Source organism: Podarcis liolepis, assembly GCF_965112155.1.
Source record: "Podarcis liolepis genome assembly, chromosome: 8".
NCBI classification, from domain to species: domain Eukaryota; kingdom Metazoa; phylum Chordata; class Lepidosauria; order Squamata; family Lacertidae; genus Podarcis; species Podarcis liolepis.
In genome coordinates, this window is record NC_139560.1 from 12364177 (window position 1) to 12436265 (window position 72089).

Genomic DNA, 72089 nt, shown 5'->3' on the forward strand with positions numbered 1-72089 from the left:
CCTGACTCATCTCTGCCCCTTGGCTTCCCTCATCCCATTCTTCCGCTTCAGCTTCTGCCTCTGATTCTGGACTACCCTCTGCCACAGACTCTCCCCGCTCACTAAGCCCTGTTACCTCCCCTTCCCAGTCTACTCCCTCTTCTCTATCTGACCATTCATTGTCATCCCACCACCACTCCCTGGACTCTGAGCCTTCTTCCCTTGGGGGTTCCCCAGCTGGTTCCTCCCACTACCCCTCTACATCCAAGCGGTCCATGAGGTTGCTGTTGGTCTTCCTGTTTTCTGCCCTAATGGTCCCAATGGCCACCAGCCACCGCTGTTCATAGCTCTCCAATGTTCAGGCTGCTTCAGGACTTGGGTGGTTTAGCAGTGCCCAATCCCAGCTGCTCTGCTTTGCTCTGAGTTGAATGTGGAGCACGAATTCTTCCTTCCAGACAAGACCATAATAAGTCCTTCTTTCCCTTGATCACTGAACTGGCACCACACCAAAACATCCCTACCAGGCAACTGTGTTCCCCATAAGAGACACTGCTGAGAAGACCACATGTCCCAGAGATGTGCTTGTTACACACTCAAATTGTTGCACCGGTGTTGCAGCTTCGTCGACAAGCTGTAATTAGACATGCACTTGGTGTTTTGATGTTTAGGAAGCTATTGAATATATTTTTGTTTAAGAAGGCTTTCTCTGAAGCTTGACCTGGTCATTTTGTGGAATTCCATCCCCACAGGGGACCTTATTATATACTATATTGTATAGGAAAACACACCTCTTTACCCAAGCTTTTCACATAGTAGATGTGTGTTTTCAGGATCCACCCCATGGCTATAATTTCTTTTAAACTATTTTTAATATTGAATTTAAATTATTGTAACCTGCCTTGGGACCTTACATAAAGGGTGTGCAATGAGCTGAAATCGTTAACGGTAATCATTTTAGAGAATAATAATCACACAATCGTAGAAGTCTTACGGTGCTGAGTTTGCCACTTTTGCAAACTTTGGTATCTCATTTCATTCTGTTGCACCCTGCTTCGATAACTTTGGCTCGGGAAGCGCTTTATAAATCTGAAAACAGATCTTCGCATAAACAAAAGACCGAATTTCTGTGAGAATATACCCAGATAGGACTGCATTCTTCTCTCCCCATTAGGCAGACAATGTGCGCATAAGCTTCTTTGCTTCCCCATGTCCCGTGTGCCACACAAGTGCAGTTCTACTCTGAAGAAACACCCCCTTGCACAAAAGGTTCATTACTTTATAATTGGCATCTCTTCATAGTGTGGCTCCTCACTTCATACCCCTTAATCCTTTGTGTGCTCCACAATTGGCGGCCTCCCTCATTTCCTCACAGTTTAGTGGCTCCAGAGAATGCCTTTCATCCCATTGTTAACCCCAATCGTTACCCATTTCCCATCCTAGGCCTGAAATGGCCTGGCTGTCTGTTAGTGCAAAACTGCGGATGACCTCCCTTGTCCTAGGAAGGAGCGCTCCCCTAGGACATTAGTGTGAGAGTCTGGTCTCCCTCTGTGGAGATTGCTCCCTACCCAGGCAAGAAATAGAAGATCACAGTTGGACATCTAACTGGGCCCCAGGTCATTAGCAAGACAAAAAAATAAAATAAAATACCTGATGGAATGTGGGGCTTTAAAGTCCATTCCATCCCCAGAGAGGAAGGTTTCTAAAGAAAATGGAAGCTCAAAACATGAGAGGTTTCCTTCATTTTTAAAGAAGACAAGGGAAGATTAGTTTACTGACAACAAATCTCAAGGTTTAATTGCATGGGGGGCGGTCGTTAGAAGGGTTCTGTTCTTCAGAGAAAGCATTGCCAATTGTTATGCTCGTGAGGTGACATCTGAACCGAGACTATTTTTTCCAGCTGTGTTTTTCAGTTAGAACAAAAAGCTTGGAAGATAAAAGTCTCAAATAAAATTTCCAGCCTCAGACTTGCTGATCAGACTCCAGGGGGGAAAACTCTTCTAATTTGAACAGTTTGATTTTGTATTATTTAGCATAACTACATGCTAAATAATACAATATTTAGGTGTTGTAGAACTCCTATTGATTTTCTATTAGGCTGCACCATCTTTATAAAATCTGCGCTCCTGAAGTAATTGTTAGGTCTTCAGTTGTACAATCTGCATTTTGACAATCCTCCCAACCATGGTTTGGAGGACTGAGAATCAACCATGGCTTAAGCATACCCTCCTCCTTCCCCCCTTGCCCTCCTCCCCTCTTGCAGACTGCTTAATGCTTTGATCAAACTATGGTTTGTTGTTACATCTGAACCAATAAACTGTGGTTAAAGTAAGCCCTCCAAACCAGAATTGCAAACCATGCCTTGATCTTGGTTTGCAAACCTGCTTCAGAGGGCTCACTCAAACCACAGTTTCCTAGTTCGGCAATCATGGGAAACTATGGTTTATCGAGTTCTTCTTTATTATTATAAATGTATTAATTTATTCCATTTTTATCCCATTCTTCCTCCCAAAGGAGCACAGGGCAATTTGATAAAATCTGATAGCAATTGATTAAGTCATGCACAAAAGGAGAGGATGGCAGGGGTGAGGGATGGAAGGAGTGCTTGAACCCTTGGTTCATTCCCAGTCAGAAACATTTGGGAGATTGCTTGAATGAACAATGGGAGAAAAAAGTCAGAGATAGTAAAACATTATAAAGCTATTAATTAGCGAGGATAATCCCTAAATATTTGTTAATCAAAGCAAGAACATCAATGTTCTCTTCCCCTAAAATCAAATTACCTCCCCACCTTTAACAGCCATTTGAGGGAGTTGGGAATTTGTTTCTAATGGATCACTAACTGTCCTATACATGTCTACTCAGAAGTAAGTCCCGTTGATTTCAGTGATGCTTGCTCCCTGATAAGTGGATAGATGACTGCAGCCCAAGTCAATATTTCACTTAACGCAACACAACGTGACTCTTTTGAGCTTTTGATGCCAGCTGAAGACTTGCCTGTTCACTCAGGTCTTTGCCTACAGCTGGCTGCTCTGCTGTGAAATGCAAATTTTGGTTTTGTTTATGTTGATGCAATTTATTGATATATTGCTATATTTTTACTCTGTTCATAGACATCATACCCTGCTTTGACACTACTAGCAATGAATGAAATATATGAGGCAGTAAGCTACAGAGTATACTGAAGCCCATTACTACATTCTGATATTCCATGCAGCAAGCAATGGTGAAATAATAAAAAAATATGTTTGGATGCATATTAATATAAGTAGGAATCTTTTTAATGTGCACTTTTAGAATGCATGAAATCTCTATTATTATTTTTAGTGCATAAAGTAAGGTACAGGTATCCCAGACTTGGGTGCAGAATAGGGATGGCAGATGAATTCAATTCACTTTGCAGCTTAAGGCAAGTTTACCTAATTCATGCTTTCCAAAACAAGATGTGAACTAAAATATAGGCATCCCTCAAAACTGACACTTCTCCATCCAAGTAATATGTGCAAAATTACATGCGCTAGGGAAAAGTGTACAGTGATACCTCGGGTTAAGAACTTACTTCATTCTGGAGGTCCGTTCTTAACTTGAAACTGTTCTTAACCTGAGGTACCACTTTAGCTAATGGGGCCTCCCGCTGCCACTGCGCTGCCGCTGCACGATTTCTGTTCTCATCCTGAAGCAAAGTTCTTAACCTGAGGTACTATTTCTGGGTTAGAGGAGTCTGTAACCTGAAGCATCTGTAACCGATGTATCACTGTACATACAAATGCACATGTTATATTAGAGGAAATTGCTTTGAAAAAAATGGTGTATTAGGAGAACTTTGCACTAAAATACTAGTGAACATTCATGAAAACTTTTTTTTTTATCAGACTCATACAGAAATGTGAAGAACTGGATTCATCTGAGAAAATAAAAAACAAAATGACATATTTGCCCATCCCTGGTGCTGATTCATGAACTCCATTCCTTTCCTTTTTTGATGGGAAAGAACTACATTGTGTGGAACTCAATCTGAGTCACACACTGGAGCAAAGAATTTGCACCGCTAGTCCGCTGTGGGAAAAGAATCTTTGGTCAAGGGAAGCAAGTAAAACGAGGCCAATACCATTCAGTGACAAACCCACACAGCAAAACAGGCAGTTGGCCATATGAGCTGTGGGCAACTTCATGTACTTTTGAGTCTTATGTGGGACCTTTTTGTGTGCTCCTTTCTCTGCTATTGAAGTCAGTGGGGCTCATGGATTCACCCGAAGTATACCTCCTTGGAATAAAGTCCCTTTGGAACCAGTGGGGTCTACTTCTATGGAAACATGGGTAGTTCTTAGCTGTTGAATCATAGAATCATAGTTGGAAGGGACACCAAGGGACATCTAGTCCAACCCCTGTGATACAGGAATCTGAACTAAAGCATCTATCAGAGATGACCATCCATCCTCCAAGGAGGGCGAGTTCACAAGGGAATCCATTCCACTGTTGAACTGCCCTTGCCATCAGATAGTTATTCCAGATGTTTAGATGGAATCTCCTTTCTTGTAACTTGAAGCCATTGGTTCAGGTCCTCCCCTCCAGAGCAGCAGAAAACAAGCTTGTTCCACCTTCCATGTGACAGCCCTTCAGATATCCTCAGTCTCCTCTTTTCCAGGCTAAACGTTTCCAGGGCCTAGGGTATAGCTGGGATTGCTGGATAGCTCAGTTGGTTAGAATGTGGTCTGATAATGCCAAGGTTGCAGGTTTGATCCCTGTATGGGGCAGCTGCATATTTTTGTGTTACAGGGGGTTGGTGTACATGATCCTCAGGGTCCCTTCCAACTCTACAATGTAATTCTAACAGATTGAGGTCGAATCCTGACAAGACAGAAGTACAGTGGTACCTCGGGTTACAGACGCTTCAGGTTACAAACTCCGCTAACCCAGAAATAGTGCCTCGGGTTAAGAACTTTGCTTCAGGATGAGAACAGAAATCGTGCCCCGGTGGCGCAGCAGCAGCAGCAGGAGGCCTCATTAGCTAAAGTGGTGCTTCAGGTTAAGAACAGTTTCAGGTTAAGAACGGACTCCAGAACGAATTAAGTTCTTAACCCGAGGTACCACTGTACTGTTTTGAGGGGACACGGGGTGGGCAGATGTGGAAGATGTGGAAGACTCCCTGGTCCTGAATGGGGTAACTATGCCCCTGAAAGAGCAGGTGTGCAGCCTGGTTAGTCATTTTCGACTCATAACTGCCCATGGAGGCGCAGGTTAGTTCTGTGTCCAGGACAGCTGTCTGTCAGCTCCATCTGGTTCGCAGGCTGAGACCCTACCTCCCCGCAGACTGTCTTGCCAGAGTGGTGCATGCTCTAGTTATTTCTTGCTTGGATTACTGCAATGCGCTCTATGTGGGGCTACCTTTGAAGGTGACCCGGAAACTACAACTAATCCAGAATGTGGCAGCTAGACTGGTGACTGGGAGTGGCCACCGAGACCATATAACACCGGTCTTGAAAGCATTGGCTCCCAATACGTTTCCGAGCACAATTCAAAGTGTTGGTGCTGACCTTTAAAGCCCTAAACGGCCTTGGCCCAGTATACCTGAAGGAGTGTCTCCACCCCCATCATTCAGCCCGGACACTGAGGTCCAGCTCCGAGGGCCTTCTGGCGGTTCCCTCCCTGTGAGAAGTGAGGTTGCAGGGAACCAGGCAAAATGGTCAAAGGCCTGGAAACGATGCCTTATGAGGAACGGCTAAGGGAGCTGGGCATGTTTAGCCTGGAGAAGAGGAGGTTAAGGGGTGATATGATAGCCGTGTTCAAATATATAAAAGGATGTCACATAGAGGAGGGAGAAAGGTTGTTTTCTGCTGCTCCAGAGAAGTGGACACAGAGCAATGGATCCAAACTACAAGAAAGAAGATTCCACCTAAACATTAGGAAGAACTTCCTGACAGTAAGAGCTGTTCGACAGTGGAATTTGCTGCCAAGGAGTGTGGTGGAGTCTCCTACTTTGGAGGTCTTTAAGCAGAGGCTTAACAACCATATGTCAGGAGTGCTCTGATGGTGTTTCCTGCTTGGCAGGGGGTTGGACTCGATGGCCCTTGTGGTCTCTTCCAACTCTATGATTCTATGATTCTATAGATTCCAAAGTTAGATCACCCAACAGCAGTCACGAAATTAAACGACGCCTGCTTCTTGGCAGGAAAGCAATGATAAACCTAGACAGCATCTTAAAAAGCAGAGACCTTGCCAACAAAAGTCTGTATAGTAAAAGCTATGGTTTTCCCAGTAGTGATGCATGGAAGTGAGAGCTGGACCATAAAGAAGGCTGATCGCCAAAGAATTAATGCTTTTGAATTATGGTGTTGGAGGAGACTCTTGAGAGCCCCATGAACTGCAAGAAGATCAAACCGATCCATTCTGAAGGAAATCAGCCCTGAGTGCTCACTGGAAGGCCAGATCCTGAAGCTGAGGCTCCAAGACTTTGGCCACCTCATGAGAAGAGAAGACTCCCTGGAAAAGATGGAGGGCACAAGGAGAAGGGGTCGACAGAGGACGAGATGGTTGGACAGTGTTCTCGAAGCTACCAGCATGAGTTTGACGAAACTGTGGGAGGCAGTGGAAGACAGGAGTGCCTGGCGTGCTGTGGTCCATGGGGTCACGAAGAGTCGGACATGACTAAACGACTAAACAACAACAATCACCCAACTAGCAAAAGGCTACAGGCATCTCCCAGCAGCATTCCTGCAGCAGGGCCACTATAGGGATTATTACCCAGAGGAGAACTAACAATGATAGGAAAGATGGCCCGGCTTCTGAAAGCCTGGGATTCAAATGTTTTCCAGCCACGACTTTCTCATTAATAACTCAACACACACTAAAATGCCCATGATGGTTGTGATCACAATTATATAAAATAAAATAAAATTGCACACTCATGAGTGGACCAGAGTTCTGTTTCACTGTGTGCTGGAGTCAGAGAAGCAAACACAGGGATGTAGAAATATAGGAAGCTGCTTTATACCAAATCAGAGCATTGGTCCATCCATCTCAGTGTTGCCTACACCGTGTCAGGCTTCAGGGAATTGGCTTCCTCCCCCGTGGCAGTAGATAAGCAGAACAAAGGAAAATAAGTCTTCTTATCAGTTAGAAACTTTAATAATCACAGCGAGAGAACAAAGAACACATCTTCTAGAAATGGTGGTGCTCCCAATTAAGGATCTCACCCCCTTCTGTCCCTATTAATCTACATCACTTCTACGTTTTGTAATCTGAGCTTGCACCCTCCGTGCTTTCTGTTCTGCCATTTTCTGAGCTCTCCGTGACTTTGGAAGAAGAAGAATAAGAGTTTGGATTTGATATCCGGCTTTCTAACTCCCCTTAGGGAGTCTCAAAGTGGCTAACATTCTCCTTTCCCTTCCTCCCCCACAACAAACACTCTGTGAGGTGAGTGGGGCTGAGAGAGTTCAAAGAAGTGTGACTAGCCCAAGGTCACCCAGCAGCTGCATGTGGAGGAGCAGAGACTGCCACTCTTAACCACTACACCACACTTGGAGACTGCCACTCTTAACCACTACACCACACTTGGAGAAGGGGGGTGGATGCTGTCTAGAGACTGTGAATCTGTTAGCCCTGTCTCTCCCAGTGTTTCTTCTCCTAGCTGTTCCCCATCCAGTCTTTCCCAGCTTCTGCCTTCTGAACTATGCCCCTCTGCAAACCACTGTTCCAAATTTATACTGTCCTCCTGCTCCTGGGCAAATTCAGGATCCGGATCTGGAGCAGGGGGGAGGGGAAGGCTCCCACCATTCCTCCTCAGTGCAGCCCACCTCAGCATGGTCCCTGACACACAGAGTGCCAGCAGGTCTTCAGGATTCCAGGCAGAGATTCTTTCTGAATTTTACCTGGAGATGCTGGGGATTGAACATGGGACCTCTGGCATGTAAAGCAGGTGCTCTGCCACTGAGTTGTGTTTGTTCCCCTTCTTCAGGAGATGCAATGATCCTGAAGACCTGGGAGAATTTTTTCCCCATCTGTAGCAGCTGGCCTAATGCTTCTACAACAGGGTGCCATGAGCTGGCTGGATGCAGAGGAGTGCCGGGAGGTACTGGCTGGGAAACCCCCAGGGGAACCCCCAAGGGTAGGAGGCTCAGAGCCAGGGGACTGGTGGTTGGAAGGCAATGAGTAGTCAGAGAGTGAAGATGGGGTAGGCTGGGAGGAGGAGGTGTCGGAAGCTGAAGGGGCAACAGGGTTTAGTGAGCAGGAAGAGGCCGGGCCAGAGAGCAGTCTAGAACCAGAGGAAGAAGAAGAGGGGCAGGAGACCAGCTCCCCTCTCCCTGGTCTCCCAGAACACACAGAGAACTGAAGAGGGCAGAGTAAAGAGAGACAAGACGATGGAGCTTTAGGCTGCTTGGGAAGGAACCAGGTGAGGAGAAGTCTTAGAGAGAGGTGGGGCAGGGACCTATAGATGGCAAAGTTAACATGTTTGATTAGAGAAAAATCATTACAAACATTTGTTAAGGATCGGAAATTTCTTATGGACTTTTTGCATGAAAGGGAAAATGGAGTTGTAATATCGGGATTCGAAGATTGAAAAAAAAAATACTGGTTTATAGAATATAAAAGGGTTGGATTTTAAGGAATGAATATCATATTTAGCTGCAGTAAAGAGAGGCAGAAGTCCTTTTACTCTTTTCTACCTTTCCGTAGTTTTACTTTTCTTTCCCTTTTCTCTTCCTTTCTCCTTTTCTTGTCTTTTCTTCTTTCTGACTTTGTTCTATATTAGACTAAGTAGCTGCCTTATCTTAGTATATAATTCAAAGGTTACTTTGCAGTGGGTAAGTACTTTTGTATACCTATGAATAAGCATCAAGAAATGAGTTAATAATAGGGCATGAACACTCCAAAAGATCTTGCTCCTTCATTCATCAAAGGTTTGGGTCCAGCCCAGATCAAGCATGGCTCTGTCCAGCTTCTCAGTCTGCTGCCTCAGCCCCCCCCCCCCACTGGCCATTGTGTATCTATCTTCCAGCTAGCAAAGGCAGGGGAAAGGCCCACCCACTTGCCCTATGGCACAGGGCAACCTCTCTGGTTGTGCTAATCATGATGCTTGACTACTCAGCCACACCCATTGGCTAGACAAAAGGATGCCGATGAAGGTACTTTATTGGGCAGCAATAGGATCCTTTTATCAGTTTTTAACTCTTCCTGGGTACAGGAACCCAAGAATTGGAAGGGACTCGGGGCATTTTGCAGGCTGAACCCCCACACCTGTAACATTTTCATAATGTTGCTTGAAATTAAAAAGGTAAAGGTAAGGACCCCTGACAGTTAAGTCCAGTCGCAGACGACTCTGGGGTTGCGGCACTCATCTTACTTTACAGACTGAGGGAGCCAGTGTTTGTCCGCAGATAGTTTTTCTGGGTCATGTGGCCAACATGACTAAGCTGCTTCTGGCGCAATGGGACACCAAAACCAGAGCAGCACACAGAAACACTGTTTACCTTCCAGACGGAGTGGTACCTATTTATCTACTTGCACTTTTTGGCATGCTTTCGAACTGCTAGGTTGGCAGGAGCTGGGACTGAGCAACGGGAGCTCACCCTGTTGCGGGGATTCAAACTGCCGACCTTCTGATTGGCAAGCCCAAGAGGATCAGTGGTTTAGACCACAGCGCCACCCGCTTCCCTGCTTGGAATTATGTTATGCATTTTTGGTGATGCATCTCAATGACACCAAACAGCCCCAAGTGGGAGGTAAGAAGGAAAATAGTTTTTCTGCCATTTCACATCCTGCAGGAAAACCTGTGAAATTTACAATGCATATATAAAACTGAGCCATAGTCAGGCACTTTGCTTAGTTAATTGCTCTTCAGTTTCACATCTCAGCTCTGCTTTCTGCATTGATTTATTAATAAATCTGGATCAAAATTGAGAGATTTACCAATTTTTGGCTAGAATTGGCATGCACTGTTCATCATTCCCTCCTGCAATGATTTATTCAAACTCCTCCAGATCAGTCTCAGCCTCCTGCCTTCTCAGATAATGAAATCTTAGTTATTCATCAAAATCTGTATTTTATGTACTACATGCTATGAGCTATTCTACACACAAAAATGGAACTCTAGAAAGCTTAAGCTGGCATCTAAGAGCGGAATCAGATGCAGCAAATTGACAAAGGTCAGTTCTCAGCTATTGCGCCCTTCTCAAAATTGGCTGTTTTGATTTGGCTACGTTTTTACTGAGGGAGACAAAATTGTTTGGGGGAGCAAATTGGAGCTCCAACAGGATAGTTGTTGTACTTAGCTTGTACTCAGCGACTTTATTATTCTTTTTTAATTTGGGGAAATTCAAAATGGCAGCTGTCATACAAAATGGCAGGACCAAGTAACAACCAAAGGATGCAGAGCTACACTGAATCTCTGGTAGACTTTGTTGCCCAGGAAAGGTCCTCTTGTACACCTGGAAGGATTCAGTGGCCTGTCTGGATGGATGGAGTCAGTCCAAAGTCTGGGGGAACTCTGCAGTTTGGTGGCTTTCTACACTCAACTACCACATGGCGCCCACACCTGCACCATATATTTAAAGCACTATGATACCACTGTAATGTTCATGGCTTTCCCCAAAGAATCCCAGGAACTGTAGTCTGCAAATATGTGATTGTCCTGCAAGAGCTGTTCAACAGTGGAACGGTGCTGAACTCTGCCTCACTGGAGGTTTTTAAGCAGAGTTTGGATGGTCATCTGTGATGGATGCTTTAGTTGAGATGCCTGCATTGCAGGCGGTTGGACAAGATGGCCCTCAGGGTCCCTTCCAACTCCACAGTTCTATTAATAATGGTGCGAAGAGTTGTTAGTAGACCACTGTTCCCTTCACAGAGTTTATTGGGAAGAGGCGTTGATTGTCTTTGGGTGAAGCCATGGCCATTAAAGTGATGTGATAGTGCTTTCACTGTACAGTGGTACCTTAGGTTACAAACGCTTCAGGTTACAGACTCCGCTAACCCAGAAATAGTACCTTGGGTTAATAACTTTGCTTCAGGATGAGAACAGGAATCGAGCAGTGGTGGTGCAGCAACAGCGGGAGGCCCCATTAGCTAAAGTGGTGCTTCAGGTTAAGAACAGTTTCAGGTTAAGAATGGACCTCCGGAACAAATTAAGTTCTTAACCCGAGGTACCACTGTATCCAGAGTAGCTAACACACCCGTTCATGATGATGATGATGATGATGATGATGCAGATGTGGGCAAACACCCACATGGGTTGTATCCAATGTTGTGCCAGCAGGGGTCTACTGGTGCAATCGTGCTTCCGTCTCTTCTCCTCCCACTGCTTGCCCCACCAAACCAGCTCTAGGGAGTCCGCCAGCCCTCCAGAGCTGATTTCGAGAGTGCCCAGTGCACTGGAGGGGAAAGGAAAAGAAAGAGGGTGCTCCATTGCACCAGTGAAGTTTCACCATGGGATATGGCTCCATCTCTTTGAGTTTTGGCAGCTCCCGATAGGCCAAGCTGGAATTCCTCGTGGGAGAATGCAAAGATGCACATCAGAGGCAGCCAAACACTTGGCAAAGATTGCTCAGGTCAAAGAAGCCAGGTCATAACAGTGTCCATATTCTGGAGCTTGTGAATACAGGTGAGCCACGGTAGCAGGTATTCCAGCCATCACATCTACAAGACAGGCTGGGTGCCTCGTACTGCTGCTACTGCTGCAATTCACATCAGCCTCAAGAACTTCCAAGAACGCCTCTCTACCCTCTTGGAGCTATTGAGAACTGCAGATTGCTTTGCTCGCTGTAATTAATTTTAATCATATTTGCTCTGTGCTTATCAGTTATTAATAGAGCTCTTTGACCTGATTAGCTTCCTTTCATGTAATTAAAGAGTGAAGTCAAGAAGATGTCTCGCACGCTGGTTACAATACTCAATGTGGCTTTTAACTACCTGTTGGAAACACCAGCAGGAGATCTTGAGGGGTTTTGCTGCTGTTGTTGTTGACCTGAAAACTTCAAAGGAGCTGCAGAGCTGTACTATTATTTTTAAATGTGCTGATATTACTCTACAAGCCATGCATGTTACACTTTATAATCTTGCTTTATAATCTTTATAAGCCAACACAGCACCCTCCAGGTATTGGCAGGCTACATCTCCCATCAGCCCCAGCCCAGCCAGTCTTGTCAATCATCTGGAATGATGGGAATTGCGGTCCAACATCTGGAGAGCATCATCTTGGCTAAACCCATGAGGTCCTCTCATGAGGACATAAGAAGAATCACAGAGGAATTGTAGGGTTGGAAAGGGACCACAAGGGTCATTTGGTCCAAGCCCCTTGCAATGCAGGAAATAGCTCTGCTGAATTAGGCCAATGGTCCACCTAGTGCAACATCCTGGTCTCACAGTAGCCAGCCAGCTGCCTATTCACCTGTTGTTCATGCAACAGCTTTGTTAGGCAGTGTGATGAATATAGGGGTTAGTCGTGCGTAAGTTGCCGCCACTCCTGGCTAAGTTGGCTTGTTAAACCTTTTCTGTCTGGACAGCCCTTCACTTTGTGGCTGCCTCAGTCGCTAGCAGAATCCGTCAGTGGGCGTTTCTTAAGCCTTTTCCAGCATAAAAGCTGTTTGACACCAAGTCTCCTCCTACTCTCCCTGCGTGGAAGTCTTCTGCGCAGAGAGGGTGTGGGTAGCGGAGGACCCGTGCTCTCCCCGCTGGTGTCCAGTGAAGAGTCCTGGAGCCCTCTCGCCGATTCCCCCATCGGTCCCCCTATATCCCTGGTGTTGCGCTGATTTCCTTCCCCCACTGATGAGCTACCTCTCTCCCTGCTGGGTCCCTCTCCAGCATCACTTGAGAGTCTTCCCTCTGCCTCTGGCTCCGATGTCAGTTCCCTGACAGGTAGGATAGCGTTTCTTTCCACTTTACAGCTGGGGAAACTGAGGTCTAATGATAGCGATCTCTTAGAGGCTGCATGCTCAGTCCATCCCAGAGGAAGGATGTTTAACAGAGATTCAAAGCAACCCTTCTAGTCACTGTACCATATGGCTGGCAATTTAAGCATACGGGCCATTATTTCCTGCAGGAAGAGATGAAATAGTGGAAGAAGCTTTACATTGGAATGAGCACCCATGACCGAAAAGGTGATTGGAGACACTGTCCAAATTCACACAACTTAAAAGAGCTTTTGCTGTGGGGGAATCAGCTGTTTCTCTTCCCCTCCCCTTCCCTCCCCTTCCTCTCACTTGGAAGTGGAGCCAAAATTTCTCAGAGACATCTTTTTCTGATAATTTTTTGTTTTTGTTTTCCACACTTTTCTCCTCACCATTTCCCCCTTGACAACGCTTCTGAACAATGTAAGGTCCTGGGTTTCTTGAAGGATGCAAAATGATGGACAGGTTGGTAAGCACAGTTGCTGCTTCTGCTGTCCCTTGCCATGGCAAAAGCAGCAATGACTCCAAGCCGAAAATCTTGAGGCCTTTTAATGGGTAGAACAGAACTCCCAAGATCATCTTGCTTTCCACTGGCTACATCTGGCCTCCCTGCCAGTAGGCATTAGGTGTGCTGTGCTAAACAGCTGTATGAAGAGACTCCCCACCTCTGTGAACCTCGCTGCAGCCATGTTTAATGGGGGCAGGGGGAAGGCAAACACAGTGGTTTGCTAAGCCACACTACGAAACACCTCCCTGCTGTGTTAAACAGCTCACCTGGGTTGCCTGCTGTTTGTGCTCCTTGCTCACTTGCCTGGTGCAGTTCATTGGGCTGCAGTGTGACAACAACCTTAGGTTTTTATCTATATAGGAAGATAAAGATATAGATAGATGATAGATAGAGGGAGGTAAGGGGGACCCCTGACCATTAGGTCCAGTCGTGACCGACTCTGGGGTTGCGGCGCTCATCTCGCTTTATTGGCCGAGGGAGCCGGCGTACAGCTTCCGGGTCATGTGGCCAGCATGACTAAGCCGCTTCTGGCAAACCAGAGTAGCACACGGAAACACTGTTTACCTTCCTGTCGGAGTGGTACCTATTTATCTACTTGCACTTTGAGGTGCTTTTGAACTGCTAGGTTGGCAGGAGCAGGGACCGAGCAACGGGAGCTCACCCCGTCGTGGGGATTCGAACTGCTGACCTTCTGATCGGCAAGCCCTAGGCTCTGTGGTTTAACCCACAGCGCCACCCGCGTCCCGGATAGATAGATAGATGATAGATAAAAACACAGAGTTGTAAGGGGCAAGAGCAACTCCAAGCTTTTTTTGGGGGGAGGCTGATCTAATTTGGGAGGGGGTTGTTGCTGACATCATGCTTTGGTTTGGAAGGAGGGAAATATTTCTGAATTCAGCCCACACAATGCGCTAATTCACACCCTGCTGCAGTGATACACCAAAGCACCTCTTAAAAAAACCAAACCAAACCAAACCAAACCCACAAACTACTCCAAATCCCACCAGTACCATGGGATATCCATATTCAGTAGAAGTGTTGGCATCAGTTCCAGTGATGTGCTTCTTTTTTCTAGAAGGAACGCCAAGCTGGCTTTACAAGCTAAATGCAAAATTTCTGGCAGATTCGGGTTTAACCAGCATGGGATCCCCCCATTCCCCACCCCCACCCCACCCCCAGTATGAAAACTGGCACTGAAAGGAGAGGAACAGGTCTTTGCACTCTCCGCAGAAGGCGAGGGTGGCACAGACCCCCGGCGACAGCATTGCTGATGTATCAGAGTGCAGATTTTATGCTGAAAGGAAGGTTTTAGTTGATTGATGTACCAATTAAACCGACACTGGACAAATCGGAAGTCCCCGGATCCAAGGAGAGATAAGACGGGGTCCTCCACAAGACTGTTGAAAATAGGCATTGTTGCGCTCATAAATATTGTATCTCTCAGCCATTTCGCGTGTTACCCTTTGGGATTTGATGCTGACATTGGAGCGATGACCTCTCCTTCCTCCCGCCCCAAACGGTAAGTAATTAAGGCGCGACCTTGACAACTGCTGTCTCCACAGGAAAAGCGACACAAGCAAGCTCACGCACGATGCTCGATGCTCGTAAGAAAAAAAAGCCTCGGCAATAATGAATCCTTTTCTGCTTTAGCTCCTTAAACTTCCCTTCCCTTGGGGGCTCGGAGGGAGTGCGGAGGACCCATTTAGCATTCTTCCTTTGTCTCTGCCTTTCATGCCCCGAGAACTCGACAATTAAGGCAGATGGATTTATTAAGCTTTCCTAAGCTAGGGCCCTTTTGCAGCCTACTCGAGGCTGCAGAAATGAAACTTGGTTCTGTCCATCTGAAGTGGGCAGGATGTGGCCAAACCATTAGGGTCCAAAGAAAAGGCCCGATGTGACTTTTGTCGTCGTAAAGGTTTTGAGTTGCTCTTCACACCCACATACACCCACACACACAGAGATTCTATTGTGCTAATTTCGCCCGCTTGTCCACAAAGAGAGGTTGGATTCACAATAAACAAACACTCTTTGGGCCGGGGCGAGAGAAGACAAGAGCAAAAAGCTGATCTGAGAAGAACAGGTGTCTTCACCATCTGCCACTGCCTGGCCAAAAACAGGAAGCAGCAAATATTTCTCTTGCACTAGAGGCTCTCAGAGTGTGGCCAACAGTTTCGGATCAGGATCTCCTTAGATTTCTGCAGCTTCCTGAGCATTCTCTCTCCTGATAATACACATCTTCCAGCATGGAGATATGAAAATGGAGACTTTTACGGAAATTACGGGGGGGGGCACCTCTTTAAAGCTGTTAAATGTTACAAATAGTATGCATAAATGTATCCTTTTGACTTGACAGTTCTGGGAAGTTACGTAGCTTTAAAAATCATATAAAATCAACTCAAAACGGAGCACGTTCGGCTTCCGGAAAAAGTTCGCAAACCGGAACACTTACTTCTGGGTTTGCAGTGTTTGGGTTCCAAGTTGTTTGAGTACCAAGGCATTTGAGAACCGAGCTACCACTGTATTCTTACAATATGCACTCCCATGAAACCATCTGCATTCCCATAATGTTCTCCCCGTTTCACGACAAGCCCTCTCGTTTTATGGGATTGGCCTGCCTCTTAATTTGCGTCATGGATTTGATGGTTCCAGCCTTGAAGCCGGAGCTAACGCCAGGCTTTTGCTCGCTGCAAGGGGGGGGGGAACCAAAAATAAATACACCAAGTTCTGGTCTGAATCTGTAACCGACGTGTCAAAATCAGAGCAAAAGGCAACAGATGTCGCCCAAAACTGGGCAGGGCATCCAGTTATGGAAATAAGCCTTTTAGAAAAGGTAGTAAACACACACACACACATTCTGTTTGTAGAATGAATTGCCAGGAGGGACTTAAAATTAAGATAAAGCCTAATTTGTTTAATGCCTTTCATACCCAGAAGAATAGGGATGTGCTCTGCCCACAAATCAGCAGCTGGATGTCTGGAAACCTTTAAAAGGGGGGCTGGGGGATGTTTTAAAAAGGGATAAGCATCTTTTTGTTACAGGGGGGGAAAAAAACCCTCCCTCTTCTTCTTCTTCCTTTCCCTCTTTCTAGTCTTTATTTAACCCATCCTAGAGCCCCGCTGCTGCGCTCTGAGGCTAGTAAATCTGTTTGGCAGGTAATCTACCAACCATCTACCAGCTGCTTCTTTGGCAAAGCTAGCATCCCTGTTGCCATGGTGAAAATCAGGCAGGCAAGGGACATGTAGGCCTTGGACCTTGGCCAAGGTAATCTGATGGCGCAGGCCTCTGTTAATAAAAAGAGGGGGACCGGCTGATGCAGGCTGCCTTTCTTTGCCAATGAAAGCTGTACTCTGCGGCTCCGAGTGGAGCAGGGGCCTAATTAGTTGCCTCCACCAGCTGTTGGCTGGAGCGTGCCAGATCAGACAAGTGGCAAGAGCCGGCCTTAACTCTTAACTTTTGTCATGTTCCAGAGAATGAGCAAGCAGCCTCTTCCTGGTGATGTCATTGGAGCATTTGTTGCATTCTCTCTTCTGGGAAGGAGGAAGAAAAGGGTTCTGTGACAGAGGAAGGAGAAAAGGATCCCCCCCCCACTCTCTTTTTCTCCCCATTTCAATAAGCATTTTGTAGCCCCTTTGCTAGACTTCCTGGTGCAGTTGTGACCAGGGCTGTGCGATGTCTGGTTTTCAACACGCCGTATATCACCAGCTAAACATTGCAATACAGATGTACCTGGGAAGTCAAACGGAATCCGTTCAACTTCCAAAATGTTGGGGGGGGGGGACAAAGAAGAAGAAGAAGAAGAAGAAGAAGAAGAAGAAGAAGAAGAAGAAGAAGAAGAAGAAGAAGAAGAAGAAGAGTAGTAGTAGTAGTAGTAGTAGTAGTAGTAGTAGTAGTAGTTTGGATTTGATATCCTGCTTTATCACTACCCAAAGGAGTCTCAAAGCGGCTAACATTCTCCTTTCCATTCCTCTCCACAACAAACACTCTGTGAGGTGAGTGGGGCTGAGAGACGTCAGAGAAGTGTGACTAGCCCAAGGTCACCCAGCAGCTGCATGTGGAGGAGCGGAGATGCGAACCCGGTTCACCAGATTACGAGTCCACCACTCTTAACCACTACACCACACTGGCCCTCCTGCAGCCAACCAGAAGCCGTGGAAGTCATGTAGAACGTTTGGGTTCCAAAGAACATTCACAAAGTGAAACAATCACTTCCAGTTTTCGATTGTTCGGGAGCCAAAACGTTTGGCAACTAAGCCATTCAAATTCCAAGGTACGACTGTATATCATGATGTCTGAAATAAGGATGGAATTATGTAAAGGTGAACAGTAGGGCTGGGAAGGTATCTGGTTTTTGACATTGTGATATTTCACCAGCTAAACATGGTACCTCGTTTTGAGTCCAGGGTCCGTTCCGGAGCCCCGGACGCTCGACAAAAGAGACGCTTGACAAAGCACCACTCTGCGCATGCGTGTGAGTGGTTTTGCGTTTTTGCGCATGCATGAAGCAAGATTTAGCACTTCTGTGTGGGCGCGGGCAGCAAACCCAGAAGTAACCCATTCCGGTTCTTCCGGGTTTGCCACAGACGTTACATGAAATGGACACTAAATGGGGTGGACTCAAAACAAGGTACTACTGTATACCTATAGATCACAATGTCTGAAATAAGGATGGAGCTATGCAGAGGCACTGGCTGGCTTCACGGTTTCCTCCACATTGTGATTTTTGCATAGCAAACACACACACACATATCATGATGCGCGATATATTGCCAGGTCAAAAATTATGAAACTGATATCAAATCGGTTTTGGACAATATATTGGTATATCGCCCAGCCCTAGCTGTGACAGGCTTGTGAATCTCTGAGGATCGAAACACTGCAACATGGTGATCCATATCCTGCACTGCCAGGTGAAGCTAACTGAATATAAGCAGAAGTCCCTAGAAAAGCAGAGTGGCATTCCATTAGCAATGACAGCCCCTGGAAGGTCATTGGTGGAGATGTAAGAAGGCATTGTTTTGCATTCTGCCCTTTGCCCATCCCCTGCAGCACTGCTTCCTTTCCACTGCGGTTCATCTTTCAACAAATGTTATTTGGCTTGTTGCTTGCACTGGCTAAACCGCATGGTCCTTACATTCTCCGCCCCATTCGTTCCAATGCAAAGGGAAACACAACGTCAACAGGGAGCGAAATGTAATCAGTTCTGTATCGTTTGGATACAGATCCATATTCACGAGATTGATTTCCATTTTGGACGTGAGAAGAATAAGGAAACGCTGATCGTTTGTAAATAAATAAATTTCTGCTCTCCAACATCTCATAGGTGAAAATGAGATATTGTTTGTAACCCCGCAATCTTCATAGCAAAGATCACTGTTTCCCCCGACATAAGGCTAAAGGATCTAAGATTATTATTTATTATATCTATATTTATATTAATTATATTTCTATACTGCCCTTCTTCTGAGCATCATAGGGCAGTTTGCAATGTAGAAACACAAAAATACATACCATAGTAACAAACAAAAACAACCCCTCTCCACAGTTTGAAAGGCCATAGATTGTTGAATTAGCCAAAGGCCTAGGAGAAGAGTAATGTTTTTGCCTGGCATCTAAACATATGTAATGAAGGTGTCTGGCGGACCTCCTTGGGGAGATCATCCTGCAAGCAGGGAGCCACTGCAAAAAAGGCCCATTGTCAGGGACTGTGCTGAGAAGGGCTTCACTGAGGAGGAATGGTGGGAGCCTCCCTCTCCCCCTGCTCCTGATCCAGATCCTGAATTTGCCCAGGAGCAGGAGGACAGTATAGATTTGGAACAGTGGTTTGCAGAGGGACATAGTTCAGAAGGCAGAAGCTGGGAAGTACTGGATGGGGAACAGCTAGGAGGAGGAGAACTGGGAGAGAGAGAGTAAACAGACTCACTTTCTCTGGAAAGTGTTCACCCACACAGCCCAAGGTCAAGAAGAACAGATAAGGCGGCAGAGCAGAAAGCACAATGGTTACAAGATCAGGTTACCAGTCGTGGGAATGACATGGGTGACTAGGGAGGAAGTGGGTGGAACCCTTAATTGGGAGCACCGTCATTCCTAGGAATGGATTCTTTGTTCTCTTGCTGTGATCATTAAAGTTTCCAACTGGTAAGAGACTCCTTTCTTTTTGTTCTGCTTATCTACTGCCAAAGAGGGGGAAGGAAGCCAATTCCCTGATGCCTGACACTCGCCTGACATAAGAAGAGGCTGTCGCATCAGGCCAAAGACCCATCTCACCCAGCATCCTGTTCTCACAGTGGCCAACCAGATCCGTATTGGAAGCCTGCAAGCAGGAGATGAGTGCAACAACCCACTGAGCACTTGTGATTCACAGCCACTGGTATTCAGAGGCATGCTGTCTCTAACAGTGAATATAGAACATAGACATTGGGATCAGTAGCCATTGATAGCCTTGTCCTCCATATGTTTGTCTGAACCACTTTTTATTTTAAAAATATTTTTATTGGTTTTTACACATATTTTTAAACACAACATCTGACTTATATAACACAAGGGACGCGGGTGGCGCTGTGGGTTAAACCACAGAGCCTAGGGCTTGCTGATCAGAAGGTCGGCGGTTCGAATCCCCGTGATGGGGTGAGCTCCCGTTGCTCGGTCCCTGCTCCTGCCAACCTAGCAGTTCGAAAGCACACCAAAATGCAAGTAGATAAACAGGTACCGCTCCAGCCAGAAGGTAAACGGCGTTTCCGTGCTTTGCTCTGGTTCGCCAGAAGCAGCTTAGTCATGCTGGCCACATGACCCGGAAGCTGTACGCTAGCTCCCTCGGGCAATAAAGTGAGATGAGCGCCGCAGCCCCAGAGTCGTCCACGACTGGACCTAATGGTCTGGGGTCCCTTTACCTTTACCTTTATATATAACATAGCAAACATTTGGCTGTAACAGCCTAAGACTTCCATCCTCCTCGACTGATGATTTTTCAACTTACCATATGGTATTGCATTTTGTTATTATAGTTATTACTGTAAAGTTCTTTTCATAAATAAACAAAGTATAAACTATAGTTCTTGTAGCCCTAATAGCGATGTCTATTGTTTACCATTGTCTTTCAAATACACCATAAATTTATTCCAATCTTTCAGGAAAATCTGGTCTTGCTGGTTCCGAATTTTCCCAGTTAGTTTTGCCAACTCGGCATAATCTATCAATTTCATCTGCCACTCTTCTTTTGTTGGTGTCTCTTCCCGCTTCCATCGTTGGGCTAATAGTATTCTTGCTGCAATATTGCATATAAAATAAAAAAGATCCTTCCAGTAGCACGTTAGAGACCAACTAAATTTGTTATTGTTATGAGCTTCTGTGTGAAATCCACTGACAAACTCGTTTTTTTCCTTTCTTTATTCTCATTTCTTTCTTTAATACTTTCTATTGTATTTTCTAAACTAATACTGTATTTTCTAATCTTAGACATAGTGGGACGCGGGTGGCGCTGTGGTCTAAACCACTGAGCATCTTGGGCTTGCCGATCAGAAGGTCGGCGGTTTGAATCCCCGCGATGGGGTGAGCTCCTGTTGCTCTGTCCCAGATCCTGCCAACCTAGCAGTTCGAAAGCACGCCCAAAAGTGCAAGTAGATTAATAGGTAGATTAATAGATTAATAGGTACCACTCCAGTGGGAAGGTAAACAATGTTTCCGTGCACTGCTCTGGTGTCAGTGTTCTGTTGCGCCAGAAGCGGCTTAGTCATGCTGGTCACAGAAAAACTGTCTGTGGCCTGTAAAGCGAGATGAGCGCCACAACTCCAAAGTTGTTCGCAACTAGACTTAAATGTCAGGGGTCCCTTGAATAATAATAATAATAATAATAATAATAATAATAATAATAATAATCTATTATTTATACCCCGCCCATCTGGCTGGGTTTCCCCAGCCACTCTGGGTGGCTTCCAATGGAATATTAAAATACGATAACCTATTAAACATTAAAAGCTTCCCTAAACAGGGCTGTCTTCAGATGTCTTCTAAAAGTCTGGTAGTTGTTTTTCTCTTTGACATCTGGTGGGAGGGCATTCCATAGGGCAGGTGCCACTACCGAGAAGGCCCTCTGCCTGGCTTCCTGTAACTTGGCTTCTCGCCGGGAGGGAACCGCCAGAAGGCCCTCGGCGCTGGACCTCAGTGTCCGGGCAGAACGATGGGGGTGGAGACGCTCCTTCAGGTATACTGGACCGAGGCCGTTTACCCTTTACCCTTTATCTCTTTAATCTCAGACATAAGAGGCTGACTATGATTACTCTAGTAGGATGTACTCTGATATAGACTGAGCTATCCGCTTTTCTTTCAGATACTGCCTTCCGGTTTGCTTGCTTCTCCCTCTAACCCTGCAGATGCTGCAGAAATACAACTCCCATGTTCCCGGCTATGCTCATTAGGGCTGATGGAGAGTGTAGTTCAGAAAAGTCTGGAGAGTCAGAGGTTCATCACTGCTGCACTAAAAGTGCCCTCCATCAGTTTTGGACTACAGTTCACATCAGCCTCAGCTAGCATGGCCGGTGCTGAGGGATCATGGGAGATGCAGTTAAGACAACAACAACAACAACAACAACAACAACAACAACAACAACAACAACAACAACAACAACAACAACTTGATTGCACCATAGTGGGGGAGACTGGTTAATAATAATAATAATAATAATAATAATAATAATAATAATTTTTATTTATATCCCACCCTCCCCAGCCGAAGCTGGGCTCAGAGCAGCTAACAACAATAAAATAGTGCAACATGCTAGAAACATTTCATTATAAAAATTAATTAAAATCAAATCAAATTGATGGCAACCATTAAGCTAAAGGTCTGTGAAGATTGCCAAAGGAGGGAGTCAGGCTGCGCCCTGACCAAAGGCCTGGTGGAACAGCTCTGTCTTGCAGGCCCTGCGGAAAGATGTCAAGTCCTGCGGGGCCCTAGTCTCTTGTGACAGAGTGTTCCACCAGATTGGAGCCACAGCCCAAAACGCCCTGGCTCTAGTTGAGGCCAGCCTAACCTCTCTGTGGCCTGGGACCTTCAGGATGTTTTTATTTGAAGACCGTAAGTTCCTCTGTGGGACATACCAGGAGAGGTGGTCCCATAGGTACGAGGGTCCCAGGCCGTATAGGGCTTTAAAAGTTAAAACCAGCACCTTAAACCTGATCCTGTACTCCACCGGGAGCCAGTGCAGCTGGTATAGCACCGGGTGAATGTGAAGCTTCTCCAAAATGAAATCTTTGATTCTCCAAGGTACCAGTTTGAACACCGGAGAGCAGATTCCATGCTTGAGCAGTAGTGAACTTGCAGAATGCACCAGTCCTCCCATGCTGGAGATTTGCTTGAGCCTGAAAATAACCATCTGGCCCATCGTTCAGGCAGAACGGCAAGGATGTGATAAAGCAGGCATGTCAGCACTGCTGTGACCACCAGGCAAAGGCAGAAGAGGCATCCAGGAGCAATATAAAATAAAAAGGGAGGCTTGCTCATGTTAATAGATTTGCCTTCCACCTCGGTATAAATATCTGGCAGGCGTTGTGTACTGTAAACACAAAGCTGCTGGCACACAGGCTGCTGCATGTATTTAGCAGGGGCTGGTGCCGTACCTGCTAGATAACCAGCAGATTTATGGGGAACATCGCTCACACAGAAGACTCCTTGGGTCCTCCTACTCAATAACGCCTCGTTGCCAAAGCACCGCAGCTCACTTTCGCTCTGTCTCTCCACGTCCCCTGCTGTGCCCTGCGGATGTTCCAAGATGGATGGCTTTGTTTGGAATTGGATGGGCACGAACAACCTGTGTCATCAATAACACCGAGGGTCCCGTGCACACAACACTGGCTGTAAATTCTTGGCTTCTCATGAGAGCTCTGTGGCTGGTAAGAGTCAACTAGGAGGAGGAAGAGGAGGAAAAGAGGGTGGGGAATCTATGATGGGGTGCCTATGAAAAACCAGCGCTTCTTTGTGCAGCGCATGGTTAAACAATGAAACTTAATCCCCCAGCAGGCAGTGATGTCCACTAACTTGGATGGTTTTGAAACAGGTTTGGACCAGCTGTGGCTGCTGTGACTCTGCTCTCAGAGCTGGTAATACCTCTGAATACTAGTTGCTGGAAACCTCACCAAGGGAGTTTGCTCTTGTGCTGGTGGTTGGCTTTTAGTAACCAAACAAACCCCTGCGTTGCAAAGAGAACGTCAGCAATGTCTAGGCAACACGACAGCCATGTACATACACAATAGACAATCTTTATAGAATTCCTTCAAACCATAACAAGTACAAAATGAAATCTTTAGTCTCCAAGTCTCTGAAAATCTTTAAATGAAGCAAGATACCAGACTTAGTACGATGAAAGATAAGCTGTGAAGCTTTGTGTATTCAGTAAATATGATGTCCAGCACTGAACAGTGATTCCGGATATTGACTACTGTTTCGTAGAATTCTTCGTCAGTGTGGTGGGAGGACATAGAATTGCTTCAGAAACCCATCTATTTCGAATGAATGTATGTGAATGAAAATATTAAATGCTGTGGAACAGTGCTCATGTAATAATGTAGTCACTGCAGTTCCAAGAGTTCTGTTACACCCTCATGTGACCAAGAAACAGAGAGCAAGGCAGGGCTATGTAGGCATGGTACCACTTTGAATAGTGATGACATTTCCTAAGTAATTCTGGGATCCGTAGTTTGCTAAAGATGCTGCGAGTGGTTTGGAGGCCCCTTATTTTCCCCACAGAACTACAAACCCCGAAGTTCCCCATGAAGAGGGATTGACTGTTAAACCACTCTGGAAATTGTAGCTCTGTGAGGGGAATGGGGTCTCTCAGCACCCTTAACAATAACCATAACTATATGATAAACATGATCTTTAACAATTTAAGGGAAAAAAGAAAATCCTAATGCATAGAAACAAAAGCAATTCCCAAGGTGACAAATCCTGGGTCTGGGCAAAAGAAAATACATAGATACGTAAGGAATTGAGAGAACCAAATCTGAGAGATTAATCCATCCTAGGGTGAAGATGTGCTGCAACATTGTGATATCCACTTTTGTCTGTTCTGCTACTGAGCTACAGCCCATCCCTCTGTTGATATACCCCACTCTAAGTATTGATTTGCCATTGCAGCAAATCCTAGCATAGGGGAGCAAAGGTCAGTTAACTTTTCCTGCTATGGTTGTAAAATGTATAAGTCTAATACAAAAATGATCCCCTGTCATCTACCTTAGCTCCAGCCCCTTCCTCCTAATCTCTCTAGATAGACATGCTTTTCATTCTTTGCTTGCTCAAAGTCAATAGGAGCTGGGAGTGGATCCAGGTATCTGAAAATTAAGACCTAAGTAGACAGACAGGGGAAACGTGTATCTTTTTCTAAACTGCAGCGTCTCGGTGTTGGCCAAACAAAACTAGATTGTTTGACAAATGCTAATGCGAAGCTCCATGTGTTTTCACAGCCTTGGATTATGGACTGGCCGGAAGAAGGTCTGAATCGAATCAATAATAAAAAGGAAACTTCCCTTTGTCTTAAAGGAAATTCTTGGTGTTGTGCTCGAGGAAAGAGCTGCTGGGTTAATAGGGTTTCCTGTCCAAAGAGCTGGGAATAAACTCCAAGTAGAACTGAATCGGAAATCCCACGCACAGCCTAATGAATTGCTGATGGGGAATAATGAGTCTTGTCAATGACTGTGTCAGATCCATCTCTGAGCTTCTTTGTTTGCAAGGGAGAGAGAAAACTAAAGTGAAAAACAACAGCAAATGCATTTCCTGACAAATCTAGGAGATATTCCAGAAGCACAGTTCGTAGCTACATTTAGAACAGGCCTGCAAAGCATATGACCCATGACCATCACTTTCGCAACATGACTCCTGCTTGGCTGGGGTCACCCATTGAGCTGAACCACGAATGAGAAAGGAGAACCACCCATGGCACTGAACAAGATTTGGCAGGGTGAATATTCATGCAAAAGTGTTCCTTTGGGGGAAATGTCCACCTTGCTAAAATAGATTTCATCCAGCCCTAAAGAGCTTGGTATACGTGTATGTAGAAACCAAGCTACTGTAAAAAGTAAAATTCAAATTGGTTCTGCTCAGCTTCATCTCTGACTGTGCTCAATTTTGCTTTTGGCACTGATATGTGACACACACGCAGAAGGAATGCAGCCTTCCAGCTGATTTAAGGTTCACCTTGCATAACTTGAGATTGCTCAGTGCTGGTCAGTGGTACCCTAGTCCTAAATGTATTTGTATGGGCTTGTGGGATGCCTGGACCCCCTTTCTAATTCCTGGACTACCCTTCTAATTCCCAGGGGCCAGGCACAGGATTTAGCAAAGTATTAAAGTACAGGCCAAACCAGTTTTCCCTGTTCAGGAAATCACCTGGGAGATGGGCCATTAACCAAATACAAAGGGATAGCAATGGACCGTTAGGAAAGCCATTAAGCAGGCAAAGTCTTTGCCAATCAGCAAAGGGGGTGGACAGCTCTGAGTTTGCAGGAAAAAGACCAGATTAGAAGGAGAGTAGTGGTTTAGGATTTCAGTTGCCAAGGATATGAGCTGAGAGAGGGAAAGTGGCAGTTTGTGAAACACAGCAAGCTGGAGCAGAGGGTCTGAGAGCCATGGTGGATTTCTTCACAGCCATGGGAGAGCAAGACCCCCTTTGAGTGTCAGTGCTGTGAACCCCTCCATCGCAGGCTCAGGTTGTATATATGTGTAAATAAGCCATATATGCTAAAGGCACCAAAGTCTCTTCATTGCCTCATTTCCAAAAGGAAACATCGACTTTGGGCAGTATTAACCTGCAGGTCACGCAAGCTTTAACTGAAGGAGAATGCAAGTTTGAAAGCAAGTTGTTGAGTGCAAAATAGAAGTGTCAAAGCCTCTGAGAATGTTGTATAATAGCTAGCCACATAAAATGTTTGCTGGGAGGGGAGGTGGCTTTCAGAGAAGGCAGGAAACAGCGGTTTTGCAACAGGAAAAAAAATACTGAACATAAAAATCTATTTATAGTTTCCAAAGGAAAGCCAAACTGAAATGGTTATACACACACACACACACACACACAGACACACACATTCAGTTGTATAAGAAGATAAAAAGAGGAAGGGGGGGAGAGAAATAGGTTAGCTTGGGACAAATGCTTCTGCAACCCTGCAAAATCCCAAGGGTGTTATTTGAAATTTCAGGGAATATTGGTGATGGGGCTTGGCAGAGATTTAGGTGGAAGGGGGCTTCAGCGGAGTCCCAAACCCTGCTGCTTAAAATGCAGGCAAGCAGTATGTGTGAAAATCTTGTGCGACATTTTAATTATCATTGCTTTTTTTAAGCCCATACTGAGAGGCTCAGCAATGTAAAAACAAGCAAATGTAGAAAGGTCATTGGTCCAGCAAGTGCTTCACCCCCTACTCCAGCCTCCCCCAAATGGGTGCCCACCAGGTGTCACTGCACTATAGATCCCATCATCCCTGGCCACAGCTCTCCAGTATCTTGGGAAGAGGTGAAGTTTTGGCATTTTCATTTATTTATTACGTTTATATCCTATCTTTCCTCCGAGGAGCTCGAGGTGGTGTACACATGGCTCTTCCCCCTCTCCATCCCATCCTCACAACACCCTTTTGAATGAACAACTCCAGTGATTACTCCCAGAATGAACTACTGTAATGCTCTCTTTATTGGGCTGCCATTGAAGACACTCCAGAAGTTTTCGATTGGAGAAGACTGTTTTTGGATGGCCTGTACATGCAGCCTCCATTGGCTGGCTATACTTTTTTCAGCTCAAAGAGTTAGTTTCATAATTTAAGGTTTGGGGTCAGCCTATACGCTTAGAAGGGACGTGGGTGGCGCTGTGGGTTAAACCGCAAAGCCTAGGACTTGCCGATCAGAAGGTCGGCGGTTCGAATCCCCGCGACGGAGTGAGCTCCCGTTGCTCGGTCCCTGCTCCTGCCAACCTAGCAGATCGAAAGCACTTCACAGTGCAAGTAGATAAATAGGTACTGCTCCGGTGGGACGGTAAACGGCGTTTCTGTGCACTGCTCTGGTTTGCCAGAAGTGGTTTAGTCATGCTGGCCCCATGACCCAGAAGCTGTACGCCGGCTCCCTTGGCCAATAAAGCGAGATGAGTGCCGCAACCCCAGAGTCGGTCACGACTGGACCTAATGGTCAGGGGTCCCTTTACCTTTACCTTTATACCCTTAGAAGCCTATATGGGTCCTAAGATTAATTTCAGAGACCATGTTCTATTTGACCCACCACCAGATTGATGGGTACCAGAGGCAGGGCCTTCTCTGAAAGGCCCCACATCTTTTAAACTCCCTCTCCTGAGAAATCCATTAGCCTCCTCACTTCAAATTTGCAGGTTTTCTATTTCTTCAAACCTTTGTGACTTTGCTGCTGGCTCTGATTTATCACGCTGGTTCCCTCTCCCCGTTTCCTCCTAGTAATTATGATGCCAACTTGACTTTATTGCAATGGCTTTCTTTTTAAAAATTACAGTACCCCACCTTTGTAAACAATTTAAACAAGTAAACAATGGTAATTCCATCCACTGGGCATAGCCCTTCCCTTTCGTGGGCTGAACTCGCTGGAGGAAGAAGAAAGAGAGGAAATAAGAAGTAATCGCTGACTGTCTCCAAACGCTGTCATCATTTCTCAGATCAGTTGCATAACCGCCATGCAAATCTGTGAAACAAAGAGGTTGTGTCATTGCAATTATATGCATCTCTACTCTAAAGAAAGCCTGCTGACTTACTTCCAAGTAAATTCCCTCCCCCACCCTGCCTGCCGGCCTCTATATTGTCTTTTGAGGCTTCAGTCCTAAAGACACCTACTGACGAGTAAATTCAATTCAGCTCAGTGGGATTCAGTTCTGCGTAAACACCCTTAGGATTTTTCTGCCTGCGTTTCTTTGAATTTTAACAATAATTTGAAAGAAGGTTGTCATAGTGAGACAGCCATTTATCGTGACATCTGTTATCTGCTATAAATGACCACAAAGGCAGCTGTAGATTTCTAAGAATGGAAGATGAGAAGGACGAGATGCTACTGGGACATTTCAGGTTTTAGTGGGTGGTTATCTGTAAAAGGGTTTTCTCACTTTCCCACGAAGGCTTGCAAGTTAGGTCAAGAAATTTCTCGTGGCCTTTTTAGAGTTCTCCTGCCCACTTCCTGTTTCATGAAAACCAGGCACCACTTCCTTTCTATGTACCTGCACAGCAAAGACACCTCATTGAAGTAATTCATTCGGCTTGAGGAACAGAAGCCTTTAATAAATAACCAGAGAAACTTCTGTAATTGGAAACCCACACCCATGTCTATTTTTCTGTCCTCCTCTTTTATGAATGAATCAGGCAGGGCCTGCTGTTGATACTACGCAGTGTTGTTCATCCCAAGTAATAGATTTAGTTTTGATACAGAGAGTTTTAAAAACTGCTCTGCATTTTAATAATTTTGGGAAAGATTCAACCGGCAAGCCACACTCCACTCTACTGATATTTAAACACACATTGATCCCCACCTCCAAAACCCCACGATCCATCAGTTTTATATTACTTTATTGACTAGATTTCTAGCCATTGTGGATCTTCAGCTTTCACAGCACAAACTGGCATTGCAAAGATATAAATGCTAATGAACTAGCCATTGTTAACGGTGCAGGCCAGACATTTTGCAGATTTACCACCAAGCAATTGCATTAAAAATTGGATATCTAATTCAAACATATGTCAAATGAAAGAGGAACAAACCATTTTGTGTGGTAGCCAAGCCTAAGATGCTATTACGAATGGTTATGAAGCACTGAGAAGGTGATTGTAATGTGGCCTCTAACTTGCAGTTTCTCATTATATTTATTTTAAAATTTTATTTAAGCCACTTATTAATAGATCCTGGTGGTTTACATTTAAAAAAACCAAAACCCTCCAGTATATAGCTATGTGATAAACACAACTGTTAATCATTTAAGAAAAAAGGAAAGTCCTAATACATAGATATTGTCAGGGACCGTGCTGAGGAGGGCTGCACTGAGAGAAATGGTGGACGCCACACACACACACACACACACACACACACACACACACACACCCTGATCCTGATTCTGATCTGAATCTTCTCTGGAGCAGGAGGACAGTATAGATTTGGAAAAGTGGTTTGCAGAGGGACATAGTTCAGAAGGCAGAAGCTGGGAAATACTGGATGGGGAACAGCTAGGAGAAGAAACACTGGAAGAGAGAGGGTTAACAGATTCACAGTCTCTGGACAGCATCCATCCCCCCTTCTCCAAAGTCACGGAGAGCTCAGAAAGTGTTAGAACAGAAAGCACAGAGGGTACAAACTCGGATTACAAGACACAGGAGTGACATAGATTAATAGGGATGGAGGAGGGTAAGGTAAAGGGACCCCTGACCATTAGGTCCAGTCATGGCTGACTCTGGGGTTGTGGCACTCATCTCGCTTTATTGGCCGAGGAGGAAGCAGCTGGGTTTAGCCTGGCAAAAACAGAGAAAGAGGAGATATGACAGCTGTCTTTAAAGGGATGTCACGTGGAAGAGGGAAGAAGCTTGTTTTCTTCTGCTCCAGAGATCAAGATCCGAACCCATGGCTTCAAGGTACAAGAAAGGAGTTTCTGACTCAACATCAGGAAGAACTTTCTGACAGTAAGAGCTGTTCAACAGTGGATTGGATTCTCTCAGGAGGTTGTGGACTCTCCTTCCTTGGAGGTTTTTAAGCAGAGGTTGGGTGGCCATCTGTCATGGATGCTTCAGCTGAGATTCCTGCATTGCAGGGGGTTGGACTAGATGAACCTTGGGGTTCCTTCCATGGTTCTAGGATTCTATGAAATCAGTCTTCCTCCGATTTGTGCTAGCTGAATTTTGAATCAAAATTGGAGGCATGGTTTACTCATATAGCAGAAAAGTTGCTTTTTAATATAGAAAGGTGCCCAGAAGGGTCTACACTCTACATTTATATGCAAGTCACTAGTCAAGGTGGGCCACGTGGTAGAAAAGTGCTGCTGTGCTCTCATCTTACAGTGGAGCTGTCCAGTTGTAGGTCAGGGTCCAAAGTTTTCAAAACAGCAAGGGAGCTGTCCAACTTAGGAGCTACTGAGAGCTGAGCAGGAACTGCTGAGCACTGACTAAGTTGGCTTGTGCATTCCCGAAGAGCATGAGCAGAACCCTGTTCCTGAGCCTGTGCAGGTCCTCATCTTCTATTCAGGGAAGGAGGATCTTGAAATGTCAGGTGGGGGGCTGCAACTCTTCATTCTTCCATTTAACTTGATGTTCCTGGGATTGCAGAGCCAATCTGGAAGGGTCTGGCATTGGGGTGGGCGAGAACCACAAGGGTTTTCTCAGGTCCTCTAAATCTGCATCCTCTCCATGCAGTGCAGTTGCCTGGATCATGGTCTAGGTCAGTGGTTCCCAAACTTTCCATCCCCTGCATGTTGTTGTTGTTTAGTTGTTTAGTCGTGTCCGACTCTTCATGACCCCATGGACCAGAGCACGCCAGGCACTCCTGTCTTCCACTGCCTTCCGCAGTTTGGTCAAACTCATGCTGGTAGCGTCAAGAACACTGTCCAACCATCTCGTCCTCTGTCGTCCTCTTCTCCTTGTGCCCTCCATCTTTCCCAACATCAGGGTCTTTTCCAGGGAGTCTTCTCTTCTCATGAGGTGGCCAAAGTATTGGAGTCTCAGCTTCAGGATCTGTCCTTCCAGTGTGCACTCAGGGCTGATTTCCTTCAGAATGGAGAGGTGGGGCTTCCATAGAAGGACCATCAGATGGTGGGGCTTCCATAGAAGGACCTCTGCTGATGATGTTAATGAATATTCTAGGAGTTGCTGCCTTCTCTATCTGCTCCTTAGCCCCTCTTAAACCATCCAATGCCTTTGTCAACTTCCCTTTCCCTACACCTGTCCTCCCCTGCCTTTACACTTCACCCATCTCCTCACCTACCCTTTCAAAACTTACCTCAAGCTCCACCCCCTTTTAAAGGAGGGGGAGGCACTTTAGGCAACTGTTTTCTGAAGCATCTCTCCCCCTAGTTTAAATCTTGTTGCAGCAAGGTTTAACAGAAGTGAGGAGGCACTGGGCTGCCTGTCCCCAGTGTTGTACACTCACGTGCCTGCCTGCCCTTTGTCATGCTGGAGTTGGTGTGGCCACCTACTGGTGGCCACGTGAACTACACTATGACAACAGCATTACATTTTTATCTATATAGGAGGGTGAAGACAGGTATCCTGGTCCTAAGCTGCAAAGTGCTTTAAAGCCACCAATGGACTTGGAGATGGCGAAGAGTGCCATTCTGTTCTCTTGAAAGTATGTTGCAGCACAGGGTTAGAAGATTGGAAGAGGCGCCCAGTTATCTGAGCACCACACGGACATTTTCAGATATTGCACATGGCACTGTGAGATGGGTACATATGTGCAATGCTGGGTTGCAAGTATACAGCCTGTAAATGCTTAAGAGGTAGGTTTCCAGCTCAGCTCCAGTGGCTAAGCTGTGGCTCACCTGTTCAATTTCCCGGTTTGGAAAAAAAAATGTATGCATGCATATTTGCTTCAAAATCATTTGATTAATCAGTCAATTTATCAGTTCAAAAGCAGGTGATTAACCAACAACGTTTCTGCAACTAGCAACAGAATTCATATCCATCATCACACAAATACCTTTGTGAGTCATGGCAATCTCAGAGGGAGAAGACTGTCGGTTTTACACACTCCGTGTTATGGGTAGTGGTAGGGAGGGTGGGTGGGTGGGTGGAGTGGAGGAGTGTGTGTGCTTGGTGATGGCATTATTTTCAGTCACTTCTCAAGCTCATTTTTGCTGCTGTTGACAACATCCTACAGTGATTTATATATTTACCCCATATTGATTGTTTATACGAGGTAGTCGTGAGACAGTCTGTGATCAATGCAATAAACAGGACTTGCTACAGAGCAGCTGAGTGATTTGCCATGTCTCAAGGCAGACATGGGCTTTTAGGGAAGACAAGAAGGAATGACAATGCAATAGCCTTGGACTGCTTTTTCCAGACAGCCTCGTCCAGGCATGGGAAGGGGGGGGGTGTGAGCAGCATGAATAAGGAAAGGATGAAGGGAGCTTATGGGGGTTAATTAACTAACAAGGAGAAATAATCTGATCCTGCCTCTTTGAGGCATACGATGTGGTTGTGTCTTGGTCAGGAGTTGCTGTTCATAGTAGCTTTCTCATGGAAAAATCCTTGATGGTCACAAACTTTTACATGATATTCCTGTGATGTGGAGACTAACAGACAGACCACAAAAGTAGACACACACCTCCCTAAGCAAAGAGTCTTGTACTTTATGGTTGGAAGGATACAAATCTGTGATCCATTACTCAGTGGTCTGAAGATGTCATTGTCCTGTATGCATTTCCACGTGTATCTGTGCTGGGGCCAGGGGTAACCCGTGAAACGCAGTCCAGGTTCGAAAGGTTCTGCTGGGAGTCAGTCCGACAGGGCCAAGGCAGGACACAAGGCAGGAAACCAGGCAAGGACAGGTACGGGATCTCAGGCAGGTTCTAGCATACAGCAATGTTGCTCCCGCAACCTGGGGCGGGGTCCAACAGCCTTTATCTTTGTCGGGGTAGCGGCTGGTCCTGATCCCCAGGCGACTCACCTCCCTGTTTCGCCTAAAGCCAAGCACTCCTCCTGTGAATACTCAGGTCTCGCCTTCTCTCAGACCTTAATCTCTGCAACTCAGGAGACGTCGGTGGGTTACTAGACCCAGAGGCCACCTCAGCCTCCCCTGACCAAACCAGTAGTGGAACAGCTGCAAGTGATGACGCAGCTGAAGGTCACCAGGTAATCCCCGCATCTGGAGCCAGGGCAGACTCAGGCCCCTGACTCAGCCCAACTGGTGTTTGTTGCAGGGGAACCTGTGCAGACTGGGACTCCTCAGGATCAGGCCCCAGACTTGGTTCAGATGATGCCTGAGGCAAAGGATCCAGTGCAGACTGAGTCTCCTCAGGTTCCAAGTCTGAGCCTGAGTCCCAGGCCATCACAGTATCTTAAGAACATAAGAGCCCTGCTGGACCAGACCAAAGACCCATCTAGTCCCGCATCCCTTCTCACAGTGGACAACCAAATGCTCATAGAAAGCAAATAAGCAACACCTGGACACAACAGCCCTCTCCTCACCTGTGATCCCCAGCAATTGGTACTCAGAGGCAAGCTGCCTCTTACAGTGAAGACAGAATGTAGCTGTCAGGGTCAGTAGCCTCTATGAATTTGTCTAATCCTCTTTCAAAGCTATTCAGGCTGGTGGCCATCACAAGATCTTGGGGGAGCAAATTTCAAAGTCTATGCTGTGTGGAGTGGAAGCTGTTCCACCAGGGCTACTGAGGCTCAGCCCTCCCAATGAGAATGTCAAGCAATTAAAAAACAAACCCAAAACCTCAAAGCTAGTCACATTTTATACTTCCAGAAGCTGGAAAACCCGTTAGCATTTCAGTGTGAATTTTTCAGAATAAACACACTTTTGTATGACGTTTTGATGGCTGCGCCCATTTTTTGCAACAGCAAAAACCACAAATATACTGCATTTTTGTGTTATTTTTACCAAAAGATTTCCCCATACACCCTCACACACATTGGCTGGTTGGAGAACTGTACTGTACTGCAAGTTCAGAGGAGTGCGAATTTGTGTTTCGGTTCTCGTATTGTTTCAGCAAATGTGAATTCGATAGATTTACCTTAAATGCAAACTGAATCAAGGCTCTTCTTTCCCCCAACCCTGCTTGAGACTCTCTGACCAGGCCACATCCCTCAGCAGCCCTGCTCTGCATTCGATTGCTTCCTCCTGATTGGAATGTGTCTTTCAATTGTGCTTGTGCTTCTTGCTTGCCTGGATGGAGAGACGAGTGCGCATGTGTAGGAAGCAACTACTTTCATGCAGCTGGAACGTACCGTATTTCTCCGTCTATAAGACGATGTTTTTTTCCTTAGTACTAACAGGCAAAAATTGTGGTTGGTCTTATACACAGATAGCAGAGGTGGGAACGGGCGATTGGTGGCAGCAGCCAGCAGGAGATTTGCTGTGGCGGTTGGGCGTGTGATTGGTTGCTGTGGCAAGGCCTGCTGAGGATTGGCTGTGGCTTTGACAATTGGGCTGTTGATTGACGTCAGCGCTGAGGTGTGCAAGCAATTGGCTTTGGTTCTGTTGAGTGGGCAGGTAGGATTTTGGTGCTGAGCGTACAGACAATTATTGGCCGCGGTGATGCATGCAATTTCCCTTGGCGGTCTGGCCATAGAGCGATTGTCGGCGGTTTCCCCCCTCCAAGGAAAAGTTCCACAACTCTGGGCAATCTCGCCCCCACACAAAAAGGCTCAACACCTTTGGGCAACCCCCCCCCCCATTTTTTGTTGTGGTCCCCAAAAAACAGGGGTCGTTTTATACATGGGGTTATACACAGAAAAATATGGTACTTTACTGCCCAAAATAAAGTCACGCCTGTTGCTCTGGCCACCTCTGCCTCATCCACCTCTTGCCTCTGGCGACACTCACCACTAGCATGCAACTCCTCCCCCCCCCCCACAGAAAGGCTTCCCATGAAGAAACACAGCCCTCAGGCTGAAAAAGGTTCCCCACCCCTGAGTCTAGCGTCGCCGTGCCAGCAGTTACCAATTTTAAAAGCTGTCATTGCTTCTGAATTGATGGCCCAAAGAGCAATTTGCTGGTCCTTGTTATTCTTTTGCATAAATGAAAGATTAGCAGTGTTCAACCACAATTTGAGTTCCTGAAAATTGCTTTGGCAGAGAAAGATGACATGAAGTTCATTATTACATTGCTGTTAACAAGTCTCTCTCTCCCCGCCCCCCCACCCCCAATATTTTCAGGAAAATCTAAGAGGTGGCAGAGAGTCATATTTTACCTTGAGCTTAATTCCTTACACCAAGCTGTTTTTCTTCTTAATGTGTGATGCTGTCTCATTAAAACAATACAAAGGGACATTTCAGATTTCTGTGTACAGTGAGACTCAAATGGCTCATTACAGTCTCATTCCCGGTTATCTGTTGAGTATGCAAATGTAGCCACAGTCCTCTATACATTTTGGCTACTCAATTCAAATGTGTTACAAAAGGCTGTCTCAGCGATAACTGGTTTGTGGTGGGCAGGTGGGCAGGCTGGTGCTTTTGTTGGTTGACATCATTTGAACTCGAAGCAGAATTGACCAGCCACTGGAGTTAAGCAGACCCAGAGTTGGGGCACAATCTTGCAAAAACGTGGCATACAAATAAACAGATGGGATGAGATGAACTTAGGCCTCCTCCCTCCCAACCTTGGATTCACAGATATTTCCATGGCACCAATGAAGCTTTTCATGGAAATAAGAGATACACCTATGAAATAGCAGCCTTGCTAATCTGTCCAGCAGAGTTGACTTTTTTTTTAACCAAACCTTGATCCAAGTCTGCATTTTCCTCCAAACATCTGTTTTCCATTTTGCATAACATGGTGAGTCTGTCACAAATTCCTCGCGGCGCTTTTTAGCGAAACGCTCAGAGTCCCAGGTTTCTTTTCAGTGCAGTCTTTTTAATGTGAGCTATATACAAGTATTTACAAAAACAGTCCATGCAGAGTACCTGCTCCTTAAGGCAAACAGGTACTCTCCACCACAGCACAACCACCACATACTGTTGAGCAGGCTTTCCTTTTTAAAACAGGTAAACAGGTGATACCCAATCACATTAATCACATTCCTGCTGAGTCACTCTGACCCAGCACTTCACAGAGTATTGCATCAGGCTGTTGAAGCCTGCAGACTTACTCAGTATCCTGCGAATCCCAACAGAGTCCAGATAGACTAACCTCATTAACGCATCACATTAGGTCTGAGCTAGAACGACACCCATGTTAGTAATTTCTCTCTCTCTCTCTCTTTCTCTCTCTCTCTTTCTCTCTCTCTCCATCAATTGCAAAACCCAAGCCTTGTCCTTGGGCCCCTTCTCAACATGTCTACATTCATTTGAAATGAGTTGGGCACCGCGGTATGGAAATAATATGATAGATTACAACTGTATCTTCTTCTTCTTCTTCTTCTTCTTCTTCTTCTTCTTCTTCTTCTTCTTCTTCTTCTTCTTCTTCTTCATTTCATCTGTATACTGCTCTATATTCTAAAGGAAAGATCTCAAAGAGGTTGACAGCACATTAAAACATCAAATAAAAACAATCCAGAATAAAACTAATTCAAGATTCAAGGAAAATATTTCAGGTCCTTCTCTAAGTGACATTTTGCTTTCCCTATATTTCATTACCTGCTTAATTTATATAGCTGCCACATAGCTCAAGTCATCTCTGCCTGGTCTTGCCCCTGCCACCCAAATTCTAACAGGTTTCTCCCAACAATAGACTGCCTAAGGGTAGGACTGGCACATGAAATGATGGCAGGGGCATGGCTAATAAACGTTTCTCTGCTCTCTCTCTGTGTGGCAGCCCTGTGGCAACATCTGTTTGGATGAGCAGTTTAGAATCCAAAGGATCTCTGACTCAGCTGGGCTCAGCCCACATTAAGTCCTCACTCCAACTAGGCCAAATCAGACTGTTGTTGTTGTTTAGTCATTTAGTCTTGTCCGACTCTTCATGACCCCATGGACCAGAGCACGCCAGGCACTCCTGTCTTCCACTGCCTCCCGCAGTTTGGTCAAACTCGTGCTGGTAGCTTCGAGAACACTGTCCAACCATCTCATCCTCTGTCGTCCCCTTCTCCTTGTGCCCTCCATCTTTCCCAACATCAGGGTCTTTTCCAGGGAGTCTTCTCTTCTCATGAGGTGGTCAAAGTATTGGAGCCTCAGCATCAGGATCTGTCCTTCTAGTGAGTACTCAGGGCTGATTTCCTTAAGAATGGATAGGCTTGATCTTCTTGCAGTCCATGGGACTCTCAAGAGTCTCCTCCAGCACCAGAATTCAAAAGCATCAATTCTTCGGCGATCAGCCTTTTTTATGGTCCAGCTCTCACTTCCATACATCACTACTGGGAAAACCATAGCTTTTACTATATGGACCGTTGTTGGAAATCAGACTGTAGGATTTTAAAATTCCCGTATTTTTGTTTTAGCAGCCAGTAGTAAAATAGCGAACTGTTACCAGATAGAAATAAGGCAAGAGTATTCAGATTCTGTCAAGGATGCAAGTTAGCTCTCAACGCTTCTTCATTAGCTTCCATTAATGCTAATGAGAACAATGCTGTTTGCCCGTGGAAGGGAGAATATAGAGCCCTCTGTTGATATATATTTATGAACGTAGATATGTTTATTCCTTTAGCTAATTTAAAACCCTACCATCTGTAGCTTTAAATTTATTCATTGATGCCTGCAAATTGAAAGAGGCAGCCAACGTTAATTTAGAGGGAGCAATCTGATTATGCGGTGAAATATGCCAGTCATAAGGCACAAAATGAAGGTTGCAATTTCGCTTCCCCTTTGCCAAGATTAGAGAGACACCAGGCAGAGCTAGATGTTATTGCGTTGAGATCAATTGTTTGGGGAGAGGTTAAAATACACAGGTTAAAAATTTATGGCACAATTATCAACAGGATCATTAGTGTCACAAAGGGTCCCTATTATTCTCCATAAGCACCTGATCAGCCTTAATGCTTTTATTAAAAAGAGTGGATTCCTAGAACAATAGCTTAATTTGGAGCAGGGTGAACCTCCTGGCCTGAAATAGCGAGGGAGTAGTCTAGGTGTGCTCTGGTCCATGGGGTCACGAAGAGTCAGACACAACTAAACGACTAAACAAGAACAACAGTCTAGGTGTGGCAAGAGCCCTTCCTTTTAACCACAGTAAAGACTCCTACGGCACTGTGAAACACAGACAAATGCACTGTGGCATAATCTTCTGTAGGTTAGGAGCCATTTCATTAGATGTGTGGAATATACCTGGCAAATTGGGCTATAGCTCATAAAAGCTTATGCCTGTGATGTTGCCAGTGCACTGAGAGATACTTGCATCTGGGAAACAGATGCTCAAAGATGCAGTACCAGTATTGCAACAGATGCAGGACAGACAAGGCACAAATTCAGCTGTGCCCATGTACAGCTCAATTTCTCTGTACAGTGGTACCTTGGTTCTCAAACTTAATCCATTCCAGAAGTCCGTTCCAAAACCAAAGCGTTCCAAAACCAAGGCACACTTTCCCATAGAAAGTAATGCAAAATGGATTAATCCGTTCCAGACTTTTAAAAACAACCCCGTAAAACAGCAACTTAACATGAATTTTACTATCTAATGAGACCATTGATCCATAAAATGAAAGCAATAAACAATGTACTGCAGTCACACAACCAATCAATCAGTAGCTGAACTGGGTTCCACACAGTCACAAAAATGAAACAAAAAGAGCAGCAAAAACAAAAACGCAAAATCAAAGCAAAACCAGACAGACCTCAGAGTAACACTCAAAACAGATGTCTGGCACTCAAATTGGAAGTGTAACACTCAAAACGGAGCACGTTCGGCTTCCGAAAAAAGCTCACAAACCAGAACACTTACTTCCGGGTTTGCAGTGTTTGGGTTCCAAGTTGTTTGAGCACCAAGGCGTTTGAGAACCAAGGTACCGCTGTACACTGCTTTCCCAAATATATTGCTCTCAGTACAGTTCTCAACACAGCAACATGACATCAGAGCAACCAAGCCCATGGCCTGGCAATACCGCTATCTCCCTCAATCTCCTCTGAATGTTCATGCATTCTGTAAAGACCGCTTGCCTCTTTAAGTGCCACTGCATGCTCCATTTAATACACAACATTTCATTCTGCTGAAGATGTGATCGGGACCCAACATGGGCAAGCTTCCCTTTCCTTACTGAAAGTGTCAGCGTTGTAAGTGCTAACAGCTGCACAAATAAAGAGGGCGGGAGTAGCTAACCACAGCCACTGACCACTTACATGGAGAACGTTGCATTTCCCAAGGCACAATAGCCTGTGGTTTTCCTTTTCCATGCCAGCGAAGGCCGCAATCTCTCAGGCTATGGCTGTAAACCTTGTTGATTCCAGGCACCAAGCCTCCAACATACGTCACACTGACCACTGGAGCATGTGTGTAATGGATCCAATCGATCCAGCTTGGGGGGAAGTCATACTGGGGACCAGTTCATAGACCCAAGCTGGACCTACACTGACCTGTTCACAAACGACTATTATAGATAGATAAAAGAGGATATACTCGACTCGACTATTTTGAGGACAGGTTACAGCAATGTATAAAATCCATAGCAGAAATTGGTAACTGAACAGGTGATGAGAAGGGGTGAATGTCTTTTGAAATGAAAGCTGGAAAAAGTTATTGTATTGGGAGCAGTAAAGGAGGGAGGAAAATAGAGGGGACATCTGGGGTGGGTGGGAAGTCAGCTTTTAAATGTGTATTGAATTTGTATTAATTTGGTGACACTTTGTGAAAAATTATGGAAAATCAATAAAAATAATTGGCAAAAAACAAACAAAACCCACCAACCTGTTTAACGTTATTTCCCCCTAGTAGAACAATATTAGATATGTTGTTCTAAAACGTCACAGGGCATGCTTGTTAACAAAAACGTTTTTCACCTGGGTCTTTTTATTTAAATGTAGGTAATACCCAGCCCCACCATTTCCCAAAATCCTGTTTCTTTCCCTGCTGGTGGTTGCTGGCAGCTCTGCTTTTACACATTTTAATCCTCCCTCCCTCCCTGTCCTTCTTTAATCTGCCCCTTGAATACCAAATTCTGAGTGTTGTTGGATGGAAAAAAAAGGTAAAACACTACATAGGGACATGTGAGCAGGGTTTCACCAATATAGCAGCATAAAACGATTAAAACTTAAGCAACAAAAAAGACAAGGTAATAGCGCATTATGAACGTAAAAAGTAGCACATTGTGTGTCCATCTACGTTATTGAAACCATTTCTTAACCCTTCCTTAACGTTAAAAACCATGTGTGTAGATCTGCCCCACCAAGAGGCATACTGAGAATGGGGCTTGAGTGGGTTCATGCTGAGTTTAGCATGTGGGAAAGTGGGTGTAGATTATTATAATTGTTCATTAATCAACTTCCATATATCATATCTCTCTCTCTCTCTCTCTCTCTCTCTCTCTCTATCTCTATCTATCTATATACAGTGGTACCTCTGGTTACATACGCTTCAGGTTACAGACTCCGATAACCCAGAAATAGTACCTGGGGTTAAGAACTTTGCTTCAGGATGAGAACAGAAATCGTGCGGCGGCAGCGGGAGGCCCCATTAGCTAAAGTGGTGCTTCAGGTTAAGAACAGTTTCAGGTTAAGTACGGACCTCCGGAACGAATTAAGTACTTAACCCGGTGGGGCTGTGGGTTAATAATAATAATAATAATAATAATAATAATAATAATAATGGGCGTGGGTGGCACTGTGGGTTAAACCACAGAGTCTAGGACTTGCTGATCAGAAGGTCGGCGGTTCGAATCCCCACGACGGGGTGAGCTCTCGTTGCTCGGTCCCTGCTCCTGCCAACCTAGCAGTTCGAAAGCATGTCAAAGTCAAGAAGATAAATAGGTACCGCTCCGGCGGGAAGGTAAACGGCATTTTCGTGCACTGCTCTGGTTTGCCAGAAGCAGCTTAGTCATGCTGGGCACATGACCTGGAAGCTGTACGCCGGCTCCCTCAGCCAAGCGAGATGAGCGCCGCAACCCCAGAGTCGGTCGCAAATGGACCTAATGGTCAGGGGTCCCTTTACCTTTACCACTGTATTACAATGACTAAGAAAACAGAAATTTTAAATTCTTATCGCAAATTGTTTTGGCCTTCATCAGTTGCTCTGATAAAAATGATGCTGTTTCCAAAGAGGCAATTAACATTTGGGAAGGCGGCATGTCCTGCACATTGCCTAGGCACCAGGGAACATTTTCCCCTCTCTCCTTCCCTTCCCCATTAAAGTAAGCAGCATCCTGAGCATACACTGAGAGGAGATGCAACCTCACTTTGGCTGCCTAGTCAGACCAGCTCTGCAAAATGTGCTGATGAAAAGAGAGAGAGAGAGAGAGAGATTATCTCATAATCTTCTTTTTAATTACAAATGCATTATGAATTACAGCGCATCAGAGTCGGGCTCAGAAATTGCAAACAAGTGAGATTTGTGGTACGGCTCTACTAATTACCAGTTTCATCAGCATCAATAGCTCTTATATAGGATGATCTTGTTCATTTTGGTTTTATCGTTGTGTTTTAATTATAAATCACTCAGAGAGAGATATTTAAAACTCTCTTTCTCCACATATATAGGCTGAACTCTGGTATAAAAGTATAACACAAAGAGAAAAGAAAGGAATGGCATCAGCTAACATTAGCAATAAAAATAAGTCCTCAATCCTGACTTAAATGTATACACTAAAGTAAACAGTCCATATGTCGTAATAGCTATGAGACTGGATTTTAAGATATGAGTTCGAATGAAGAAAAGTGAGATCTTCAGTCCATTTCGAAACGGATGCTGGGGGTTTACCCTTCCAGTTTTGAAGTATATGTCAATTCTAAGGATCCAACTTGTGTTGCCCATCTGCTAGTCCCTCCTCTGCAGGAATGCAATTTAAAGTTTGCGAACATCTGCAGGTATCAAGGATTTCTCCAAAGCAAAGTTAATATGAGCATTAATTTATGAGCAGCTCCCAGAATTCTTTGGGGGAATTCCTTGACTGTTTAAAGTGGTGTCAGCGTGCTTCAAATGTATGGTGTGAATGTGGCCCAAGATGGGTTAGGGAACTCAGAATCGGGGGCCAAATGTGGTCCTCCAGGCCTGAATACTCTCCACTTTCCTCACTCCATGCCCTTCTTGGATGTTTCTGCCTGACTAAACTGTGTCCTTGTAGATGCCCCTTGTTTGCCTCAACAGAGAGAGAGATGTCTCTGTGTGGAAAACTCTAACCTACATGGGGCTGGAAGCCAGCCTACCTTATACACACAGGTGCCGATTCCTAGGGGCCGAAGCAGTTTTGGGGCCCCAACATATATTCTGAGGGGTTTGGGCCCTCAGAGGGTGTTCAGCTCTGCCCCCCAGCTCCTTGTGATGTTGTATCAGGTCTCCTCAATGATCAGAAGATGCTGGCACCATCCGTCCTCCCTCCCAAGGCATGTGGCCCCCAAATGTTGTCCATGAGGAAATGTGAATAATCTTTCCCCACCCCTGGGTTGGAACATACGCCCCACCCCCTGATGGATTAGCACTTAGGGCAAAGTTTCCCAAACTTGGGTTTCCAGCTGTTTTGGGACTACAATTCCCATCATCCCTGACCACTGGTCTTGCTAGGTAGGGAAGATGGGAGTCATAGTCCAAAAAAAACCAGTTTGGGAAACACTGACTTAGTGCATGGTGTCAAAGCAACCCTTGTTTATTTTACTGGCAGGATCCGGGAGGATTTTATTCGCATCTTCCCGCTTCTGAAGAGGGCGAAACGATGAGTCATGCGCCCCAGATTTAAGATGAGAAAGAAGATGATGCCACTTATTCCCACAAACTGACTCCGGTAAGAGCACAAGAAATGACTCCCCCTGCGAAACGGCAGGTAGCAATTTCCATTCTGTGGTCCATTTATGACCATCTGCATTACAGAGGAGCAGCGTCTGTCGTAAACGATACTCCTCTTTCTGGGGGAGGTTGCATAAGTCTCAGATTACGTGCTGATTGAAATATATATGTCACCTTTGCTGCCAAAAGAAAAAAAGAAAAAAGCAATTGTAGAGGCCTACATATTGTTCAGAGAGCAGGAAATCAGACTTGTTTTTTTCAGTAATGACTTCTCTTAACCCACCGGCAGTTATCTTAAGAAAATGTTACGAACAACACACATCATAAGGCGAACAACCGCAGCGCATTTTCAAACCCCATCCCGTTTTCTGCTAGAGGTTTAAATGGTTTACGTGGGGTCCCAATTTTCTTTGCATCCACTTTCAAAGCTGGATTGGCTGAGGGCAGCAAAGGCCAAGGGACTTTCCCAAAGTTCTACAGGAAATCGGAAGCTCAGACGGGATTAGAAAATCCCACAATTAACTTGGCTGCTCTCCTTTTGCTCTTCCAACATCAAGCAGGGCGGTGCCTAAAGGCAGGTTTAAAACTGAGTGTGTTTTTTGTAATATCTGGCTTCTGAATCATTACTGGATTTCTTCCAGCAAATAATAAAACTTACATTGTCAGTCACAATCCATGACAGTCAGAAGCACAGAGCAAACTGTATGGGAACTCGGACAGAAAATAGACTTGTTGTGTAGGGTTACAACTCTATAACCTACAGAACAATACAGGTTGCTGCCATCCATCTATTCAGGGTCTGTAGAGGAGAGCATAGAGATCTGCTATGGGGTGGCCCTAGCTGTGGTTGCAATGGAGAAAAGGTTTGCAATGATATTCCCTACCTACTTATGTTTCCAGGCACAACTCAAAGTGTTGGCGCTGACCTTTAAAGCCCTAAAAGGCCTTGGTCCAGTATACATAGTCTGCATAGTTGAGACAGAGAGCAATCTCAGAATACCAAATCGAAAGCTCTTCCATATATCCGCACCCTGGAACAGAGGTGGGAGACTTTCCTTGTTTCAGATGTTGTTGGACCACAACTCCCATCATCATTGGCCATGCCAGCAAGTGCTGTTGGGAGTTGGAGTGCAGCAATTATGGAGCGACACAGGTACATCTGTGTCCTAGAAAGTAATCCATAACTTAGGCTCTGAATCTTATCCCTGAATGACCTTCTTTTTTGAAGCTGCCCTTATCCATAGCAAAAGGCAACCCACGTATTTTCCAGCACATCTCATCTGTAATCCTTCCTTCCTCTCTCACATGCCTCCTCCTCTTCTTCTTCTCCTCCTCCTCCTCCTCCTCCTCCTTTTCTCTTAGAGGAAACATACCAGGTGTACATTTAGCAAATCAATTTTCATGATAAAATCAAGGATATTAAAAATTATAGAAGATTATACAAGGAACCGGTCTCCTAGCAGCAGAGAGAATGGCAGTCAGCCATTGTTCCAAAAGATTGGATCAGTACTGAGAATCAGATGACTAAGCTACTTGGTCATGAATGAAATATTTGTTTTTACTACTCTGTGTGTGGAAGACTTCTGGCACCATCAGAAGGAGCTTGGAATAAAATGAAGATGGCGGAAGCACTTTTGAAGGGCATCAAATATGACTTTCTCTAAACCAGCAGCTCCAACTTCAGTTCCCTTCTAACTTGGGTTAATAACAGACTTGATGAAAATATGAGCAAGGGTGATGGTTACTTCCGTACATCGTGGTTGTGGTCACATGCCAATTCCTTGACAATGAATCAACTGGAAATCAAGTATTCAAAGGTTAATGGAAAACTGGGAAGTAATTAGTCCTGGTCAAAAGTCCAACGATGCCAACATGATTTTCTAAGCCCAGGACACTTGGGGTCTCTGCTCCACTCATATTAAAAAAATACATATATTTGTGTGAAATTTGCATATGCTTGGTGTGGTATGCAAATGTGTGTCCTCTTCTGCAGGGCAGGTGGAGGGCCCTGAAATAAATCAAGGGCCACAGGTGAGTAATGAGATCTCTATCAGAGAGAATATCAATAGGTGAAGCATTCCCTATTCCTGTATTTCCATGCTAGGAAATGTATCTTATTTATTGAGCAAGATGTATAGACTGCTTAATAAATAACCATGTGAGTGGTTTAAATAAAATAGGAAAATACATAAGATAGTAAAAGATTTAACCTCTTGAATTTCTGCTGGCCTTCTTTCTCTTCAAGGCAGAATTGTAAGCCAGTTATATTCCTGAAGGTCTTTCGGCAATTGTTCTTAGGCTGATCTATTGATCTTAGGCTGGCGGTACTACCTTCAGTGCAAGACCAGGCATCGTATTTCAGTTGGCTGAGGGTGTCAAAAGAGATTTAAGATTTACGGTAACCAAGGTCAAGACGCCCATGTTTGGATAAATTCGATATTAAATTGTTTAAAAGGAAGCAGCATGGTCTAAGAGAATTTGTTATGGCTATTTATTATTCGTGCTTCCTAACAACATGAGCAATGTTATCATCTAGCTCAGCCAACAGAGCATGAGACCCTGAATCTAAGGGTTGTGGGTTTGAGTCCTACACTGGGCAAAAAGTTTCTTGCATTGCAGGGGGTTGGAACAGATAACTCTAGGAGTCCCTTCCAACTCTACAATTCTATCTAATCAAGAATAATAACCAGAACAGGCAAAGATCATAAGACAGCCTGGACAGTCTCCAGATTCTGTGTACGGATCTGTAGGCGCAGACCATCCCCCAGCCTAAACTAGTTCATTAAGAAAATCCCCAAACTCGGTTCCATGGGTGGCTCTGGGTCATCTCTCTGTGGTAGCTTATCTTAAAGTTTTAAGTGTCTATACGTTTATCGCATTTATAAATTTTAAATTTATTGTTGTGCATTGTTTTAAATGTTTGTTTTCCTTCTGGGATTGTACCCCCAAGTGTGTTTTATCAGCTGGTCTCTGACTGTAATAAATTATCTATCTACCGTATTTTTTGCACCATAACACTCACTTTTTTCTCCTAGAAAGTAAGGGGAAATGTCTGTGTGTGTTATGGAGGGAATGCCTACGGGTGGCATGCCTACAGATTTTCCTCCTCTAAAAACTATGTGCGTCTTATGGTCGGGTGCGTGTTATAGAGCGAAAAATACGGTATCTAGAACAGGTCAGACAGCTTGCCTTCTTTTTTCTGTTGTTGTTGTTTGAGCCTTTGACATAAACACACCCATTTTACAGTTTGTACTATCAGCCAAAGATTGTACCACCCCAAATAATATTATTGCGTGAAGAGGGTGATCCCCCATGGAAGAGAGAGCAAACTTATTTTCTCCTGCTCTGGAGGGTAGGACTCGAATCAATGGCTTCAAGTTACAAGAAAGCAGATTACGACTCAACATATGGGGAAACTTTCTGACAGTAAGAGCTGTTTGATAGTGGAATGGGCTCCCTCAGGAGGTTGTGGGCTCTCCTTCCTTGGAGGTTTTTAATCAGAGTTTGGATGGTCATCTGCCATGGATGCTTTAGCTGAGATTCCCACGTTGCAGGGGTTGGACTAGATGACCCCTGGGTCCCTTTCCAATTCTATGATTCTACAAAATCCTGGAGAGCCACTGCTACCCAGTGAGGACAATCCAAAGCCAGGTGGACCAAGTGGGTTGACTTGGCAGTTTCCTTTTTTCTTCTATCTCTGAGGAAGGACAGTGTGTGTGGAACAGATCTCGGTGTTTCAATTTCTGGGAATGGAGTTGAGAGATGACCTAACCTGGGGGAGAAAACAGCAAAGACCTGATGAAGAGAGCACAGCAGAGGTTATACTTTTTGAGAATCCTCCGGAAAAAGAATATCTCAAAGGACCTGTTGATGGCATTTTACCATTGTACTGTGGAGAGTGTATTAACTTATGGTCTGTGTGTGTGGTTTGGGAGCTGCACGGCCAGGGAAAAAACAATGCTGTCCAGGATTGTAAAGACTGCAGAGAGAATAATTGGGTGCACTCTTCCCACCTTGGATCAAATCTATGCTTGTCAGGTGCCACAAGAAAGCTGCAGAGATAGTGCAGGATAGTGCACGCCCTGGAAATGATCTCTTTCAGCTTCTGCCTTCTGGAAGAAGTTACAGGGTTATAAAGACTAGGACTAGCCGCCTGAGAAACAGTTTCTACCCAAATGCGATTTTGGTTTTAAACACAGTGTAAGGTAGTCTCTATGGGAGAATATTGTATTTAATTATGGGGTATCAGAGTTTTTAGGGGGCTAACCAGGCTGGGATAGCAGGCTTGTTGGTTTTTGAATGTCTGATGTAGATTTTCAATTTCGTTGTTCTGTATGGGACAATGACAATAAAGATTATCGTATTGGAAGAACATCAGTCTTGCACACAGAAAGTCCCAGGTTCAGTCCCCAGCTTCTCTAGATAGGGCTGGAAATATTCCCTGGCTGAAAAACCCAATAGAAACTGCTGTTGGTCAGTGTGGACATGCCTCAGTTGGATAGAGCAATGGTGGGGCTTCCTATAAGGAGGCTTCCTAGATTCCTAAAACCAGTCGTGATTAACTTTAGTGCATGTAATCAACCTCAGAATGAAACCCTTGCTCATTGCACCAGCTTTGGGTTTTATCTGTACGAGAGAGCTTTGTAAACAAGGGGCTGAAAGGCATGAATTCATGCATCCAAAGTCCAAGTCCGCAGCGAAGAGGTGGCACCCACAGAAAACCGGTGCTAGTTCTGCCGTGGACTTTGAAGTGCCGCTGTGCAACGATTAGCTGGTGTTGTTTAACAAACAGCAGCCTGGTCCCATCCGACTCTTTTGAGACTAGTAGCCAGGTGACAATTTTCCCTCCACAGCCAAGGACTTCAAACTTCTGGACAAAAGTTCTCCAGCTGGATGCAGGCACAAGAGGTCAGAGCACAATTGTTACGGGGGGGAATGGCAGCGGCTTTTCTCATGGCCCTTGGATCAAAGGGAGATTTCCTTCCCAGTGAAACGCCAGTGCTATCAGAGTCTCGCTACTGGGCTGATAATATCATTTGTTTTAGCTTCGCTCTTTTCCATGGCCAAGTACTTTCAAGTTGTGATTATGCTTCAACTTTTTTTAAAAAAAAAAAATCCGAAATAGGGATTCTCATCCCTCCGTGAATAGGAAAGGATGGATTTTTGCTCCTCTCACTTTTCCAATCTTAAATTCAGTTTGCCACTTTTTTTAAAAAAAAAAAGTCCTCAGAAAAATTATCAGCGTTGTCACTTGCATTCCCTAAATGCTCAAATTTTGAATTTTCCCTAATATCCTTTTTAAAACACACACAGAGCAACAACATGATTTTCACTACTAAATGCAATTCTTATGCCCATGTTCTGCTAATGATACAGCCGTGTGCACATTTCTTGGTTGGGGATCTATATCTCAAAATTGAATGGAAGTGAGTTTTAAAAAGGGGTTGCATTTCAGTTTGCTTACAAACCTAGGAAGCTGTCTTATATGGAATAAGGCCGGTTAGGAACCCGAACACACTTAGGCTATTCAGCAGCACAGACTGCAAGGTAATCAGGGCATCAGATGTTATTAAAACATAGATCCATTGTTTCCCATATTGGATTAGGCTTCTAAACTTGGTCATGAAGAGCCTCAGTTTTAGTAACCCAGGTGCTAACCTGAAATCCCTTCTGCCATATTTTCACATGGTTTCTACTTATGTTATTTTCCTCCTCTATTTGATGTCAAAACTATTTGATGCCTGGATAAAGGGAGACCGAGAGGAGATATGATAGCCACCTTCATAGAGCCAGCGTGGTGTATTGGTTAAGAGCAGTAGACTTATAATCTGGTGAACCGGGTTCGCGTCTCCGCTCCTCCACATGCAGCTGCTGGGTGACCTTGGGCCAGTCACACTTCTCTGAAGTCTCTCAGCCCCACTCACCTCACAGAGTGTTTGTTATGGGGGAGGAAGGGAAAGGAGATTGTTGGCCGCTTTGAGACTCCTTAAGGGGAGTGAAGGTGGGATATGAAGTCCAAACTCCTCTTCAAATATCTAAAGGACTGTCTCATGAAAGATGGAGCAAGCTTGTTTTCTCCTGCTCTGGAGGGTAGGACCCAAACCAAGGGATTCAAGCTATAAGAAAGGAGATTCCAACTAAATATCATGAAGAACTTTCTGAGAGCCAGAGAGCTGTTTGACAGTGGAATGGACTTCCTCGAGAGGTGGTGAACTCTCCTTCCTTGGAGGTTTTTAAGCAGAGGTTAAGTGACCATCTGTCATGGCATGGATGCTTCAGTTGAGATTCCTGCATTGCAGAGGGTTGAACTACATGATCCTCAGCATCTCTTCCTACTCTACACTTTTATGGTACTATGAAAACTCAGGGCAATCTACTCCTCTGTACCACATAGCCAAGCTGTCAACAGCTTGGAGTGGAAATGGGCTGGGGGGGGGCATCTGCTAAATTGTTTGATTTGGACTAACGCTTGTCCCTTGAAATCAAGTTACGTGGCTAGCAGTGAGAGTCGGTGCTGCAATTTGATTCGAGTCCCTTCAAGAAAAGCTTTCGGCCACCCGGTTCCACTCCAGAATACAGCAAGCCTTGGGACATCTGCCAGGGAAATCCAATAACATGCAGGACATAATGGAATAGCAAGGCTGGACCCATATGTCATGGGTTGTACATACTCTCTCTCTCTCATCTTATATTCTTCCATTCTCAGTTAGCTAATGTTTCCACAGTAGCAACCAAAGCTAAACCCAAGGGCAGCACTGAAAGATGGGGATTTCAATTTTCCTTTAAACATTTCCCAATGATCACGATTTTCTTACAAGTAGCCTGGGACCATCCCCACCCCTTCCCTTCCGCCTCTGGTGCTTCTGTTGCTAGTGCCTCTTTGGCTATAGAAATTCAAGGCGTGATAGAGGATTAGAGTGTTGGACTATTGCAATGCGCTCTACGTGGGGCTACCTTTGAAGGTGACCCGGAAACTGCAATTAATCCAGAATGCAACAGCTAGACTGGTGACTGGGAATGGCCGCCGGGACCACATAACACCGGTCCTGAGAGATCTGCATTGGCTTCCAGTATGTTTCCGAGCACAATTCAAAGTGTTGGTGCTGACCTTTAAAGCCCTAAACGGCCTCAGTCCTGTATACCTGAAGGAGCATCCGTACCCCCATCATTCTACCCAGACACTGAGATCCAGCGCCGAGGGCCTTCTGGCGGTTCCCTCATTGTGAGAAGTGAGGTTACAGGGAACCAGACAGAGGGCCTTCTCGGTAGTGGCGTCCGCCCTGTGGAACGCCCTCCCTTCAGATGTGAAAGAAATAAGCAGCTATCTTCTTTTTAAAAGACACCTGAAGGCAGCCCTGTTTAAGGAAGTTTTTAATATTTAATGCTGTATTGTTTTTAACACTTGATTGGAAGCCGCCCAGAGTGGCTGGGGAAACTCAGCCAGACGGGCGGGGTATAAATAATAAATTATTATTATTACTGTTATTGTTATTATCCAGTCCATTTTACCATCTTCAAGTGGTTCCACGTGCTTTATCTTTGTAATCCTCACAAACAGCCTTTAAAAGCAGGGCAGGATACCTGCAAACCTGCACTTGCTGGCATGGTTAGTGATGGAGGGCACTTCTAGAAGGACGTTACTAGGAGGCTGTTCTGCTTAACTTCTTCCACAGCCTCTAGTTCTCCTCTGCAAATGATTCCCCCAGGCCACCGTTTCCCACAGCCTGGCTTACTTCAAGTTTCAGACCCTGGCCGAGAGAAGGAAATAATTAAAAGCAGTCAGGGGGAGGTATCTGCATGGAGAACTGGGCAGCAGGGGAAGGATTAAGCATCCCCAGCTGTTCCTAGCAATTCAGTGTACGTAAATCTTGGGCTCCGTGTGATATCATCGTGCAGATGCGGGAAGCCCAATTGGAAGAGCAGTCTTCTGCTTTGAGAACTGAGTGGGCTTTCAGCTGACCATCACCCCTTGAGAGAGAAGATTTGGGCTTGATCAGCCCCTACTCTGACCCAGTAAGGCTATTTGTAGAATTCTAATTGTTTATCCTCTGAAGAGAAATAAAAGTTTCTCTCCTACATAAAAGGACACAGAGTTAAAAGTATGTAAACACAACTTCTGATTTCTTATCGTAGTTCTGGTGGGGTCGGGACTTTGAGAGTTTTAAAAACTAATATCCCTATATAAGGAAGTCTGTAAAACCACTTCCCATTTCATAGGACAGGATATACCGAAGTAATGAGACAGTTTGGCATGAGTAACAAAAACGATTTCAACTGTATTTAAATGCTCTGAGAACATTTAAAGCCATCTTGGGATGTAAATCCCACTTTGATCACATCCACCCCCTAAACTCTAATTTAAAGGGTATTTTTCTTTCATTCATATGTTTTTAGGGGCAGAAGGATAATAGGGATGTGTCAGTTATGAGCACGGAAACCTTAGACTTCTGTCCTAAGCCGATGCAAGAACCCTGAGTCGGTACTATTATCCTTCTTTATGTTTTATAGAAACACAGTCACTTTCTCTAGCTTAACTGTTACAACAACAGTTACATACAATTTTTTTGCATTAATACAAAATTATTAATACACATAAACCAATGTCAATTGTTTCTCCTTCTGCAACACCTCCCTGTCAGCCTCCTTGGCTCTCACCCAGGACTCCACCCATCCAATTTGGCTGTCTCCCAGTGACAAAACAAGCTCACAGCCCACCCACAAAATTTCCCTGAAGAGGGTTCCTTTAGTGGAGAATGTTGAGTTCTCAGGTTAGAGCGGCACCCTATGTGATGCTAGAATTTGGTGTCCCTTCCTGTCTCTTGTGCTTTGTTCTACAGCATTGTTTTGGTCCACACAAACACCCAGCACAGCAAACCGGTCACACTACCCTAAAGCCACCTCTGGTTCCTTGAACCTCCTCACTTTACCCTAGTCTCTCCCTCTAGACTTGCTTATAATGGGCAAGTTCAAGTGGACAGAGCATCCTCATTCTATGCATAGCTGTGTCCCATTCGGCAGTCAATTGCATTGTCCACATGCCGTTCCAGATATGGTAGGCTAGGTAAATTTTGCAGGAGGTCCCAGAAATGGGGAAAGGACATTGCTCCATGCATGGTTCTTCGTATGGCCTCTGCCCTCTCCTCCTCCTCCTCCAGAAGAAGAGTTTGGATTTGATATCCCGCTATTCCCCCACAACAAACTATTTCCCCACAACAAACACTCTGTGAGGTGAGTGAGGCTGAGAGACTTCAGAGAACCGTGACTATCCCAAGGTCACCCAGCAGCTGCATGTGGAGGAGCGGGGAAGAGAACCCTGTCCACCAGATTATGAGTCTACCGCTCTTAACCACTACACCACACTGGCTCACTATACCAGCAGATTCATGCAAGCCCCACCACATGTTGAAATTGTCTCTGACATCTTGAGGTATGTAATGGAGGAAAGCTGGGATATAAATGTAATACAGTCATACCTTGGATCTGAATGCCCTGAAACTCAAACGTTTTGGCTCCCAAACATTGATTGTTTTGGTTTGCGAACGTTCTTTTGGAACCTGAACTTCCAATAGGGCTTTCACGGCTTCTGATTGGCTGCAGGAGCTTCCTTGCAGCCAATCAGAAGCCACAATTTGGTTTTCAAACGTTTTGGAAGCTGAATGGACTTCCAGAACGGATTCCGTTCGACTTCCAAGGTACAACTGTAAATACATTTCCCTAGAAAACGCATTTGCCTTTCAGATTTTGTCTGGTTTCAATCGCTCTGCGGTACTTTGGAAATCATTAATGACTCACTTTGATGTTTTTGATTACTGCGATACCTCTGCAGATTTTGTTCCCATTTGCGCTGTGGAAACGTAAACAAAACCTGCAAGAGCATCACAGCGAGTCATAGGAACAGGAGTGACTTGCTGTTTATGCATGTTCCTGCATGTGTTTATTTCAGTTGCAGTCTGGATTTTGGATTTTGTACTTCCGAAGCAAGCACTGGGAATCTATGGGCCTCTGGACACTGCAGGACTCCAGCTTCCCGCATCTCCAGCCAGCATGGCAAAGCATCATGGAGGAAGGGAGTTCACAATTTTCATACACGTTATCATTAGGAACTCATTGTCCTGGTGTTGAAAATGACTAATTACTGGAAGAAGAAAACCTAGATCCAGTGAAAGCAATTCCTATTCGAACACTTGCTGTTTCAGAACGACTGCATCAATGGGACCCATTATTTGGCTCTAACTATAACGTATAAACATTATTACTATATCATAGGAATGGCTGCATAGGAAATTACAAGTTTCCATTCTGCTAGTGTCAGAAAATGAATGCACGATGCTGCAGGCAGCAGAGAGACTGGGATGAGACTAATAGCCGCAGCACTCTCTAGCAAAATCAAGGAATGTTGCTAGAAAGTCACAGTCTTCCCCTCTGTTTTCTAGCAGGCCACTTCAGTCAATATATTTCCCAATTTATTGGGTCACCGTGGGCCAGAAAAATGGTGCCCTAGCTCCATTGCATCTCACCAAGCAAGGCTTAAGATCACCCTGAGCTGTGTGTAGTTAATCAGTTGCTAATTAGAAATGAATAAAAGGAGGAGGCTGTGAGTGCCCTTCTAGCTCAAAAAGACATGGGAGAAACTAGACTGCAGGATCACCGAGAGAATCAGTATAGTGCCAGACAGCTAACGGTACTTGCTGCCAAAAATAAAGACCCCAGAAACTCAAAGTCTCACATATTATCTGTGATGGGCCTTTCAATCAGAAAGTGGAGAAGGAAGGGAGAAAGAGGTCCCAGCATAAGACAAAGAGCGAAAGTGACAGAGGTATATAAAAATATTGTTTTGTTCTTGTTCTGGGGCACGACTTCTGGCTGGATGAGGAAGTAAGCCTGTCAAACAGCTGGGAAGCTTCCTTTCCACATGCAAACCAGTTTGATTTTCAGATCCCTTTTGCACTCTGCAGACACAGTTTCATGTGCTAAAAATTTAACTTGGCTTCCGTTTGCCAGTTCCCAACCCAAAGAGTCTCCCCTTTACCCTGAAATCGTCTCCTGGATCAGGAAATAAATCTTCTCGCATTCTTGCACACCCCATCCATGGAAGTCCTGCTGTTGTTGTTGTTTAGTCATTTAGTCGTGTCCGACTCTTTGTGACCCCATGGACCAGAGCACGCCAGGCACTCCTGTCTTCCACTGCCTCCTGCAGTTTGGTCAAACTCATACTGGTAGCTTCGAGAACACTGTCCAACCATCTCGTCCTCTGTCATCCCCTTCTCCTTGTGCCCTCCATCTTTCCCAACATCAGGGTATTTTCCAGGGAGTCTTCTCTTAAACTACAATCCAAACTACAAGAAAGAAGATTCCACCTAAACATTAGGAAGAACTTCCTGACAGTAAGAGCTGTTCGACAGTGGAATTTGCTGCCAAGGAGTGTGGTGGAGTCTCCTTCTTTGGGGGTCTTTAAGCAGAGGCTTGACAACCATATGTCAGGAGTGCTCTGATGGTGTTTCCTGCTTGGCAGGGGGTTGGACTCGATGGCCCTTGTGGTCTATTCCAACTCTATGATTCTATGATTCTCATGAGGTGGCCAAAGTATTGGAGCCTCAGCTTCAGGATCTGTCCTTCCAGTGAGCACTCAGGGCTGATTTCCTTCAGAATGGAGAGGTTTGATCTTCTTGCAGTCCACTTCCAATTGTTATAAGAGTCCCCACGCAGCTCTCCCCTGAAACTGCATCTCCTCACGCCACTGCCAACTATTACTCCCTGACCCACCAAGAAAGGGGCTATAGCTCAGTGGTAGAGAACACCCTTTGCATGCACAAGACCCCAGGACTCAACCCCCAGAATCTCCAGGTGAAGTTTGAAAATGCACATAAGGAGAACCTTTCTGGAATGGAAACCTATGTTGATGGGCAGAGCCAGAAGCAAAGGTGGGTGCAATGAGATTAAGGGCCACTATCTGAACAATAATCTTGGTCATCTGATTGTCCTTTTTTCCCATTGTTGTCTTTTTAATTGTATAAATTGCTTTTTTATGTTGCTATGGCCGTTGGCTAACGCGAATAAAGTTTATCTATCTATGACCTCTCCATTCTATCTATAACCTCTCCATTCTGAAGGAAATCAGCCCTGAGTGCTCACTAGAAGGACAGATTGTGAAGCTGGGGCTCCAATACGTTGGCCACCTCATGAGAAGAGAAGACTCCCTGGGAAAGACCCTGATGTTGGGAAAGATTGAGGGTACAAGGAGAAGAGGAGGGCAGAGGACGAGATGGTTGGACAGTGTTCTCGAAGCTACCAGCATGAGTTTGACCAAGCTGCGGGAGGCAGTGGAAGACAGGAGTGCCTGGCATGCTCTGGTCCGTGGGGTCACAAAGAGTCAGACATGACTAAACGACTAAACAACAACAATCTATGAAAAGGTGGGTGAATGATGAGTGTTGATTATTCATGCATTCCTCTCTGTACGCCACCCAGGCAAGCAAGAAACAGGAGCTGTGCAAGGATTCATTCTAACCAGGCAGAAATACCTGAGGAGGGTACATCTGAAGGCAGCCCTGTTTTGGGAAGCTTTTAATGTTTGATGTATTACAGTATTTTTATATTTTTTGGGGAAGCCCAGCCAGATGTAAAGGTAAAGGTAGAGGGACCCCTGACCATTAGGTCCAGTCGTGGCCGACTCTGGGGTTGCGGCGCTATAAATACTAAATTATTATTATTATTACAAAGCAAGGCTGGAGCCTGCAGGAAATGGGTGCAGCTGGGGATGGGATGGCCTATGGTGTACCCTGAGGGCCAGACAGAGAGACTTTGGTGGGCTGCATTTGGGTCAGAGGTTTCCCATCCCTGGCATATTCAAGTCCTGAGATTGGTGGAACTGTGGCCTAACTCTGTATAAACTTCCTACGTGCCCCAAGCCCAGCAACTTTCTCTCATCCCTTTCACCTACAGGTCATCCGAGGATAACAAGCGCTCATCAAGCTCTTTAAAACTTAAATGTCTTTTGGCCTCCGGATTGTCTCAGCACTTGCACAGGATGTGGGTTGGGTTGAGCTTTCACAGGAGGCAAGCAGGAAACAAACAAGCCCTTCCACCTTGTCATGTCGTTCTTCAACTTTTTGCGGTTTCCTAAAGCTCTCTGATGTTCGGAGACTTCTTAGAGCAGTTTCCACTACCGTGTTGGTAAACATGAAAGCCCTCCCGCTACCCAGCCTTTGAAGAGGTGGCACCTGGGCTAAAAAAGAGAAGCCAGAAGACTCTTCTTGGGCTGGAATCAGGTTGCGGGTGAATTCCTGTGAACTGGAGTGGTCGTGTGAAACCGAGACACACACGCAGAGAGTAATCTGAAGCTGGGAGTATCAGCAAATGGACAGCAACAGTTTTCTTCTTCTCCTTTCAGAACTTGAGGAAGCTAATCCCCTTTAAGAGCCTCTCATGTCCCCAAAGGAGCCCAGGTGACAACTAATCCCCTCCAGCTGGAATATCATGCTTTCCTTGGCAGCTGAGTCATCTGTTTCAGGGTGGGCAGCCTCACCGTTGCAATAAGCTAGTAAAGTGACACAGAATTCTTCACCGGGGCAGAGTTTGCACACTCTTAAATCAACAGAAACTTGCATAGCAAATGGGCCTCACCTTGCTGATTGCACGCCCTTTTATTCTCTGGGATGACACGGCCGCTGCTATCTGCAGTAGATAACAAGCCCAATGGAATCTGCTTAGATGCACGCAGTACGTACATTAGCCTTGATGCCAAATATGGGTCCAGTTCTTTGACCAACAAAGAGTCTCTTTTTAGACTTAGAGTGCTGCTTACATCACTAAGATTAGAGAAGGCACTCAACAACTTAGAAACATAGAATCATAAAGCTGGAAGGGACCCAAGGTTCATCTAGTCGAACCCCCCTGAAATGCAGGAATCTCAGCCAAAGCATCCATGAAAGATGGCCACCCAACCTCTGCTTAAAAACCTCCAAGGAAGCAGAGTCCACCACCTCCCAAGGGAGACTGTTCCACTGTCGAACAGCTCTTACTGTCAGAAAGTTTTTCCGTATGTTCAGTCGGAATCTCCTTTCCTGCAACTTGAAGCCATTGGTTCGAGTCCTACCCTCCAGAGCAGGAGAAAACAAGCTTGCTCCATTCTCCATGTGACAGCCCTTGAGATACTTGAAGATGGCTATCATATCTCCCCTCAGTCTCCTTTTTTCCAGGCTGAACATACCCATCTCCTTCAACCATTAATCATAAGGCTTGGCTTCTAGACCCTTGATCATCCTAGTTGCCCTCATGGGCACACATTCCAGCTTGTCAACAACGTTTTTAAATTGTGGCACCCAGAACTGGACACAGTATTCCAGGGAAGGGTGGGAAAGAAATTCGATTCAGTTCCCCATTCAAAGCAGAGCCAGCCGAACCCACACTAAAAGACAGGGCATCCTTCAAAATTTACACATCTGCAAATTTCGCAGCGCCATCCTCCAGGCAAGTAATGTGTACAAAGTGGGCATACGAATGTACAGATTTGTGAAAATAACATGCAAAAATGCATTACAGTGGTACCTTGGGTTAAGTACTTAATTCGTTCTGGAGGTCCGTACTTAACCTGAAACTGTTCTTAACCTGAAGCACCACTTTAGCTAATGGGGCCTCCCGCTGCCACTGCGCCACCGGAGCACGATTTCTGATCTCATGCTGAAGCAAAGTTCTTAACCCGAGGTACTACTTCTGGGTTAGCGGAGTCTGTAACCTGAAGCGTATGTAACCTGAGGTACCACTGTAGATCGGGGAAAATTGCTTTGCAAAACTCTGCTTAATGGGCAAAGTTGCATGCGAATGCTTGCATGTTGCGGAAAATTCACAAGGAAATGAATTCATGAGGGCTTGATGGCGAGCGAATTGCAAAAGGGTGAAAAGGTGGAGAACTGAATTTAAGAGTGGGGTGAGGGTGGGGAATGGAAACTAGGTGGAACTGAAATCAACAGATTTGGCCACCTCAGGCTTCAGATCACTGGGCTGGGCACCCCAGTGCTGTGTCCACTTCTATTTCTCACTGCCCAAATTGGTGGGACCCTGCCCAGAAAAAACTTATTGGGGGAGAGCTGTATCAGGTCCCTAGGCTGGGAGTCAGCCATATCACCAGGATAGCCCTGACAACTCAGTTGGTTAGAGCACACTGCTGATAACGTCAAGGTTGCGGGTTCGACTCCCGTTTGGGACAGCTGCACATTCCCCCATTGCAGGGGTTTAGACTAGATGATCCGCAGGGTCCCTTCAAACTCTACAATCCTATGATTCTATAGGTTTCTGCAGAATATAGGTTTCCTTGGAGCCCTTGATCTCTAGGTAAAGAGTCATGAATATAATCAGCTGTCTGTAAGCAAAACATACAGTACAAAAAAAAAGAGAACTGTACTTTTCTGTTATTGATTTTTTTCTGGGGTTCCACTTGTGGCAAAGATAAGCTTTTTCATATGTGGGATCTTTATTTTTAGTTTAATGGCAAGCGTTGCATTTATTTAATAGCAAGCACTCCTCACACTTGTCTGTTTAAATAGCTCTCAACACGCAAATATTTTCCCAGAGCATCGGTGTAATTAATGTATAAATAAACCGCATTTTCTTCTAAGTGGCTGACATATGTTTATGAAATATTTGCCAGCACGCAGCTGCCGAGGCTGACTCCAGCGCCATCCAGCAATGCCACCGTTTTGGAATCTGTCTACAGCAAAATGCCACAAAGAAGAATGGGGAAACGGGTGAGTGGGAAAGGATTCCAGGATGCGGTGCCATATGGCATTTGGGCAAAGCTTTCTTGATGGAGAGCTGCCTTGTGCACTAGTCAAATTGAATGGGTGCAAAAGAATTGTTGCCAGCTACAAAGCCTTTTCCAAATACTCAGAAATGTGGAAACACAAGTTTTTGTTTCGTGTCTGTTTGCTTTTTAAAAAGAAAACCCAAGCAGACTTTGTGCATTTCGTAGCAGCATCATGGGCAGAAATTCAGGGGGAAAGCTTCACCTGTTCAATATCTGCCTGTTGTTTGGTTATTTAAAACAGTGTGTCATTGCATGGCAACCCAGCACCCTTCAAAACCTGCATTTATTTGAACTTTGCAACGCCATTCTCCCACCAGGTAATGCATACAAAAGCGCACATATAGTAGGTCTGCAACTTATACAGTGAATATGTTCCAAAATCACATATAGTCAAAACCCATTGGTGGGTGGGATTGCCAAAGTCTATTTTCCTGGACAACTGCCCTCTTTCTGCCCACTTTTTATGTATGTATGTATGTATGTATGTATGTATGTATGTATGTATTTATTTGCGGAGCACATAAAGTTGAATGCACACAACTTAAATAACTTGAGGGCTTACTGTGCATCAAGGTGTACATCAAAATGCATGTATTGGTGAAAGATAAATACAAAAGTATGTTATATTGGTGGGGTTTTTTGCAAAAATAATAATAATGTATTTAACAGGCAATATTGCATACAAAAATGTGAAGGTAAAGGTAAAGGGACCCCTGACCATTAGGTCCATTAGGTCCAGTCGTGGCCGACTCTGGGGTTGCGGCACTCATCTCACTTTATTGGCTGAGGAAGCCGGCATACAGCTTCCGGGTCATGTGGCCAGCATGACTAAGCCACTTCTGGCGAACCAGAGCAGCACACGGAAATGCCATTTACCTTCCCGCCGGAGCGGTACCTATTTATCTACTTGCACTTTGACGTGCTTTCGAACTGCTAGGTGGCCAGGAGCAGGGACCAAGCAACGGAAGCTCACCCCATCGAGGGGATTCGAACCGCCAACCTTCTGATTGGCAAGCCCTAGGCTCAGTGGTTTAACCCGCAGCGCCACCCACGTCCCATTACAAAAATGTAGATTCCCACTAAAAACACTGATGAATTTTCATGAAGCCTTTCTGAAACGTAAATAAATCAGAAACCAAGGTGGAAATGCCAAGAACTGGTCTTAAGTTTGGAAAAATAGGAATGCGAGAGAAACCAAAATGGGCAGATTTGCATGTAGCCTTTGGCTACCACTAGTTGAGCTGCTGAGATCCTGCAGAGATGTAAGCTGGCAGAAAGGTCTGTGGAGCAAAGAGCAGGAGAAGGAAGGGATTTGGGAAGGAAAGGGGAAGGAAACAAGTCAAGGGTTAGGGCAGTGATGGCCAAACTTGGCCCTCCAGCTGTTTTGGGACTACAATTCCGACCATCCCTAGCTAACAGGACCAGTGGTCAAGGATGATGGGAATTGTAGACCCAAGTTTGGCCATCACTGGGTTAGGGATTGGGGAGAAATCAGGTTCAGTTTTCATTTATAGCCCAACCTACTGAATGGACACTTTTCAAAAGAATATGGAAACTGAAACACAACTCAGCCTTCAAAATGTGCACATCTCAGAATTTTGCAGTGCAGTTTTTGAGCCAAGTAATGCGTCCGATATGCATCACACCAGGGTAAAGTGGGCATCAAAATATATATAATATTGAAAATAGAATACAAAACTGCATTATATTTATACTTTGTATGCATACAAAGATGCCTATATGAGGAGAAATTCACACTAAAATGCTGCTGGATTTTCAAATGGACTTTTTTTAAAAGTAAAAAATGGCAAACTCATTTGAAAACGGGGAGAACTGAACTCAATATTGGGGGGTGGAGGAAGGAATGGAGAGAATCAAACTTGTTCAGCCTTAGCTAGGATAAGAGGCTTGGAAGAGCGAGAGGTATAGAGGACTTAAGGGAAGAAGAGGTCAACAGAGCATTCATTTCCGAAAGGATACACTCACTTTGGTGCAATCTTTCCCCATAAAGTGACAGAATCGCCAAAGAAACCCAAACAGGTTTTTCCCTTTCATTTTGAAGGTCACCGCTTCTGACACCTTTGTCATTTGCTATAAGCACTTCTTATGAGCTAGACTGAGGAAGTCCGGAGGGAGCAGCAGCAGTCGATACTCAGAGCGTCTCATCACCCATCAGCACTTCAGTGGCAACAACCTCCGACATCCATTGGTCTCATGATCTATGGAAGGAAAGAGTAGAAATGCTAGGCAGGAGATTCTGTCCAAGCAGCAGCATGGAAAAGATGGCTTTGTTTGTGGAAGGGACAAAATGCCATGGAAGTTATCACCAGGGCAAACATTCAGGGCCCTGCCAGACGGGTGTTTTTCATGGGTGTATTCGGCAACATGTCAATGGCGCAATAATAGTGCATTGAGCCCTTCTGTGGTTTCCAGCAACTGGTATTCAGAAGCATTAGTGTTTCTGAATGTGCTGGCAGAACTCAGCCATCATCACTAGTAGCCTGATCCAGAAGGATCTTCTTATGCCCTTAAAGGTAAAAGGTAAAGGGACCCCTGACCATTAGGTCCAGTCGTAACCAACTCTGGGGTTACGGCGCTCATCTCGCTTTATTGGCTGAGGGAGCCGGCGTACAGCTTCCGGGTCATGTGGCCAGCAGGACTAAGCCACTTCAGGAGAACCAGAGCAGCGCATGGAAACACAGTTTACCTTCCTGCCGGAGCGGTACCTATTTATCTACTTGCACTTTGACGTGCTTTCGAACTGCTAAGTTGGCAGGAGCAGGGACCCAGCAACGGGAGCTCACCCCGTTGCGGGGATTCGAACCGCTGACGTTTTGATTGGTAAGTCCTAGGCACCACCCGCGTCCCTTGCCCTTAAAGGACACCCCACTAATTCACTCCTCACCACCTCCATGCCATAGGAGCCCACATTTACAGAACTGGGCAATGGGCCTTTAAAAAAGGAGGCAGGTCTTTAGAGCGAGGCGGCCCCAGTAGGATGTTCAAGCCCACTAGGTTTAATAAGGCCACAGAAGCCTTCAAAAAGTGAGCCCTAGCTAATGCTGGGCACCCTGAGCTGTCCAGGGTGCTGACAAGTTGCATTTTGACCTGCTGGACATCTTGCAATGCTGGACCTGACTATCAGATGTGCCTGTCTTTATTTTATTTATTTTTTTAATTTAAATTTATGTCAGAATTTTTAAATGTTAAATTGTGATCTCCAGAGCAGGAGAAAACAAGCTTGTTCCCTCTTCCATGTGGCAGTACTTGAGATATTTAAAGATGGCTATCATAGCTCCTCTCACAGTCTCCACTTTCCAAGGCTAAACATACCCAACTCCTTCAACCACTCCTCATAAGGCTTGGTTTCTAGACCCTTGATCACCTTGGCTGCCCTCTTCTGCATTAATTCCAGCTTATCAACATTGTGGTGCCCAGAACTGGACAGAGTATTTCAGGTGGGGTCTGACCAAGGCAGAATAGAGCAAATTTATTACTTCCCTTGACTGTGACACTAGACTTCCATTGATGCAGCCTAGAATAGTATCAGCATTTTTTTGCTGCTGCATCACACTGTTGACTCATGTTAATCTCGCGGTCCATTAAGACCCTTAGATCCTTTTCATATGTACTGCTAGTAAGCCAAGTGTCCCCCATCTTATATTTGGGCATCCAGTTTTCCCTGCCTAAGTGTAGAACCTTACATTTGTCCCTACTGAAAATTCATTTTGTTAGATTGGGCCCAGTTCTCCAATCTGTTAAGGTCATTCTGAACTCTGATTCTGTCTTCTGCGGCTTTACCTACCACTGCAAATTTGATGAGCACTCCCTCTATTCCTTCACCCAAGTCGTTGAACCACAACAGGCCTTTACAAGAGATACGCAAACATAAACTGGAGGTATAAGGAGTACCAAGAACAAAAAGCTCAGACTTGGCTTTATTGACCCACCTCTTTGGGATGTGACTTGTGTCTTATCAAGTCCCCTGGCATCAAGCTGACCTCATCTGGGTCCCTCATTTGGGACAGGCAATAAGAAGTGCTAGTCTGGTTGGCATCTGCACATGGGATAGAGCTGAGAATTCTTCTGCCTTGTCCTCAGTCAGGGAAGTGTATTGAGCTGTCCTTTCTAGGGGATCACAGGGGATCTCCTAGGCGTTGCTTCTTTAAAGAGGCAGAGGAACTGAGCATGTCAAAGGCAGAATACAGAAGCCCTTGTCCTCATCGGTCTTCCAGTGAAGCTTACATTCCCACCTCTGTTGCTTGCAAGCTGAGCTGACAATAAGTCAATTCAGGCACCTCCTCCTCTTGTGTAACGTTTCCCCCCCAAAAAAATTTGGGTGGGTGTGGATTGCACCCTAAAATTTAAAACAAACACACAATGGGAATCAGTGGTCAGAACAAGGAAGGTGATATTTTATAAGCTAGACAGATACGGTATAATTCAAAGGGCACATACTCTTGGCTGCTGAAAAAATATAGCCCAGCGTACAGGAGAAATGACCTTCCTTGGGTCTTTTATTTCAAATCCTTTTGCAAACATTATTAAATAAGAAGTGCTGAGCTAAGGAATCTCAGGTGCTGCTGCGGACATATCTTTCAGCTATTCTGAGTTAGAAAGTCACACGTGATGATGGTGCAGGAACGGCATTTTTTCCCTGGGTTTTATCTTTTCTTTGCCTGCCACCGCTGTATATCAGGTTACATGATGCCTGGTGACTTCACACAAAGTAATAATAATAAAAAGGCTAATTTAGAAGGAGCAGGCATATGCTATATTCCAACTACAAAACCAGGTAGAATTAGGAATGGAGTGTCATGAAAAAGAGCATACCTAACTGAAAGGGACGCGGGTGGCGCTGTGGTCTAAACCACAGAGCCTAGGGCTTGCCGATCAGAAGGTCGGCGGTTCGAATCCTCGCGACGGAGTGAGCTCCCGTTGTTCAGTCCCAGCACCTGCCAACCTAGCAGTTCAAAAGCACATCGAAGTGCAAGTAGATAAATAGGTACCACTCTGGCGGGAAGGTAAACAGCGTTTCCGTGTGCTACTCTGGTTTGCCAGAAGCAGCTTAGTCATGCTGGCCACATAATCCGGAAGCTGTTTGTGGACAAACGCCAGCTCCCTCAGCCTATAGAGCAAAATGAGCACGCAACACCAGAGTTGTCCGCGACTGGACCTAATGGTCAGGGGTACCTTTACCTTTACCTTTAACTGAACAGGAGCATGGCACACACTGCAACATTTTGTTGGAGGTTCCCCTGGCATATACGCTAATGGTAAACTTGGTTCTTTGGATGTGGAGCTTCCTGGAAAAGGGCAGAGCTGGGTGGTTGGAGCCCTGGACAACCGAACCCCCCACACTGCAACATTTTGTTGCAGGTCCTACTTGTAACATACAGTACCCAGAACCAATCCTAAAAAAACCGGACCCAACCTCAAGGAATAAGGGATGAGAGCATTATTTTATGAAATACAGTGGTACCTCGGGTTAAGTACTTAATTCGTTCTGGAGGTCCGTTCTTAACCTGAAACTGTTCTTAACCTGAAGCACCACTTTAGCTAATGGGGCCTCCCGCTGCCACCGCAGCACAATTTCTGTTCTCATCCTGAAGCAAAGTTCTTAACCTGAAGCACTATTTCTGGGTTAGCAGAGTCTGTAACCTGAAGCGTATGTAACCTGAAGCGTATGTAACCCGAGGTACCACTGTAAATTCTCTGCTACTAGTCATTATTTATTATGCCAGAGCTCCCATTTTTTATTTTTTTTTAGTCCAATCTATATAGGTTTGAGTATATTGGGTTTTCCTTCTCTCTCTGTCTTTTCCCCCTGCTTAAAACACACACCGTGTGTCTGCTGTGCTGACAGCAGTATTTCTTTCAACTCTTCAGGAAGAAATCCCTAGACCTCCCTTGGCCCCAGCGAGAGCTTATAACCTCCAAAACCCAATGCCAGGGATGAATATGCTTTCCCTGCAGGGAAACATTTCAAAGTCCCGCTCTCACATTTCCAGAGTAAAATATTGCCTCTATTAAAGCAAAAACAGCTCAGCTGTGATTTGGAATCCAGCAGGGAACAGTGGTTCTGCTGCGCACAGCATTAAACCTGCCTCATCTTCCACTCTGTATGCCTCTTCCGGGGATTTGCTGGGGCTACTTTGGCTCCCTGAGCAAATGCCTGATGTTTCACAAATCTCTAGTCCTTAGCTGAAGGGCAGCGCTGCTCGGCTGGTTGCTGCTTTCGGGTCTCAGCTTCCATCACTTCTAGAATGGAGATGAACTTATACGTCAAGCATCCCTGCACATCCCTCGTTAAGAATACAGGTGATAAGAATTTGCTCTGCAAATTTGGATTCCAGATGTTTTCTGCACCTTTGGAGCATTACCAAATATCCACAAACTATTCATTATCTGCATTCTTCTCCTCCTTCCTCCCTCGCTTCCTAGTCACCCAAGTCTAAAGCTGTTTAAGACTTTAAAGCAGGAATTAGGCCTTCCAGATTATGTTTATTTATTTAATAAAATGTATACATTGCTTGATTGTAAACAACAACAAAAACAATCCTCAAAGCAAACACACACACACACACACACACATTACCAATAAGAATTAGCAACCGTGACTTAAGACTTTTTTTAAAAAAAAAAGTATATTGTGTTATTAATATGATGTTAGCCGCTCTGAGCCCAGCTCTTGCAGAGGAGGGTGGGATACAAATAATATTTATTTATTTATTTATTTATTTATTTATTTATATTTCAAAAATTAAAATAACTATGAACGAAAAGCAGATTAAAACTCACACTATCTTTCTAAATATCTGGGTAGGCTTGTCTTAAGCAAAAATATTTTTTGTTTTGTTTTTTGAGTTTTTGAAATAACTTTTATTTGATTTTTACAAATGCAGAGTTATAACAATACAAAACAGATATCCATATTTATAGGTTTCTCTGAATCTCGAGACTTCCCACCACCCCCTCCAGGGGTCCTGCTGTCAACCTTTCCAACTGCACATTATTTCCTAGTCCATATTTTAAATCTCTCCATATTATCCATATCATTTGCTACATTACAAGTGTGATTAAAATCCTGCCAATGTTTTCATCTGCTTACAGTGGACTCCTAAATAAATTATAATTTTTTTCCCCATTCTTTACTGAAGTTTTTGTCTTCTTGGTTCCTGAGCTTCCCAGTCAGTTTTGCCATTTTGACATCTTCCAACAGCTTGACTTACCATTCCTCTCTGGTGTATATTTTGTCTTCTTTCCATCTTTGGGCTTGCAGCATCTGTGCAGCTTTGGTTGCATACATAAAAAGTCTTTTCTGTTCCTTTGGGATATCGGTACTTACAATTCCTAATGAAAAATATTCTGAGCTTCTTTAAAAGGTTATTTTAAATGTTTTTTTATTTTCATTATATATCATTTCCCAGAATGCTTTTATTACCTTACACGACCACCACTTCACTGTGCCAAAAAGAGTGCAGTGAAGATACCTGCCTGATATCAATTGGCAAGGAGTTCCAAAGGGTCATGTTAGGCTCAGGTTCCCATTATCATTGACTACTGGTGGGAATTGGAGTCCAATATTCTCTTGAAGATTGCAGGTTCACATCCCTGCTTTGAAAGCATCTATTTTAGCTCAAGGATGGAAGAATAAGGAAATCCCAACGAAAGAACAGTGGCAAGAAAAATTGATGAGTTATGCAGAACTGGCCAAATTGACATATAAATTGCGTGAAAAGGACAACTGTGACTTCAAGGAAGAATGGGAACTTTTTTCCAAACTATGTAAAAAGACAACAAAACGAACTGGACTCTTTGGCAGGTTTTGAATAAACATTCACAAATTTATTAGCTGAACATATGATAGATAAAGGAAGGATATGTACAATTTTATTACATGCAGAAAACAAGATATGTTTTAAAAATATCAGGGAGGGGAGCTGAGGGAAGTCCTTGGGGGGGAGGGTTGAGGGGGGAATAAAGGGGGAAAATCAATGTAATTGATTAAGAGGATCGACAAATTGTTATGTTGAAATTGGTTAATAATTTTTTTTTTAAAGAAAGCATCTTTTTTTGATCCCAGAAACAAATTAGGAGGCTTGTCCTGTGTGAATGCACATCCTTCTTGCAGCCCCAACAAAAATAAGCGATCACAGACCCCCCCCCCCCTGCCCTGCCGCACAGTCCTCGGTCATCACACACAAAAGACCTATTCTAATGAGGCGAGAGGATTTTGAGAGACCTAGGTAAAAATGTCATTGCCCCCAGGCCCCATATATTAAAGATCTGCTATTTTCCCTGTGACAAGAGGCAACGAGAATGTTGACTGTTTCCCTTTATAGCAACCTTTGCTGATTAATCAATGCTGTGACTCTGAAGCCAGTTCCAGAGGGGAAATAATTGCTGTCCTTTCACAGACGCAATATGGAAATAAGATACCAGGATGGCAGGCACGATTTTGAAGGGCTGGCAAGAAAGACCAGATCAAAGATCACCATGTGACAGACCACGAGTCAATTAGGAGAAAGAAAGAAAAAAGATCTGAACATGGGAGCCAGGAAGGAAGGAAAGTATGAAAGGAGGAAGGGAGGAAAAGTTATGAAATTTCTGTTGTCTGAATTAAGTGCTGATGGAGCCTTTTTAAAGGCACAACACAGCCAAAGCTGAGCAATATTAACTTTGATTTCCTAGCTTAGGCTTATATTGTTCTGTTGTGTTCGACAAAAACAGAAATCTGTTTATTGCTCAGATGTGTGCACCACTCTTTAGGCATGTTGTCAGGACACCTTGCGGGGGGGGGGGGGAAGAATAGATAAAATAAGCTGAAAACAGCTAATCTATGCAAGCAGCACAAAAATAACAGCAAAATAATCGCAAGAAAACAGATCAAGAAAAGTGTAAGTGCTTCTCTTTTTTTTAAGGCTGTAGAAATCAAATGGTTTTTGGCTCAGAAAGATAACTGAGTAGGCGGCAGGCAAGGTTGTTCCAAAGCCAGGGGGCCACCACTGAAAAGACTTTCCCTCTGGCATCTATCTGCTGCACCACAGATAGTGGAAGGAACTGGAGAGGGTGACCTCTGATGATGATCTATACCATATACTCAAAATACCATTAGGGAGGCTTTACGACGAAAGGAATGAACAGATCAGACCTCAAAACTGTAATCACACAATTATTCCTGTAAGGACTCTGTGTCATTCCCCATGATGTAATCATCCGAAAGTTTACAGGAATTGAGTTTTTACACTGACCACAAGATCTGGTCAGGACTCCATTTTGGTGCTTTGGAAACCAGTCAACCTTGGTCTGAGGTGCTTTGTAGTCTCTCCAAGTCTGCTTTGTTACCTCCCACCATTCACTATTGGGAAATGAGAGAAACAGCTATAATTTTGTTTTTTCCTTTAAAAACCTGGAATTTTCTGGCAGAGTAGATAAAGCCTACAAAATAGGCAGCTGAAAAATAGGTCCAGGGGCTTTTGTGCTGGGCACTTTTACTTTTGATTTTAAAATAATTTTATTTTTAAATTCTGCCCCAAACTTATTCTTTGAGGCAGAATCGGATGAAATTTGCCGGCAAGGTAACTGCTTCTGCGAACATTTCAGGAGGATAGCTCCAGTTGTTTTCCTGCAACAATTTTGTGGTAACTGAAAAGGGAATCACATAATCTTGATCTAAAAGATTTGGATGTGAGAGAGGTGGGCGTGTGTAACCAGCCTGCCAAAATTGCAGTCATATATGTCCAGGGTCTTTTTGTTAAAGCTGATCCTGGTTTGGGAAAAACTAAAAAGTATTCCCTTTCCAGATAAAACCATTGCCTCTGATTGCAAGCCTGACTTGTCCGTCGCAGCACAGAAGTCCCTTCCCTCTTTCCCCATTCTGGTGTTTGCTGCCCCTGCATCAGCTCGCTCTGGCATTATGGTAGCAACATTGGTTCTGCTTTCTTCAGTCAGGCGACGACAGCATTTTTTAAAACTGTGGCAGGGGTCCCTGTTCCTACTTGTGCTGATTCATAGAGATCCACCCCTCTTTTCTTCTGGCAAGACAAAACAAATGCTCCTGTTACATACGACTTTACCTCAGGCTTTGGGGTTCATTCAAATCTGACGCACACCCATAACAAGAATGCTTCAAAAGTTGTGAGTCAAGGTCCCGCCATGCATTGGTCGAAGAGCAAACTGATATTAAAAATATGCAGTCTACCTTTCAGTCAAAGGTCCGTATAGTTAAAGCTATGGTTTTCCCAGTAGTGATGTATGGAAGTGAGAGCTGGACCATAAAGAAGGCTGATCGCTGAAGAATTGATGCTTTTGAATTGTGGTGCTGGAAGAGACTCTTGAGAGTCCCATGGACTGCAAGAAAATCAAACCTATCCATTCTTAAGGAAATCAGTCCTGAGTGCTCACTGGAAGGACAGATCCTGAAGCTGAGGCTCTAATACTTTGGCCACCTCATGAGAAGAGAAGACTCCCTGGAATAGACCCTGATGTTGGGAAAGATTGAGGGTACAAGGAGAAGGGGATGACAGAGGACAGGATGGTTGGACAGTGTTCTTGAAGCTACCAGCATGAGTTTAACCAAGCTGCGGGAGGCGGTGGAAGACAGGAGTGCCTGGCGTGCTCTGATCCATGGAGTCACGAAGAGTCGGACATGACTAAACAACAACAACAACCTTTCAGTCAACGCATGTAGGGAACTTAGCTCACCGATAGAGCATCTGCTTTAAACACAGAAAGTCTTAGGTTCCATCCCTGGCACCTCCTGATAAAAAGTCCAAGGAGCAGGTGGTGAGAAAGGTCTCTCTCTGCCCGAGACCCCAGAGAGCTGCTTCCAACCAGAGGAGACAGTGCCTGTGAAAATCCCGCAATCCAGGCTTTAATAAAAAAAAACATTTCCCCCTCCTGCCATTTCCAGCAACTTGTATTCCAAAGCACTGCTGCCTCCAACTGTGGAAGGACACCACGTATAGGAGAAGGCACACGTTTTACCTATTTTAGGGTTTTTGTCTAGAGACCAGTGACATCCTTCAGAAGGACCTAGGCTTGGACTTCGTCATCAATCATTTTATGAACGGAGCTCCGGACAGACCTCAGCCTCACCCCAATATCTGAGCGGAATATATGGCATTTAACACTGGTTCCATTTTGTCTCTTCCTCCCCTGCTTCCCCTTGATTCAATCAGATCCTAATCACAAGCTCACGTCACGCAAAGTTGGGCACTGGAATAACTTGCTCTCGGAGACAATGGCCCATTTTGTTACACACACTCAGATAGGCAGATGACAAGCCACATTTCCGGCTGATATAAGGCTGGTGTTGATGTAAAATAATTGAATTTATCTGTAGGTCCTGGTGTATTTATCTCCCAAGTTCATGCCTGCATTATCAGGATGGCAGAAGAACAAATTCTCATTACATTGATGGAAATCAGATTTGCTTCCCCCAATATGCCCAGTCAATGCCATTCCCTGATCAGGATACGGCCATGTGGTTCTACAATCTCAGTGATTTGCTACAGTTGTACTTGATGACTGGATATATGAATGAATGAATAAGTCAGTGGGAAGTCATTAGCTAAGACAATGGCTCCTGGCTTTCTGGTGCTTTAAAATATTCATCTTAATTTTCAGATGAACAAGAGGGCAGATTCATGGCCAGACCAGACATTCTCTTAATTGTGTGGATGCAATTAATGCATATGGTTCCACCTCCCGTTCCCCCACAATGTACAGGTAAAACTCGGAAAATTAGAATATCATGGAAAAGTTCATTTATTTCAGTAATTCAACTTAAAAGGTGAAACTAATATATGAGATAGATTCATGACATGCAAAGCGAGATATATCAAGCCTTTATTTGTTATAATTGTGATGATCATGGCATACAGCTGATGAAAACACCAAATTAACAATCTCAGAAAATTAGAATATTAAATGAAATCAGCAAAGCAAGGACTGCAAATAGAGCAATATTGGACCTCTGAGAAGTAGAAGCATGCATATGTACTCAGTACTTGGTTTGGGCCCCTTTTGCATTAATTACTTCCTCAGTGCGGTGTGGCATGGATGCTATCAGCCTGTGGCACTGCTGAGCTGTTATGGAAGACCAGGAAGCTTCAATAGTCGCCTTCAGCTCTTCTGCATTGCTCGGTCTCATGTCTCTCATCTTTCTCTTGGCAATACCCCATAGATTCTCTATGGGGTTCAGGTCAGGTGAGTTTGCTGGCTAATCAAGCACAGTAATCCCATGGGCATTGAAACAGGTTTTGGTACTTTTGGCAGTGTGGGCAGCTGCTGGAAAATGAAGTCAGCATCCCCATAAAGCTTGTCTGTAGAAGGAAGCATGAAGTGCTCCAAAATCTCCTGGTAGAAGGCTGTGTTGACCCTGGACTTAATGAAGCACAGTGGACCAACACCAGCTGATGACATGGCTTCCCAAATCTCTTTTCTGATGAGAGCAGCTTTTGTATCCCATTTGGAAACCAAGGACCCAGAGTCTGGAGGAAGAATGGGGAGGCACACAATGCCAGATGCCTGAAGTCCAGTGTGAAGTTTCCACAGTCTGTGTTGATTTGGGGAGCCATGTCATCAGCTGGTGTTGGTCCACTGTGACCCTCTATAAGTTGTTAGGCTCTAATTCCCAACACCCCCAGCCATCACAGGTAATGATTAGGGTTAGGAACCGTGGTGCCAGCTTCTCTGGATGATTGACGCAACGTCCCGATGTCCCACGTGCAATGTCCTACAATGTCCTGATGTCGCTGGTGGGGCCATCTGAATATTGAAGTAGCCTGGCCCCCTCCAGAAAGAGATCAGGGGCCTATAGTGTCTTGACCCCCAGGAGCCAGCACCCTTGGGTAGGACGGTGGGTCCAATTACATCTGGAGGGCCAAAGATTCTCCATTCCTGACCTAGAGAGTTTCTGCACTAGCCAGTCAGAGGACTGGGCTTGGAGCCCTGCTGAGTTCAATGGAAGTGCTGTATATTCATTGCAAACCCATTAGCATAACTGACTTGCGTATGTGGCTGTCAACATGAAATGTGTTTGCCTTTTATCATAATTCTTCCCTTTGGTGGTGCTCCTGTGAGATCTCTTGACAAGTTATTTTTTATGGAGCTTTTGATTTTGGAGGAGAATGATTTGGACCCCCCCTCCTGCACTGCCACCACCCCAGCAATGGCCAAAATTGTGGGTAGGGAGGAGATAAAGGAGTGGAGTGGGGTATAAATGGTAAATATTGGGGGGGAGGGAGTCATTATGATTCAAAGTATCATCAGGAAAGACGTCATAAGTCAATGAGTCAGCAAGACAGATGATGCGGAGCACGTCAGGAGTCAAGGAAGTAAATGCAATGAATTTCTGATGAGGGATATTCAGCACGGCAAATTGTTTTCTCTGATATGAGACGGAGCCTTGTCGCTGGCATAACCCTTTAGGA